The sequence below is a fragment of the Triticum urartu genome, chromosome 2A, assembly GCF_056163025.1.
Source record: "Triticum urartu cultivar PI428250 chromosome 2A, HENAU_Tu73, whole genome shotgun sequence".
NCBI lineage: Eukaryota > Viridiplantae > Streptophyta > Magnoliopsida > Poales > Poaceae > Triticum > Triticum urartu.
Genome location: NC_141874.1, coordinates 219,618,502 through 219,690,590, shown reverse-complemented (window position 1 = coordinate 219,690,590; position 72,089 = coordinate 219,618,502). Strand labels below are relative to the sequence as shown.

Below are 72,089 nucleotides of genomic sequence, written 5' to 3'. Positions count from 1 at the left end.
AAGCAATAGCAATAAACTAAACGATCAAAGTGCTAAGCTAATAGATGGGTCAAGTCAATCACACCATTCTCTAATGATGTGATTCCATTCATCAAATGACAACTCTTGTCCATGGCTAGGAAACTTAACCATCTTTGATTAACGAGCTAGTCAAGTAGAGGCATACTAATGACACTCATTTTGTCTATGTATTCACACATGTACTAAGTTTCCGGTTAATACAATTCTAGCATGAATAATAAGCATTTATCATGATATAAGGAAATATAAATAACAACTTTATTATTGCCTCTAGGGCATATTTCCTTCATCTCTTATATTGTTCGGACAGGGTTAAAACACTCCGATCACTCCATGCACGCGACAATGGATTTTACCCAGGTTCAGTCCACCATAGTGGTGTAACACCCTACACTACTCTTGCTTTAGTGTGTTCTTTTGTATATTTCTCCCCCCTTACAAAATCTCACATCGTCTCCTTTTATACCCTCTCGAACTTCAAAGAGGGGACCAACACTCATAGGTAAAGTAGGTTGTTTGGGTCCATTTACTTCAAACAGGCCCTTTCACTTCGGTCCTTAATATTGTTGTGGATGTTCTTTCCCACAAATGCATGTTTTTAGGGCACATTTCACCCTTCGTGGTTTTGGTGATTGATGACAATGCATTTTGCGGACTAACCATATGCATTGAGTATTTCAGAGATTATATGAGATGGCATGAGACGGTTTTATTTCCGCTCGGTGATTAATAGTAAAGATGGTTGTTGTCCGACGGTTTCTTTTTAGTGGATTTGAGTCATAGGAAATCCGTAATATCAAGAGGGGGCCGCAATGGAAAGGTTAGGGTGGAATCTACACATACACGCATTTGCACCCTCCATTCCTTCGCGGCAACGTGGAGTTCATGCCTTTCTCTGCTTGGGTTTCCTGGTGGCACCTAAGTGGTAGTACATCCCCTGGCAGCGGTAGTACCGCCTAAAGCGGTACCACTGTGGTCTAGTACCGTGGCTACCCCCGCTTACTTTTGGGCTTCTGTTATCCTCCCCGTTTTCATGGTGGTAGGGCGGTGGAATAGGGCGGTTGTACCTCCTTAAGCGGTAGTACCGTGGGTGAAGGACGATACTACCACGGGTGAAGGACGGTACTATCTCTAGTGCGGTACTATAGCTCCTTCCGCCACTGGCCCACCGCAGCTCATTGATTTCCCCTCGAAACTCGTGTTCACATCCAAGGTAGTAGAACATATGTAGACCATGGTAGTAAGTACCGCCCCAAGCGGTACTACTGCCTTACCCGTCTCTACTACCGCGGGTACCACCATGTTGTGTAGTACACAGCGGTAGTACCGCTCTGGCGGAACTACCGTGCATATGACTCACCCACTTGCACACACAAGCCGGTACCACCGCTCCCTAGAGCAGTCGTATAACAGTTGGTTTTGTTCATCCACTATAAAAGGAGGTCTTCTTCCATAGGTTAACCTATCTCTGCCCCCCCAAGCTCCATTGTTGCCCCTAAGCTCATTTTTACCCGATCTCTCTCCCTAGCCAACAAAACTTGTTAATTCTTTAGGGTTTGCTTGAGAGGGCCCCAATCTACACTTCCATCGAGAGAAATTTGATTCCCCCACTAACCCCTTGCGGATCTTGTTACTCTTGGGTGTTTGGGCACCCTAGACAGAAGAGGTCACCTCAGAGCCATGATCCATTCCGGTGAATCTTCGAGGTGGTGTTGGGAGACTCCAATTAAGTTGTGGAGAGAGTTTGTAAAGACACAATTGCCACCTTCAAGGGCACCACTAGTGGAATCATGACACCTTGCATTGTGCGAGGGCGTGAGGGGAATACGATGGCCCTAGTGGCTTCTCGGGGATCATTGTGCCTCCACACCGCTCCAACGGAGACATACTACCCCTAAAGGGAAAGAACTTCGGTAACACATCCTCATCTCCATCGACTCCACCTGTGGTTATCTCTTACCTTTACTTTGTGCAAGCTATTATTGTGTTGTATTATTTGCTTGCTTGTTGTAGAAGCGCATGCTCTAGCCAATGCAACCAAAATACCGATCTTAGAGAGAGGGCCGGATATTATACTCTAACTATCCCCCTCACGTCTATGCTCCTTTGGAGCTATATGACGTGGGCAGTGGAAGCGGGGGTAGGCCGCAATTAATTATTGTGTTTACTGGGTTTTGAACCCTAAACCTGTTGGTTGTAAGTTTATGCACCTAACCAGTTCATCCATCAGACCGATCTAAGGGAGAGACTAGGCAGCACATTATACGTCAACACTCCCCCTCACGTGTGGCTCCCTCAAGCCTAAACGTGGACCAAAAGAGGGCTGCAATTTAATTGCGCCAGCCAGGTCTTGAACTCAAGACCTCTTGGCTCCGATACCATGAAGAAGTGCATGCTCTAACCAATGCAACCAAAATACCGATCTTAGAGAGAGGGCCAGACATTATACTCCAACACTCCCCTCACGTCTATGCTCCTTTGGAGCTATATGACGTGGCCAGCGGAAGCGGGGGCAGGCAGCAATTAATTATTGCATTTACTGGGTTTTGAACCCTGAACCTATTGGTTGTAAGTTTATGCACCTAACCAGTTCATCCATCAGACCGATCTGAGGGAGGGACTAGGCAGCACATTATACGTCAACACTTGTGTTATGATTGTTGTTTGTAACACCCTCGATGCGACTATAGCTCCCACGTGTCGAGGCACGACTTAGAGACATAATCACATTGAAGGCATATGTCGCAAGTTAGGCAATCTTCACAACATCCCATGTAATATGAATAATAAAGGGGAGAACATAGTTGGCTTACACTCGCCACGTCAATCAAGAACATAAATAACATTACATCATCCAAAACACTCATGTCCCGACTACGGCGCCAAAATAGAAGAGAACCCAACATGCGACACGGTCCCAATCACCCTCAACCGGGCACCACTACTGATCGTCGGGAAAAGAAACATAGTAACGCTGAGAGTCCTCGTCGAACTGTGTGTTTGCATTGGTTGCGGCCATCATAGCTTGCCATGCCTCTGGAGGAGGTGGAGGTGGTGGCGGATCAGGATTCGGAGTCGTGCGCGTTGGAGGAGCCATCCTGAAGAGGTTGACCACCATTAGCACATTGATAGATAAATATTGAAGCTGAATCCAACGGAATGAAAATTGCAACATATAGTCTTCACATCCGAACAAAATGAACGAATGCATTCCTCTTCAAATGGTCACATATCCATAAATTGAGAAGCCACGTAGAATTAAGGTAGAGAACTAAATCAACAAGGTACGGATCAAGAACGAATAATCGGTAAGAAATCCCAATCTCAAACCAATATCCGTGGAAGAAGAACTAGAGCTACTAGAATTCCCACCTATGAAACTCCCGAACCTTTCCGGTTATGCAATCAGGTGTTGGGGATACAGGGGAAGCATAATATCTCACCCAAACTAGCAAATCCTACATCCAGCTGTATCCATCCTTCAACACATAACCAAGAAAACTTCGGAAACCATCTACCTCAACCTTCTAAAAGCATCCGTTATACAAGTTATGGCGATACTCCCGAACTCCCGCCCCAGTACTGGGTGGCGTCGAGGTTATCTCACCAACGAACTGCATAAAAGAGATTTTCGATGTCGGCGAAAATATCTCAAGTATTCCAGAATTGCAACGATAAAATTATGATGACAACATCTCAGAGCTCAACTCCCCGGGACACTTCCACTAAACCCCTGACAGGAGGCACCAAGACAATGTTCTCATCATAAGCCATCAGAACGATTCCAAGATACTCGCGTGATCCTAAAAAAAAATTTAGTGAAATTTGAGAAGAGAAGAGTCAAAACTCTACGTCAGGATGCCTTACCAGAGCGATGAGGAGACTGGGAAGTAAAAAGAATTCCTAAACTCTCCGATATATAATTCCTAATTGACTCAAAACATTTTTTCTAGACACAACTCGGCCGCTAAAAACGATCAAGCAATGGGGCTCCTAAGGTCGGGGAAGGCTCTAATTACCAACTTGTAACACCCTCGATGCGACTATAGCTCCCACGTGTCGAGGCACGACTTAGAGACATAATCGCATTGAAGGCATATGTCGCAAGTTAGGCAATCTTCACAACATCCCATGTAATATGAATAATAAAGGTGAGAACATAGTTGGCTTACACTCGCCACGTCAATCAAGAACATAAATAACATTACATCATCCAAAACACTCATGGCCCAACTACGGCGCCAAAATAGAAGAGAACCCAACATGCGACACGGTCCCAATCACCCCCAACCGGGCACCACTACTGATCGTCGGGAAAAGAAACATAGTAACGCTGAGAGTCCTCGTCGAACTCCCACTTGAGCTCGTACTCGTCACCTGGAGCGGAATCACCTGGACCTGCATCTGGAGTTATAGTAATCTGTGAGCCACAGGGACTCAGCAATCTCGCACCCTCGCGATCAAGACTATTTAAGCTTATAGGTATGGCAAGGTGAAATATGAGTGGAGCTGCAGCAAGCGACTAGCAAGTATGGTGGCTAACTTATTCGCAAAAGAGAGTGAGAAGAGGAGGCAAAGCACGAGCGAGAAACTAGAGGAACAACCTGCGCAAGCATTACTTCAACACCGTGTCCACTTCCCGGACTCCGCCGAGAAGAGGCCATCACGGTAACACACAGTTGATTCATTTTAATTAATTAAGGTTCAAGTTATCTACAACCGGACATTAACAAATTCCCATCTGCCCATAACCGCGGGCACGGCTTTCGTAAGTTCAATCCCTGCAGGGGAGTCCCAACTTAGCCCATGACAAGCTCTCACGGTCAACGAAGGAATAGATCTCCACCCGAGACACACCGATCAGACTCGGTATCCCGGTACAACAAGACATTTCGACAGGTTAAAACAAGACCAGCAACACCGCCCGAATGTGCCGACAAATCCCGATAGGAGCTGCACATATCTCTTTCTCAGGGCACACTCAGATGAGACTAGCTACAAGTAAAACCAACCCTCAAGTTTCCCCGAGGTGGCCCCGCAGGCAGCTTAGTTCGGACCAACACTCAGAGGGAGCACTGGCCCGGGGGGGTTAAAATAAGATGACCCTTGAGTCTGCAGAACCCAAGGGAAAAAAGGCTAGGTGGAAAATGGTAAAACCAAGGTTGGGCATTGCTGGAAAAGCTTTAATCAAGGCGAACTATCAAGGGGTTCCCATTATAACCCAACCACGTAAGGAACGCAAAATCCGGGAACATAACACCGATATGACGGAAACTAGGGCGGCAAGAGTGGAACAAAACACTAGGCGAGAGGCTGAGCCTTCCACCCTTTACAAAGTATATAGATGCATTAAGATAGCAAGATAATATAATGATATCCCAACAAGTAAATAAAAGATGTTCCAACAAGGAACGGCCTCCAAGCTTCACCTGCAACTAGCAACGCTATAAGAGGGGCTGAGCAAAGCGGTAACATAGCCAATCAACGGTTTGCTAGGACAAGGTGGGTTAGAGGTTTGACATGTCAATTGGGAGGCTGACAAGAAAATGGTAGGTATCGTGGCATTGGCATAGCAAAAGAGCGAGCAAACTAGCATAGCAAAGATAGTAGTGATTTCGAGGGTATGATCATCTTGCCTGCACAGTTGTCAGAGTCGACTGGATCCTCAAGAGCAAACCCAAAGGGCTCCTCGTTAGCGAACTCGTCTCCCGGCTCTACCCAAACAAGACAAACAAGCAACAAGGATACAATCAACCACGTGCAAGGATCAAGCGATACGATGCAATGATGATGCTATGCGGGATGCGATGCGGGATGCAAAATGTAAGATATGACAGGAAATGCATGAACCTGGCCTCAACTTGGAATTCCAAGGGTGCCACTGGAAAGATGAGATGAAATCGCTTGAAAACGATATAAAGAACGCCGGAATCGGAGTTACGGTTTGGAAATGGCAAGCGTTTTAAGAATGACACCGGTCTGCGATTTACAGCAAGTAGGCATCTAAATGCAACAAAATGGACATGCTACAGCACCCAAACATGACAAAAAAATACATGGGAGGGATGCACACAAGATGCTTAAAAAAAGACTAGCACTGAGCCACAGACAATTCATCCATTAACAGGTTCAAACAAGCATGGCAAAAACGCAAATGCAAAACTGATTTCAGACTTAGTGAAATTAACACTTGTCTGAAATTTCAGATCATGAAGCCCTCTTCGGAGCAGCAAAACAACATGATACATGACCTGATTATGACAAAGAAGAACATGGCATGGAGCTACTCAACAAGCTTAACAAAAGACCCTAAGTGACCTGGGGCCAAAAGGGATCACAAAATATACTAACGGGCACACAAACATAGCTAAAACACAATCAGTTTTCAGACTTAGTGAAAACTGGGACATGCTGAAACATAACTCACGAAGGCATGTAAACGAGCTCGATGCACTCACTACGGTGCAAGTCATGGCAAGGCAAGCATACATCCATTAAGAAGGCACAAAATTCTACCTAGACATGGCAAGAACAATGGCATAGCATGCACGGATCAACTACAATAGCATCGGCAAAATCGCAAACGAGTTGACGATCTGCCCAGATTCACCACGAAGCAAAAGTAGAGCTCGATTGACTCAAGCTAGGGTGATCCATAATTGCAAACAAAGACATGTATGGATAGAGCATAACAAGATTAACAGAACTCCTTTACTGATCATCCTCAAAAGAGGCACGGATCACTAGGAAACAAGCCGAACATATGGCATCATGAACTAAATAATCCCAGACTTGGTGAAAACTACTAAGTCCCTGAAAACAGATTTACCGGGTGCCTCACTTTGCAAGCTTGCACAAGTCACCACACACATCACAAAAATGCATGGGTTGCACCTCTGGAAATAAGACAAAATCCTTAACAAAACATATGTAGGACTCACAGGCATATCATGCACACAACAATCATGGCAAAAATGACAAAAGTCTATGATAAACTAGCAAATCTGACAATTAACTCACGAAGCCTCCTTCTAACAGCATTTCGGGCATCAAGATGAGCTCAAATGAAAATGATGCAATGGAATGAAATGATGTACTCTCTGAGATGAACATTTTGATATTCTATATGCCCAAATCGGAGCTACGGATGCAATGTTACGAAGCCGCGAACATGGCAACTTGGATCAGGAATTCTGGGACTTAGAAAAATTATACCCCGCGGGAACCGGGACGAGGAGGACCCGGGACGAGGAGATCCGGGCAAGGCGGGGTCGTTTGGATGGCTGAGCTGGTGGATCTGGTCCACCCGACCAGATCGGATCCGGCCGGAGCTCCGGCGAGCGGCGGACGGCGGGCGGGGCGGCAGCGGCCGGCGGAGAGCGGCGAGGCGGCGCGGCGGCCGGGCGGGCGAGGCGGCGTCGGCTCGGGCGGCGGGGAGCAGCGGTGCGGCGGCGCGCGCCGATGGGCCGCGGGGGCCCGGCCTGGGCTCGGCGGGCCGGTGCGTGGAGGGAGGCGGCGGCGTATAGGGAGGCGCCACGTGGCGGCGGGGCGCGGGTCGGACACGTCCAGCCCGGCAGACTTTGTCCGGCGGCGGCGGATCTAGGGTTAGGGGGGAGAGAATCCGGGAATTGGAATGGGGGGTGTATATATAAGCATGGGAGGAGTTAGGAGAGTCCAAATGAGGTGCGGTTTTCGGCCACTTGTTCGTGATCGAACGCTCTAGGACATGGAGTAGAGTTTGGTGGGTTTTGGGCCAAATTGGAGGGGTGTTGGGCTGCAACACACACGAGGCCTTTTCGGTACCTCGGTTAACCGTTGGGGTATCAAACGAAGTCCAAATGACACGAAACTTGACAGGCGGTCTACCGGTAGTAAACCAAGGCCGCTTGGCAAGTATCGGTCCAATCCGGAAATGTTTAATCCCCACACACGAAAGAAAGCTAGAAATGGCCACCGGAGGAGAACGGAGCGCCGGAATGCAAAACGGACAATGGGAAAAATGCTCGAATGCATGAGACGAACACGTATGCAAATGCAATGCACCTGATGACATGATATGAGATGCATGACACGATAACAACACACATAGACAAAGACCCGAACCCGACAAATAAATATAACTTAACGCCAGAAACGGCAAGAGTTGGAGTACAAATAGGGAAAGTTACATCCGGGGTGTTACAACACTCCACCACTACGAAAGGATCTCATCCCGAGATCTAGGACTGAAAGAACGCCGGGTACTCTGAACGGAGGTGATCCTCGCGTTCCCAGGTAGCTTCACGGTCGGAATGGTGTGACCACTTGACTTTGAGAAATTTGATTGACTTGTTGCGAGTGTTGCGTTCAGTCTCTTCAAGAATAGCAACTGGGTGCTCACGATAAGAGAGATCTTCTTGGAGCTCAATGTCCTCGAAGTTGACGGTGCGGTCAGGAGTCTTGAAGCACTTTCGAAGCTGAGACACATGGAACACGTCATGAACATTTGCAAAGTTTGAAGGAAGCTCGAGTTGATAGGCGAGGTCACCTCTCTTGCTGACAATCTTGAAAGGTCCCACGTATCTAGGGGCAAGCTTCCCTTTGATACCGAAGCGACGAGTACCTTTCATAGGAGAGACACGGAGGTAAACATGATCTCCGATCTCAAAAGCCAAATCACGGTGCTTACTATCATAGTAGCTCTTCTGGCGGGATTGGGCTGCTTTGAGGTTATCACGAATGACTTTGCACATTTCTTCTGCTTCTATGATTAAGTCATTACCCAGCAGCTGACGTTCACCGGTTTCAGACCAGTTGAGAGGGGTACGGCACTTCCTGCCATACAGAATTTCAAATGGGGCCTTGCCCGAACTTGCTTGAAAACTGTTATTGTAGGAGAATTCAGCATAAGGAAGACAATCCTCCCACTTCATGCCGAAGGAGATCACACAAGCCCTGAGCATATCTTCAAGAATCTGGTTGACACGCTCGACTTGACCGCTTGTTTGAGGATGGAAAGCAGTGCTGAAGCGGATGTTAGTGCCCATGGCCTTCTGAAAAGAATCCCAAAACTTCGAGGTAAAGATGCTGCCACGGTCTGAAGAGATCACTTGAGGAATACCATGCAGAGAGACAATGCGAGAGGTGTAGAGTTCCGCCAATTGAGCTGCAGTGATCGACTCTTTGATAGGCACAAAGTGAGCCACTTTGGTGAGCTTGTCGATGACAACGAATATAGCATCATTGCCACGCTTGGACTTTGGAAACCCAGTCACGAAGTCCATTTCAATGTGGTCAAACTTCCATTCTGGAATGGCAAGAGGTTGGAGGAGACCCGCTGGCCTTTGGTGTTCTGCCTTCACTCTTCTGCAGACATCACATTCATTCACGAATTGAGCGATCTCGCGCTTCATTCGAGTCCACCAATAAGCTTGCTTAAGGTCCTGATACATCTTCATGCTCCCAGGGTGGATGGAGACGAGAGAATTGTGAGCCTCGTTCATGATCACTTTACGAAGTTCACCTTTTGGTACAACAATTCGATCCTCGAAGAAGAGAGTATCCTTGTCATCAAGGCGGTAGCACTTGTACTTGGACTAACTCTTGGCAATCCCAATCTTCACCTTTTTCACCATAGAATCAAGAAGCTGGGCTTGGCGAATCTGGTCTTCTAAGATAGGAGAGACTAGAAGGTTGGTGAGGAAACCTTGAGGAACAACTTGCAGATTAAGTTTGCGGAAAGCTTCACAAAGCTCGGGTTGATAAGGCTTAAGAATCAGACTGTTGCAGTAAGCCTTCCTGCTCAAAGTGTCAGCAATCACATTGGCCTTGCCTGGAGTATACTCGATACTCGGATTATACTCTTGAATCATTTCGACCCAACGAGTTTGCCTGAGGTTGAGATTAGGCTGAGTGAAGATGTACTTGAGACTCTTGTGATCAGTGAAAATGTCCACTTTTCTTCCCAATAGAAGATGTATCCAAGTCAAAAGAGCATGCACAACTGCCGCCAACTCGAGATCATGAGTGGGGTAGTTCTTCTCATTAGGCTTCAACTGGCGAGATGTATAAGCAACAACTTTCTTCTCTTGCATCAAAATTGCGCCAAGACCTTGGAGAGAGGCATCACAAAAGACCTCGTACGGCTTGGATTCATCAGGCAGAGTCAGAACTGGAGCAGTGATCAACTTGTCTTTCAAAGTGTTGAAAGCAATATCACACTCCGGAGACCAAATGTACTTGACTTGCTTCTGAATAAGATTTGAGAGAGGCTTCGCGATCTTAGAAAAGTTTTCAACGAATCTTCGGCAATAGTTTGCGAGACCGAGAAAACTGCGGAGTTGCTTCACGTTCTGAGGAGGTTCCCAATTCAAAATTGCAGACACCTTCTCAGGATTCACGGCAATGCCCTTGGCAGAGATGATTTGGCCAAGATAAATAACCTCATCGAGCCAAAATTCACACTTGGAGAACTTGGCGTAGAACTGATGTTCTCTGAGCTTATCGAGAACCAAACGCAAATGCTTGGCATGATCTTCCTTGTTCTTCGAGAAAACCAGAATGTCGTCGAGATAGACCAAAACGAAGTCATTGGTGTAGGCGTTGAAGATGAAGTTCATCATGTGAGAGAACGTCGAAGGAGCGTTGGCGAGGCCAAAAGACATGACAGTGTATTCATATGAACCAAAGCTTGTTCTGAATGCTGTCTTGGGAATATCTTCTTCACGAATGCGAATCTGGTGATAACCCATACGGAGATCAAGCTTGGAGAATACTTGGGCACCTTTGAGTTGTTCGAACAGCTCGTTGATGTTGGGAAGTGGGTATTTGTTCTTGATGGTCTTCTTGTTCACTGGACGGTAATCAACACAAAGTCGGTCCGTTCCATCCTTCTTCTTCACAAAAAGAACATCACAACCCCACAGAGAAGAACTAGGCCGGATGAGACCCATTCTTTCTTGCTCATCGAGTTGCTTCTTCAGCTCCTTCAACTCTTCAAGTCCGAGCTTGTAAGGACGTTTGCACACAGGTTCTGTGCCAGGCTCAAGTTCAATAACGAATTCAACTGGCCGGTGCGGAGGCATTCCTGGGAGCTCTTCTGGAAAGACGTCTTGATATTCGCAAACGACTGGAATTTGAGAGATGGCATCCAATTCACCCTTCTCATTGAGAGAAAACAGACGAATAGTGTTATCTCGAGCGGCAAAGATAATTACATCCTCAGACGAATGAGTCAATTGAATCTGCCTGGCTGCACAATCAAGCTGAGCCTTGTGCTTAGAAAGCCAATCCATTCCAAAAATAAGATCAATATCTGAGTTACCAAGAACCATTGGAGAAGCCAGAAACTTGAAATCACCCATCAAGATAGAAATATACGGAACCATCAAACTAGAACTCAGATGCTTAGCCGGAGAGACGACTTGCATAGCTCTAGGTAAAGCCTTAGTACTAAAATTGTTCTCCGATGCAAATGGGAATGACATGAAGGAATGCGATGCACCAGAGTCAAAAAGTACTTTTGCGGGAATATCATTAACAGGAAGGTTACCCATGATCACATCTGACGAGTCCTCTGCCTGAGCTGCATTCATCAAGTTGACCTTGGCATGCTTGGGGTTATGCTTGACCACAGCTGTACTTGCCGATCTGACAGGAGGAGGAGGAAGACGCCTCTAGTTGAAACACTTGTTTGCATAGTGACCCTTCTGTTGGCACTTGTTGCACGTGACCTCTGAAAGCGGACGGTGATGCGGAGCACTCGATCTTGGAGCTTGAGACGAAGTCTTGTTCTGAAAGCCAGGGTTGGGTGGGTGGGAAGAACCACTGCCACCTTTGCTCTTCTGCTGATACGGCTGACGGAACGGAGGAGGAGGAAGCCAAAATTTCTGCTGCTTGGCCACTTGAGTAGAGGAAGAAGGAGTAACATCTCTGACTCGCTTCCTGGAAGCATCACACCTCAACTGAGCAGCCTCTTGCTTCAGTGCCATGTTGTAGAACTCATCGTACCTCAAGGGCTCAAAGAGAACAAGAGCGAGCTGAATTTCTTCTCTGAGACCACCCCTGAACTGATATATCATGCTCTTCTCATCAGGGACGTCCTGCTTGGCAAAGCGGGCGAGCTTCTGAAACAACTTGTTGTAGTCATAGACAGACAAAGAGCCTTGCTTCAGATTGCGGAATTCCTCACGCTTGCTTTCAACCACGCTCTGCGGAATATGATGAGCTCGGAAATCTCGACGGAAATCATCCCAAGTGATAACACGTCCACCTCTGGAGTCCTTGTACTGCTGGAACCATTCTGCAGCTTGATCTTTGAGTTGGAAGGAAGCGAACTTGACAAAGTCCTCAGGCCTGACGTTACTGCACTCGAAATGCTTACACAGATCCACAAGCCAATCGTCAACATCGGTTGCCTCAACACAATTGCTGAAAGTCTTTGGCCCGTTAGCAAGGAACTGGTTGAGTGTAGCAAAGTGACTCTGATTGCTGCCTTGATTCCCTTTACTGCCTTGATTGCGCTCTTGAAGAATTTGCATGATCAGCTGTGTGTTTGCATTGGTTGCGGCCATCACAGCTTGCCATGCCTCTGGAGGAGGTGGAGGTGGTGGCGGATCAGGATTCGGAGTCGTGCGCGTTGGAGGAGCCATCCTGAAGAGGTTGACCACCATTAGCACATTGATAGATAAATATTGAAGCTGAATCCAACGGAATGAAAATTGCAACATATAGTCTTCACATCCGAACAAAATGAACGAATGCATTCCTCTTCAAATGGTCACATATCCATAAATTGAGAAGCCATGTAGAATTAAGGTAGAGAACTAAATCAACAAGGTACGGATCAAGAACGAATAATCGGTAAGAAATCCCAATCTCAAACCAATATCCGTGGAAGAAGAACTAGAGCTACTAGAATTCCCACCTATGAAACTCCCGAACCTTTTCGGTTATGCAATCAGATGTTGGGGATACAGGGGAAGCATAATATCTCACCCAAACTGGCAAATCCTACATCCAGCTGTATCCATCCTTCAACACATAACCAAGAAAACTTCGGAAACCATCTACCTCAACCTTCGAAAAGCATCCATTATACAAGTTATGGCGATACTCCCGAACTCCCGCCCCAGTACTGGGTGGCGTCGAGGTTATCTCACCAACGAACTGCATAAAAGAGATTTTCGATGTCGGCGAAAATATCTCAAGTATTCCAGAATTGCAACGATAAAATTATGATGACAACATCTCAGAGCTCAACTCCCCGGGACACTTCCACTAAACCCCTGACAGGAGGCACCAAGACAATGTTCTCATCATAAGCCATCAGAACGATTCCAAGATACTTGCGTGATCCTAAAAAAAAATTTAGTGAAATTTGAGAAGAGAAGAGTCAAAACTCTACGTCAGGATGCCTTACCAGAGCGATGAGGAGACTGGGAAGTAAAAAGAATTCCTAAACTCTCCGATATATAATTCCTAATTGACTCAAAACATTTTTTCTAGACACAACTCGGCCGCTAAAAATGATCAAGCAATGGGGCTCCTAAGGTCGGGGAAGGCTCTGATTACCAACTTGTAACACCCTCGATGCGACTATAGCTCCCACGTGTCGAGGCACGACTTAGAGACATAATCGCATTGAAGGCATATGTCGCAAGTTAGGCAATCTTCAAAACATCCCATGTAATATGAATAATAAAGGGGAGAACATAGTTGGCTTACACTCGCCACGTCAATCAAGAACATAAATAACATTACATCATCCAAAACACTCATGGCCCGACTACGGCGCCAAAATAGAAGAGAACCCAACATGTGACACGGTCCCAATCACCCCCAACTGGGCACCACTACTGATCGTTGGGAAAAGAAACATAGTAACGCTGAGAGTCCTCGTCGAACTCCCACTTGAGCTCGTACTCGTCACCTGGAGCGGAATCACCTGGACCTGCATCTGGAGTTATAGTAATCTGTGAGCCACAGGGACTCAGCAATCTCGCACCCTCGCGATCAAGACTATTTAAGCTTATAGGTATGGCAAGGTGAAATATGAGTGGAGCTGCAGCAAGCGACTAGCAAGTATGGTGGCTAACTTATTCGCAAAAGAGAGCGAGAAGAGGAGGCAAAGCACGAGCGAGAAACTAGAGGAACAACCTGCGCAAGCATTACTTCAACACCGTGTCCACTTCCCGGACTCCGCCGAGAAGAGGCCATCACGGTAACACACTCAGTTGATTCATTTTAATTAATTAAGGTTCAAGTTATCTACAACCGGACATTAACAAATTCCCATCTGCCCATAACCGCGGGCACGGCTTTCGAAAGTTCAATCCCTGCAGGGGAGTCCCAACTTAGCCCATGACAAGCTCTCACGGTCAACGAAGGAATAGACCTCCTCCCGAGACACACCGATCAGACTCGGTATCCCGGTACAACAAGACATTTCGACAGGTTAAAACAAGACCAGAAACACCGCCCGAATGTGCCGACAAATCCCGATAGGAGCTGCACATATCTCTTTCTCAGGGCACACTCAGATGAGACTAGCTACGAGTAAAACCAACCCTCAAGTTTCCCCGAGGTGGCCCCGCAGGCAGCTTAGTTCGGACCAACACTCAGAGGGAGCACTGGCCCGGGGGGTTAAAATAAGATGACCCTTGAGTCTGCAGAACCCAAGGGAAAGAAAAGGCTAGGTGGCAAATGGTAAAACCAAGGTTGGGCATTTCTGGAAAAGCTTTAATCAAGGTGAACTATCAAGGGGTTCCCATTATAACCCAACCGCGTAAGGAACGCAAAATCCGGGAACATAACACCGATATGACGGAAACTAGGGCGGCAAGAGTGGAACAAAACACTAGGCGAGAGGCCAAGCCTTCCACCCTTTACCAAGTATATAGATGCATTAAGATAACATGGCAATATAATGATATCCCAACAAGTAAATAAATGTTCCAAACAAGGAATGGCCTCCAATCTTCACCTGCAACTAACAATGCTATAAGAGGGGCTGAGCAAAGCGGTAACATAGCCAATCAACGGTTTGCTAGGACATGGTGGGTTAGAGGTTTGACATGGCAATTTGGGAGGCTGGCAAGCAAATGGTAGGCATCGTAGCATTGGCATAGAAAAAGAGCGAGCAAACTAGCATAGCAAAGATAGTAGTGATTTTGAGGGTATGATCATCTTGCCTGCAAAGCTGTCAGAGTTGACTGGATCCTCGAAAGCAAACTCAACGGGCTCCTCGTTAGCGAACTCGTCTCCCGGATCTACCCAAACAAGGCAAACAAGCAATAAGGCTAGGTGGCAAATGGTAAAACCAAGGTTGGGCATTGCTGGAGAAGCTTTAATCAAGGCGAACTATCAAGGGGTTCCCATTATAACCCAACCGCGTAAGGAACGCAAAATCCGGGAACATAACACCGATATGACGGAAACTAGGGCGGCAAGAGTGGAACAAAACACTAGGCGAGAGGCCGAGCCTTCCACCCTTTATCAAGTATATAGATGCATTAAGATAGCAAGATAATATAATGATATCCCAACAAGTAAATAAAAGATGTTCCAACAAGGAACGGCCTCCAAGCTTCACCTTCAACTAGCAACGCTATAAGAGGGGCTGAGCAAAGCGGTAACATAGACAATCAATGGTTTGCTAGGACAAGGTGGGTTAGAGGTTTGACATGTCAATTGGGAGGCTGACAAGCAAATGGTAGGTATCGTGGCGTTGGCATAGCAAAAGAGCAAGCAAACTAGCATAGCAAAGATAGTAGTGATTTCGAGGGTATGATCATCTTGCCTGCACAGTTGTCAGAGTCGACTGGATCCTCAAGAGCAAACCCAACGGGCTCCTCGTTAGCGAACTCGTCTCCCGGCTCTACCCAAATAAGACAAACAAGTAACAAGGATACAATCAACCACGTGCAAGGATCAAGCGATACGATGCAATGATGATGCTATGCGGGATGCGATGCGGGATGCAAAATGTAAGATATGATAGGAAATGCATGAACCTGGCCTCAACTTGGAATTCCAAGGATGCCACTGGAAAGATGAGATGAAATCGCTTGAAAACGATATAAAGAACGCCGAAATCGGAGTTACGGTTTGGAAATGGCAAGCGTTTTAAGAATGACACCGGTCTGCGATTTACAGCAAGTAGGCATCTAAATGCAACGCAATGGACATGCTACAGCACCCAAACATGACAACAAAATACATGGGAGGGATGCACACAAGATGCTTAAAAAAAGACTAGCACTGAGCCACGGCCAATTCATCCATTAACAGGTTCAAACAAGCATGGCAAAAACGCAAATGCAAAACTGATTTCAGACTTAGTGAAATTAACACTTGTCTGAAATTTCAGATCATGAAGCCCTCTTCGGAGCAGCAAAACAACATGATACATGACCTGATTATGACAAATAAGAACATGGCATTGAGCTACTCAACAAGCTTAACAAAAGACCCTAAGTGACCTGGGGCCAAAAGGGATCACAAAATATACTAACGGGCACACGAACATAGCTAAAACACAATCAGTTTTCAGACTTAGTGAAAACTGGGACATGCTGAAACATAACTCACGAAGGCATGTAAACGAGCTCGATGCACTCACTACGGTGCAAGTCATGGCAAGGCAAGCATACATCCATTAATAAGGCACAAAATTCTAGCTAGACATGGCAAGAACAATGGCATAGCATGCACGGATCAACTACAATAGCGTCGGCAAAATCGCAAACGAGTTGACGATCTGCCCAGATTCACCATGAAGCAAAAGTAGAGCTCGATTGACTCAAGCTAGGGTGCTCCATAATTGCAAATAAAGACATGAATGGATATAGCATAACAAGATTAACAAAACTCCTTTACTGATCATCCTCAAAAGAGGCACGGATCACTAGGAAACAAGCCGAACATATGGCATCATGAACTAAATAATCCCAGACTTAGTGAAAACTACTAAGTCCCTGAAAACAGATTTACCGGGTGCCTCACTTTGCAAGCTTGCACAAGTCACCACACACATCACAAAAATGCTTGGGTTGCACCTCTGGAAAGAAGACAAAATCCTTAACAAAACATATGTAGGACTCACAGGCATATCATGCACACAACAATCATGGCAAAAATGACAAAAGTCTAAGATGAACTAGCAGATCTGACAATTAACTCACGAAGCCTCCTTCTAACAGCATTTCGGGCATCAAATGAGCTCAAATGAAAATGATGCAATGGAATGAAATGATCTACTCTTTGAGATGAACATTTTGATATTCTATATGCCCAAATCAGAGCTACGGATGGAAAGTTACGGAGCCACGAACATGGCAACTTGGATCAGGAATTCTGGGACTTAGAAAAATTATACCCCGCGGGAACCGGGATGAGGAGGACCCGGGACGAGGAGATCCGGGCAAGGCGGGGTCGTTTGGATGGCTGAGCTGGTGGATCTGGTCCACCCGACCAGATCGGATCCGGCCGGAGCTCCGGCGAGCGGCGGACGGCGGGCGGGGCGGCAGCGGCCGGCGGACGGCGGCGAGGCGGCGCGGCGGCCGGGCGGGCAAGGCGGCGTCGGCTCGGGCGGCGGGGAGCAGCGGTGCGGCGGCGCGCGCCGATGGGCCGCGGGGGGCCGGCCTGGGCTCGGCGGGCCGGCGCGTGGAGGGAGGCGGCGGCGTATGGGGAGGCGCCACGTGGCGGTGGGGCGCGGGTCGGACACGTCCGGCCCGGCAGACTTTGTCCGGCGGCGGCGGATCTAGGGTTAGGGGGGAGAGAATCCGGGAATTGGAATGGGGGTGTATATATAGGCATGGGAGGAGCTAGGAGAGTCCAAATGAGGTGCGGTTTTCGGCCACTTGATCATGATTGAACGCTCTAGGACATGGAGTAGAGTTTGGTGGGTTTTGGGCCAAATTGGAGGGGTGTTGGGCTGCAACACACACGAGGCCTTTTCGGTCCCTCGGTTAACCGTTGGAGTATCAAATGAAGTCCAAATGACAAGAAACTTGACAGGCGGTCTATCGGTAGTAAACCAAGGCCGCTTGGCAAGTCTCGGTCCAATCCGGAAATGTTTAATCCCACACACGAAAGAAAGCTAGAAATGGCCACCGGAGGAGAACGGAGCGCCGGAATGCAAAACGGACAACGGGGAAAATGCTCAAATGCATGAGACGAACACGTATGCAAATGTAATGCACCTGATGACATGATATGAGATGCATGACACGATAACAACACACGTAGACAAAGACCCGAACCCTAGAAATAAATATAACTTAATGCCGGAAACGGCAAGAGTTGGAGTACAAATAGGGAAAGTTACATCCGGGGTGTTACATTGTTAGCATCATATAGGTTGTTTACCTAGATGCATATCTAAACAACCTATTTGTTGCTAAACCTAATTTTATTAAAAGAGCAAGAAATTGGTAGTTGCCTATTCACCCCCCTAGTCAACCATGTTGTTTCTTTCACATGCTACTTACTCAACTTGAGCTTAATGTTGTTGGTTTTCAGCATATCAAAGATTTATATGAGCATGATCCTTTCTTTGCGACTCCCCTTGCCAATTGTCAAACTAACACTTGTTTGGGAGAGATTCTATTTCAAAGATAGTTATCTTTTGCGTGCTGACAAACTTTGTGTCCCCGAGAGCTCTTTGTGTTTGCTCCTCTTGCAAGAATCACATGGTAGAGGACTCATGGGACACTTTGGACGTGAAAAGACGTATGCTACCCTCGCCCACAAGTACTTTTGGCCAAGGATGTTTCATGATGTGGGACGCTTCGTCAACCGTTGCTCCAGATGCCGCAAAGCGAAGTCCAAAGCACAATCTCATGGTCTTTACATGCCTTTACCAATTCCATATGCACCTTAGGAGGACATAATCATAGATTTCATACTTGGTTTGCTGAAAACTAGAGATGGAAAAGACTTGATATTCATGGTTGTTGATATATTTTCTAAGATGACACATTTTATTCCATGTCACAAGGGCGGCGATGCTTCAAATATTGCAATTCTTTTTGTATAGAAATTTGTGTCTTCATGCAGTGCCAAAGACGATCGTCTCCAACCGCAACATCAAGTTCTTGAGTTACTTCTGGAAGACACTATGCACCAAGCTCAAAATCAAGCTCATGTTATCTTTGGCATATCATCGTCAAAACGATGGCCAAACGGAGGTGATGAACCAAACGTTCTTCACTCTACTTCGAGTGCTCATTAAGAAGAACATCAAAGAATGGGAGGAGTGCTTGCCCATCACCGAGATCATCTAAAACCGTGCAAGACACTTGACTAATACCAAGTCTCCCTTTGAAGTGGTCTACTACTTCAACCCTTTGCTCCCATTGGACATCCTACCACTTCCACTACAAGAGCACACCAATTTGGATGCAAAGGGCACGAGCCAACTGCATGAACAAAATGCAGTAAGACACAAGGCTCACCATGGAGCGTCAAGTGCACCAGCATGCTCCCAAGATCCACACCAGCAAGAAGCCCATGGTATTTAACCTTCTGAATGACCGCTTCCCAGAACAACGTAGGTCCAAGATACTACCCCGAGCAGATGGCCCATTCAAGGTGATCCAACGCATCAATGACAATGCCTACAAGATTTACATTCTACTCGACAAGTACTTCGTGAGTGACATCTTCAATGTTCCGGACTTGGCACCTTACCATGGCGATGAAGATCAGGATCCTAGGGCAGATCTTTCCCCGAGAGGGGGGGTGTAGAGCACCGAATGGTCATCCCTATGGCTACCACAACCCAAGCGCCAACTGGACCAATGACTAGAGCTTGTGCATGAGCTATTGAAGCCAAGGTTACATCTCTCCTCTTTGAGCTCTCTATGTATACAAGTGAGATATGTGTTAGGAAATATTTTGAAGGAAATATGCCCTAGAGGCAATAATAAAGTTGTTATTTATATTTTCCTTATCATGATAAATGTTTATTATTCATGCTAGCACTGGTACACGTCGGTGCTATACAAACGGTTTTAAACCCCTTTCCGCGATGACATTTGGAATTGTCGCCTAGTGAGTGACGGCGATAGGGGGGTCCTTCCCACAAGACCCAGAAACCGTCAGGGATATGACCCTCCTGGCACACATGCTCGGCAAAATGAGTTTATGCGCAATCGACGAGCGCTCAAATACGAAAATACGTACAGTAGAGCTAAAAAAATACAATTATACATGCGTAATTGTTTCTGGTCACAAGTACAACCCACACAGTCAGTCCCCGCTAAATGTTTCAATTCATATGTACATCCCACATAGTCGCTCCAAGAAAAAATGTTTCCGTTCACAGGTACATGACACACAATATTTCCCGTTAAATCGTTTGTGATAGCATTGCCATTGCACACAATATTAACAATTTTATCGTTTGCGTTATTAAATGCATCACACACGGTTTGTAGAAGAAACTGTTTGGCAAAGACTGTCCATCACACATAGTTTTTATGTCGTAAACTTTTGCGCAAGGTGGCCTAATGCAGATACTTTCCAAGAGGATGTCGTGTGTGCAGTGGAGATTGATCGCACATGTAGTGGATCCTAAAAACGTTTCTGATCTCCACGTCTATCGTAGATGTTTCGCTTTCGCAAACCGTGTGCAGTGTAATCCCTAATTAATCCATAATTTAAAAATCACATGTTTTGAATCTGAAAGTAGGCAATCACTTATTTCATATCCAATCATGTTTATTACAAATATAGGTTCAACCACGAATGCATAATTCGATGCACAGGTACATATACTGAAGAACTACAGAAGCACCAAGTAAAGAATGACGAACCACGGTTGTACGAAAGACTGTAAAGAGAGAGGCGAAAGACATTCTGGTTGCTGAAGAAGGTGAAGCGGAATGCCCATATTGTGCCCTCCTCCATGCGTAATGCGCACACGACTCTAGGCCAACCCCTTGTGATGGTTGCTCGTCCATCCTTCACTGTCTTCATTACGACTTCTCGATGCTCATTGTAGTCTGGATGAAATACTTTAACCTTCATCGCGTGTCCACCAATCATGTACTTTGCGAGGTCATCTTGAGTGAACTGCTTCGGGAACCACTGGGAACGAAAAAGATTCAGACATTGTTGTCTAAAAACTCATTATGGGCAGTAAAAAGAGAAGGCTACAGAGTTTGTAGTTACCATCCTACAACTCACTGTTGTGTTGGATAGACCATAAACAAATAATTTGCTTGCCACCATTCGTATCTTTTTGCTAATAATTCTTATCAGTCTCCTCACTTGATACTTGGTCATGAATATCTCATTGCCCCATATGCAAAAAGGGTCAATGCGTGAATATCTCATTGCCCCTACAAGCAACAAGTCAATATATATACTAGTAAAAGGGCCCGTGCGTTGCAACGGATATAAAAATAAATTTAAGAATTCAGTGGCCATGCATGATCAATAGAATGCAGTAGCCAGTAATTTCATGTGACGGTAGTTAGTCATGGTCTCATTGAGTTTCTGCATTAAATTTCCATCGTTCGTGTCAAATGCCTAAGCATGAGACCTGTCTGCCTGTACCTAGCTACAAAACAGCTGGACAAACACGCAACATCGGTCAGAGTAAATTGAAATTTTAGCAGTGTAAATATAGCTGCCATATTGATCCTTGATTTTTTATTTTTTACTTGCATATTGATCCTTGCTTTGAAACTTTAGACATAGATTAGTTGAGGAGCTACAACTATTTGTCAGGCTCTTCCGACAAAAGAACTGTCAGTCATGCTGATGCTTTGTGCGTACTACATGCATGCTCGCTGTATATCTACGCCGCCCAGGAGCTCATGCGACCGCACCTGGCTACGAGAGCATATGCGTGCATGATCGCCACGCGGATGTGCAACGTGCATCTTGTAGCGTGGCAGCTTCCATCGCCGAGCTTTACCCCCGGGGTGAACACAATGCACGATGGCCTGCACCTTGGTACTCCACGGCTTCACGCACGCAGCATGCCGGTTCGATTGCGGCGCCCTTATTCATGCACTATCGTGGCTGGCCAGGTTCAACGATGGCAGCCTGCTTCCGTGGGTCGGCGTGGCATGCTCTGACAGGGTTCGATGGCAGCAGCCTCTTCTGTGCTCTCGTCTCCGTCAAGCGTCGGCACCCTCGTACATGTCAGCTGCACCGTCAAGCGGTATGGATGTACTCGCGAATGATGAGTGACTTGGCCAGGGTGCAGCCGTCGACGATGAGCACGGAGACCTTGCATCCATGGATGGGGTTCAGTAGTAGTCGGCACCGACTGGTACGTGCAGGAGATCGATCCAGCCTACTTCATCGGGCCCGACTTCGCCTGTGAAGCGCCCGTCTCCTTGCCACAGCAGGGAGGATGGTGCTGGATCGGGTCTGGTATGCTTTGCCGCGCTTGACCTAATCTCGGCAGCGTCCATCTCCTTGCCGTCTCAGGGAGAAAGGGGCTGGATAACGACGAACGAAACGGACGTCAAGATCGAAGAGAGGAAGGCTACTGCCGATGGATTCGTTGGGATGCCGGTGAGGGAGACGACGACCAGCCGGCGGCAGCGAGCGGCGGACATGCTTAAGACGCCGCTATGTGTTTGTGGGAGGAGCCGAGGAGGGGCTCCCAGACGCTCACAGGAGAGGCGACGGCGGTAGATGTAGTTCCTGATGGGATCGGCCTTGGCGTACACCTCCTTGTGACCTCGTCCGCCTCCGCAGGATTCACCCGTCCCCTTGTCTCTATCTAAATATCAGAGGCGTTAGTTAAGGCAGACTCCAAGTCAAATCAGGGTCCACATAATCAGGGTCACCTCATGAGGAAACATTGGTTCAGCAAGAAGGAAAGAGCACAAAGAGCTATGAAAATTCACGTCAAAGTAATTTGATCTCACAAGAGAAGTTGAACAAGCTAGTTAAGCATAGTGGCAAGCTCATGAATGTATCGCCCCATCTGCCTGCATGAGATGGGCTGCGGAAAATGAATTGATTGTATCATGGGATTGGAGCTACATCAACATATTGAAGATGTAAAGATAACTGGAAATATATATCAACCTATCATGAGTGTGAGAGAAGTGAAAAATAAGGAATTGATGGTAAAAATCGCCACCGTTATAATTGTCATTTATGATCTTACTGCAAAAAGTACAAGGGTGAGCAATCAAAAAGAAAAATCATGCATACTAATAGGAAAATTGCAGAGCCATCATTAAACATATATTTCTACGAATGTGAATAAAAATAGGAAGAATAGTACCAATATTTTTCGCTGAAATTAATGAATGGATTGTCCCAATTTAACTTGAAGGATGAAACTTTCCAAGTTTGGATGCCCCAAAATTGTACAGAAACTAAATCAATAAAAATGGTCGTGCTAAAAGACATCATCTTTGAGAACTCCTTTATTCAAGGCAGCCTATTGGTTGTGCTTCAATTGGACCAGGTGATGGGCAGCAACAACGTTTGCAACCCATAATTGCTCACCTCCATGCAAGAACCAAGAACCAACACTTCTGTACATACTCATTACTCGGTACATATCCTATAACAAGTTAATGTTATGTCATTATAAAACTTGGTAGAGTCTAGTAATACTTGGATAGAAAAATAAATGCTCTGCAAGCATACAGCTGAATCAGAATACCTTATCAAACATGACTCTCTTTCTATTTCGCAGGTAAGTTGTGACAGCAATACAGTAGCCAAAAGTCAAACCCAATTAAGGTAATAATAAGTATGCTCCCCTCAGAAATACAACCTAAGCTCCTAAAGAAAAAGAAGAAACAATGGTCAGTCTCATGCAAGAAATTTTGAAGAAAAAGATGAGACGTACTTTCTCGACCTTTGGAAACAAAGATGCAGAAAAAGGAGGGACATACAAAGCTTATACATGTGGAAGTGCCATCAGACATCTAGCTGGATCCCCTCCTCGTCAGGTCCAGTGTAGTGCAACGATGTCATTTGGGGGAGTATATCCAATGTTTAATCAACAGCTGACGTTGAGCTTAAATTGGTTGAGCAAGAGTGTTTGCACTGCAGCCTTGTTTTCAATCTCTGCTCATACTACCATTCCCCTTCCAAAACTAACCATCCTATCAACAGTTCTATGTTGCAATCCTTTTTATCCGAGCCACCTGCAGTTGAATCTTGGGCAGAGTCATGTGTGTGGCCGCCCTAATTGAGCATCAAATCCGAGTCCAGCATTTGTCGGGTGCCACAGCCGCCTCCTTCTCAGCACCATAGCGGCTGTGCCTCAGGTTCCATCCCTTGTTGCGTAGTCAATGGCAGGGGACAGAAACAACATCTAAAACAGGGAATTGCATCCAATGAATATCAAGGGGATATATACCTCTGGTGTAGCCACCAGCAGCGACATTGGACGGTTGGACGGACGTTCTTGTTCCTCCGGCGAACTCGGCGTTTCTTCCTCCAGCGAACTCGGCGGCGAAATTGGATGTTTCAAGGAAAATTGCAATTTCGATGGGATTTGATGGAGCTTCTGGTCCAAGGACGCAACCTGATGGAGATTCCGGCCGAGGACCCTTCCTTCTTATACCAGGCGACTCAAATCCGGGTAGGGAAATCCATTGATTGCAGTTGGAAAAGGACACGGTCTCCAATCACGACACGGGAGCAGCAACTCGGACATTGGGAGGTGGCTGTGGCGGCGGATGGAGGATGCGAGCCTCGTCGCGGCCGCTCGCAGGGCCATGCCCTTCCTTCCCTTAGCAGCGCGGGATGGGGGGGGAGCACGGGAGCCGGAGAGTCCAGATCGGCGGCGGCCAACGCTGGTCAGGAGGAGTTCGTGCGTGTTGAGAGAAAGAAGAAGGAGATGTCCGCGTGTGCGTGCGCTTTCAGGAGTTTTTCTTTTCAATACTGGACGATCCATAAGAGAAGGCCCATAATAAAAGGATCAATGTAAGAGAAGGCCCCCGTAATAAAAGGATCAATAGCATGAGCGAGCCTAGCATGCGACGTACTCAATTTTATTAGTATCACCTCGCGTATATGTTTTAAATTCAAAGCGAAAGCGTAAATTCACGTGAAGAAGCGTATTGTGACGATGAATCCGACAAAGTCAATCCGTGCTTTATTATTAACTAACACACATATGTCCGTGCGTTGCAACGGAAGAAACAGATCCTCGCACGCCAATCAATTACAATATGGATCACCATCTACAAAGACTGACAATTAGAACAGACTTCAAGAAAAAAAATCATTGGAACAAATACCAATGGAAACCCTGGGACAGAAAAATACACGTTTGAGAGAGTCTAGAAAATATTAATTAATTGGATAATAAAAAACAAACATGATATCCTTGAGGGATACTTATGGATGGGAGGAGCAAGGTAACATGTTTTTGGAAAACATACTAAAACAATGAAACTGAATTAGTGTAAAAAAACTTGTGAAACCAAATGATAACTTAATGTGAAGAAGGGTCTATCAATACTCTAAAAAGAAAGAGAATATTATATCTCGTGTTTTAACTATGCATTTAGGCACACCCCCACGCATGTCCTGAAAGAGCAATTTCATGTTAGCATATCATGAGTAAGAATGATCATGTAGAACACAAATACTCAAAGAAGTAGTAGGAAAACATTAATTGTTTACACTAATAAATGGCACAGTTTTCTTGGACACTGGTAGCTGCTGCCGGCAACCTTGAGGTGGCCTGACAATGATCCTAATATGTATGCGCACTCTCTACTATTTCGAGATCAGTTGAAAAAATTACCAACAATATCAAACAAAATATGGTGAGACTAATAAGCACGTGCCAGGAAAGCAACGACACCATATGGGCAGCAATTTTTGGCACCACTGCTGCAAGCAGTGCCCTTCAGGCCATGCTAGGAAATAACCTATCTGATCTCTAGTTGTTGTATATAGGAGGCCATCAATCAGAAGTACATACTTAAGAAACACCGCCTGCATGTCCTAGAAGATGCATTATTATGAGTTTATTGGGGCTCATGCATCTGTCTAGCGCTATGGTCGTCCTAGCTGTGCAAAACGGAATCTTCCGAGGAACTTGGACACCATGTTAGTAATGGAAGTCACAGCCATAATCGTCCATGTAAAGTTAATCATAGCTTGACATTGCAACGGACCTGATCGCCTTTCCTCTCTGTATTCCTCAAGTATGGTATTGACGACGGCCGCTATTAGACGCCGGCTCGCGCGGTCGCGCCACATAGTTACAATCTCTTACTGCACCAGAAATGGTGCCTTTCTGACGTGCCTCACAATCTCTGCAACTGATCATGGCCTCTTGTTGTCTACCCCTCCGCCCTCTCCTCCCCAACCTACTTATTGTCGACTCGTCGTTGCCTTCCATGGAAGCTCCAATTATTCAACTCCACGACCGCGGCATGCAACACATGCACCAACGACTCTCGTCGCGACACAGTTAGAATACAACCAACGACACGCTCGCACCCCACATAAAGCTAGCCTGCTCCTGTCAGATTGTTCATGTCGCTGATGTCACCGCTGCCGCCGCTGCCGTGCAGCTTGTTCCTGTCGCCGCCGTTAGTTCAACTACGATCAACACAGCACAGATTTAGCTCCCGTCTTCGGCAAAGCTGCCGGTAGCTTTAGGGTTCCATGCCCATAACGGTTAGACCGCCACCGACGACAACGACGACGACGCGGTGCGCACCCCACATAGAGGAAGCCCCTGCTCCCGTGAGATTGTTCCTGTCGCTGAATTGAATTGGGGCTTCGGCCGAGGACTCGAGGGAGTCGAGAAGCCTTTATATGTGCCTTCATCGGCCTGTGGGCCAAAAGAGTCCCCGCCGATCCCCGCATGGGCGTGTGCGTGCTCGAAGAGAGTTTCTGTTGGAGGAGGCGACCGGCGCAGAAAGGATTCAAAAAGAGGAAGGACTTGTTCAAATAGGAAGGAGATCGGGACACCTGGCAACATACCTCTTCGGTGGGCTAAGGCCCAAGTAATAGCCATGGAGATCGAGTCAGACAACTCAGGCGCAGGTGGTTTGCCTAATCGGACGATCGGGTGAACAATTAATGAATTGTGTATGAAAACAACAAAAACGTAAAAACGTATGGAGCGCTCACCTTATCTTGTGCGTCGTAGCTGGAAAATAAGACGGCGTGCTACATGGGTTGGCAATTATTTTTGTATTTTCTTGGGCTAGCTTCGTGTGCGCGCTGCGGCCCAATCTTGAAATTTTATACGAAGTGTTATATATAGATAGATTAGTACCACCTTGGATTTTGGAAAAAATATAGACGTATTGAAAAAAAAACTGAAAGCGTAAATTCACGGGAAGAAGCGTATTGTGACGGTGAACCCATGGAGTCAACCCGTGCTTTATTATTAAGGAGAGACTAGCACAAATGCCCGTGCGTTGCAGCGGGAGAAGAACAAAACCATACTTCATGAACCCGATAGCTCAAGACCCTTCCCCCTCCTCCTCCCACGACCGACTAGGGCTGCAAACTAGTCGAGCTCGAGCGAGTTGGACTAGGCTCAGCTCAGATTATACTAAAATTCGAGCAAGCTCAACATGAGGGAAGCTCAAGATCGAGCCGCAGAAAATGACTCATGCTCAACTTGCATCGATCTCGAGCCGATCTCGAGCTAGTTTCGAGCTAAATAATAAGATGATTTTATGAATAATCTAAGGCATTTTTTCAAACATTATAGCCCACAACACAACATAGAAAACCACTATAAAATTTGACTTATTCTCTCTCAACTTAAGACTAGCACTTGATAAGTAGGGATCAATGAACTAGAAAGATAGAAAAATCAAGGTGCGTCTGCTCTTAAACTTTGGCAGAGAATAATAGGATATTTGACACACGAATGACCATGCACCATATTGAGGCTAAGTTTGTCCTGTTTAATTAGGCCTTCATGTTTCCTACTAGGTAAAATTGAGAAAAATTGTACACAACATATATGGCAATAGATTGTCCTATTTTCTTTTAATATACAATCAAGATTATTTAATATAATTATTTGACATCGAGCTATCGAGCTAAAATCGAGCGAGCCAGTGTTGGCTCAAGATTAACTCGTTTCTCTATCGAGCTACATAAAGTGTTCATACTCAGCTCATTTCTCTTCGAGTCGATCTCGAGTCAAGTCAAAATACGAGCCAATCTCGAGCGGCTCACGAGTCTTGAGCTTTTCTCGCAGCCCTACGACCGACTACCACAAATGATGACATCAGTAAACTCTTTGAAATCTTGCACACTGCCACATGATAAACACACATGAAAAGATGTGTTGTGCAAAAACATAACCGTGAAAGAAATTCGTAAGTATACTGTAGGTGCGTGCAATTTAAATCACAGAAATATCTACCTGGTCGCGAGTATCTCTTCACGGATTTTTTGACATTGCTTAGTGATGCCCCAAAAATATCGCACTATAATAAAAATAGTAAAGTCTTAGTACAACATTCTTGCTTCACTACGGAGACAACAAAGATTTCCATGAACCAGTGTTGGCTAGGTTTAGGGACTGGGTAGCATAGCGCTATTTGTGTCCAATGATATTAGAAGCATTTTTTGCGGGGCAATAATATTAGGAGCATTGTATAAAGATCATCCATCAGTGCGGAGTTTGTGTTACACACAACAGGTAGTCCAACGGATTGTGCTTTGGTGACCAAAATTATTTTTATTAGGAGCACTCTAAGAGTTTGTGATGGGCGCTAGCGTGTCGAGCAGAAAAATAAGAGCAAATGTTTTGTTCTCAGAAAAATATTGTACATGACCAACATAGAATGAGTCCTGTTTATTATGATTTAGACATAGTATTTTTTTTGCGCATGTTAAACAACTCCAACATAATTTGCTATTAAGTTATAATTTGATGTCAATTCAGATATAAAAAGTACTACCTCCGTCACGGTTTAGAAGGCGCGCTTAAAAATTCTCTGAGACCTAGGTGGTTATCTATTGGTTGTGAGATGGGCTAAAAAATAGCATTCACACTACGCATGCATATAAAAATAGTATATCGGAGTACTAATTAGCTACTAAAAATAAATGCAATGCGCCCTAAACCTTGTCTATTATAGAAATGCACGCAAATTTAACTATGCCTTCTAAACTGTGATGGAGGGAGTAGTTCAACTTGCCTGATGCATGCACGGAGACGTTTAGTGCCATTATATCCCATTTGGAGACCCTCTCTTTCCTTTTTTTAGTTTTATATATTTTCCTTATCTTATTATTTATGGGACACTTTCCATTTTGTCTCTGTCTAGAGATGAAATACCGGCCCTCTTTCTTTCCTTATTCCGCCATCAACCCGCCCTCTTTTCTTCTTTATTTTTCTCCCTCTTTCTTTCCTTAGTCTGCCACCAACCCGCCCTCTTTCCTTATTTATTTTTCTCTTTTTTCGTTCTTATTCTGTTATGAAATCCCTCTTCTTTCCTTCTTTTTTTCTCTCTTTCCTTCCTTATTATGAAAGGACTTATTTCCTTCTTTATTGATTTCCGAGATGGCTCCTTGATACCGAGAAAACTCGAAGATGTATATAAATTACAAAGACTGAGTTTAAGGGAGCGGTATGGGACTATTTATTGCACCAGGTTATGGGCCAGCCTCGCCCGTTCGGTAGTGTGGCTTCCTTCGGGTGGGACGGAATAATGTGGCCCCTCCTGGCTTGGTAGAGTAAGAGGATAATCTAAACTCGAAGATGTATATAAATTACAAAGACTGAGTTTAAGGGAGCAGTATGGGACTATTTATTGCACCAGGTTGTGGGCCAGCCTCACCCGTTCGGTAGTGTGGCTTCCTTCGGGTGGGACGGAATAATGTGGCCCCTCCTGGCTTGGTAGAGTAAGAGGGTAATCCTTGTTTTTATAAATATACAATGTGCCAGCTGAGTTGGTGATTTGCTCTATGCGCTTTTCTGGCAGTCAGCGTTCGAATCCTCAGCATATAATTTTTAATTTTTGCGCCCATTCACATATCAAGTGGGCCGGCTATCAAAAATCTGGATGGCCTGTCACGTGCGAAAATAATTATATATGGAAACAACAAACGGACAAAAATCGTGCCAGAAAGATGAATAGTATCATCTTGGATGTGGAAAATAATATAGGTGAAAAAAAATTGAAAGCGTAAATTCACAGGAACAAGCGTATTGTGACGGTGAACCCATGGAGTCAATTCGTGCTTTATTATATACTAGTAAAAATGTCCGTACGTTGCAACGGGAGAAAAAAGATAGTGTTTATCACCGAAATTAATTGGATTTTTTTCTTTGACGGAACGCATGTGCTTTACCATAGAACAAACACCAAAGCTGGATTCCATCTCGTTTGTTGCGGACTAATGCAAGTGGGTCCAACGAGCCAGGCTTGTTCGTAGAGGCATGGGCTTTGGTAGACACCCTGGCATGCCATCACCCATGCATATGTGTTTCATGAGTGTGGCGATGAGCTAGTCGGGCATGTCGATTGTGGAAGCTGCGAGCCGCTTCCTCGTCTCCTACAATGCCTCATCGCCTCATCGGTTTACAGTATACACACCATATGTCTTCGGATAATGGTCGACAACTCCTTATTTGGAGTAAGAATTTAACCATGGCGAGATCGCCACAATCTTATGATAGCAACCTGGAAGGTGTAGCCCAAACATTCATGTCCTCGATGGTCCGGGTACCACTAATGATCAAAAATTGCTAAAATAAGTCTAGAAACTGCAGTGTTATGAATTTAGAAGCATCACCTTCTCTACGTTGTTATGAATTTTGCTTTTGCTAGCCCACCACCGCTGCATGACGGATTTAATCCAACTTCAACCCAATTCAAGTCCCTCTTTATTTGTACACCATTAGCCACCAGGGATCAAGGCCAATTTTGCGGTCTCTTTTAAATATAGATTTTCGTTTATTCATGATAGCACATATGTCCGTGCGTTGCAACGAGAAAGAAAATTGAGGTGTCCACCAAATACCCATCGCATGTCGAGGTATAAAACAAATGCATATCATGCTTTAAGGAAAAAAAATCATCGCACTTTCCTAGTGAGTCATTTATTCATGTTGGCACTTTTAATATTCGCAACGTCCTCCTCTCGTCGATGATGGTAAGGTTTTTGGTATCCACAATTAATGTTTTATTATGAAGCCGTGTTCATGTACTTTGACGACACGTCCTTCAGCTTCGTACTACCATCAGATGGAAGAGTAGTGGTGCATTGAATGGGAATTTTTTATAGAGATTTTTTTAAAAAATATTCAAATGCAAGCCGTTTTTTGCTATGTTATTTTTTAGAGAAGATTGGTTGTTTGGTTTGCAAGGTTATACTCCATTTTCCTTTTTTGCATAATTTGGACTTGATCCAAACATAAGCATTTCACGTAGACATCGGATAGGCTCTTTTTTAAAAAAAGACGCGCACGTTGAGAGACTAGAACCGCACGCACACATCTCGTTTGTTCATCAATTTCAAGCTCCCTGCAATAGATTTATTTTTCTATATTTTCTCTCTCCCGCCACTTTGAACAGAAAAGAACTATTTTCTCTATTGTCTCGAGTAAACCGTCGCCGCTGGCCAGAGACCCCATACGCCTCGTTGTAGTCATGGCCGGCCGGCCACGTGTACACCTCGTCATTGTAGTGATGCCACGTTTCAAAGCCCTATTCTCTAAAAACAAAATGAACATTGTAACAACCTGCGAGCTTCTTCCTTGCTCTAGCTTTCTCTAGAGCCGAGCAGCAGCGCAGGCAGCGCTCGAGCACCTCGGGTCCGACCCTCACGCCCTCACGCCCTGCCGTTTTTCTTCTTTCACCCCTGTCACCGCTGTCCCAGCCTTTTTTCGCTCGTTCCGTTCCCTTTCCTTCACTCCTTTCATGTCCCCCATCTGCATATCTGCAAGCTAGCCTGCCAGAGAATGAATTTACACTTCCTTGTTTCTGTTAATCTCCTTCAGGCCCATCGTGCATGCATGTATGAGTTGCTTCCTTTTCTCAGCCTTTGCTTATTGATTCCCAGACAGCTCCTTGATAACCAGGACATTGAAAGGCCTATATAAATTAGTAGGATTGGATTTAAGGACGCGAGGTGGGATTAATAATACATGAAACAAACTTTTCTTCTTAGCAAACCAGCTCAGTTGGTGCCGACAATAGCTAGGCGAAGATGAGGTCGTGAGTTCAATTCCAAGTAGCATCTAATATTTTTGCCAGGCCCTTTATGTTGGCTAGATTAGTTAGGCCATAGCCCAAGCTGCGTGTTTTCCATCACGTAGGCTTCGTTCGAGTCTCATCCCTCCGTACGGAAGTTGTGCGTGGCGGGTCACATGAATAGTATCAAAATTTAGTACCACCTTGAATATGCTTTAAATTCAAATTGAAAGCGTAAAATCACGGGAAGAAGCGTATTGTGACGGTAAACCCACAAAGTCAATCCGTACTTTATTATTAGGGAAAGATATATATATATATATATATATATATATATATATATAAGGTCTATTTAATACGCAGGGTGAAGAATAAATAATTCCTCACCCTGGTCGATCGACCGAGGGATGGTCTAGTTTAACTAACGTCAGCAATGTAATTTTACGTCGATGGAAAACGGGTCGTCCACTACCCCTGATTGCAAAGAAAAAAACTAGGCCATGCCCCCGGTCCGTTTCTCTCTCCTTCCGGCTGCTCGCATCTCGCCGTTGCGGTTCCCCTCAAAAAAGAAAAAATCTCGTCAATGTGGAGGCAGCGGCAGCGAGCCAGCGACGGCGCCGGAGGGATGACCCAACGGCGGGGACTACCTCTTCCGCGTGTGGAGTACTACCCTTTCCTCTTTCGTGCGGCAACGACTCGGAGGCACCGTGGGCGATGCAAGATCCGGGCGAGCTCGGCAGTGACAGCGACCTTCTCCGGCGTCCCTCTCCACTGTCGGCGGTATAAGACCACCCTCCTCCTCGTCTTCCCCTATCCTCCTCCATGAACTTCTGAATTTATAGGGTTAGGCTTATTGGTTTTTGGGAGCAGTGCAGGGGAAGAGGAAGCAGACCAAGCAAGGAAAGGAAATATAAATGAGGAGCTCGGGTGATGGAGGTAATGCTTGAGACGGACTCCTGGCGGTGGAATCAATTCAAGGAGGAGATGAAGGTCATGTGGATGACATAGAAGAAGAGGAGAAGCTCAAGGCCGCGGAGAAAGGAACAACAGTAGAGTATCAGACTTCAATCTAGCTGAGATCAGTTTTTTTTTTGTCATGGGACATATGAATACTCTACTGATTTTGCTTTTGTTTAAGTTTCACGAATTTTCATCCTTTAGCAATAAATGATGGTTCTGACTTAATTGAAGGTTAGCTGACAATGCTATCTGTATATTTATGTTATAATCGAAATTTGCACATACATACGAGCAATATTTCTTCAATTAAAGAATATTCACTTTACGTGGATTTTTATTTTATGCTATTCTTAAGATAAGATTTTAATCGATGATGCTAGTTTTATGTTTTGTGAATTTATTAGGCAATCAAGGAATTGGAATTCTGCCAAGAAATCTAGGAGCAGAAGATGTATGCAAGGGACTTGGAGACGAGGCAATGGTGCGCAGGCGAGAAAATTATGTTCTGATTGGTTAGGATTGGGGTTCGACTGCTCTTGTGTTTATTATAGCAAAGTTGGTTGCATGAGTCACTTCACGATGGTCATGTGCACCAGGAAATTGGCTTGATTTGAATATAGTACAATCAGGCATAGCTGTTGGCGTAGGTAGCTGCACTATGCAGTTACCTAATTGGAATTCACAACTAGTTTCTTCGGCAGTTCCAACAAATCAGGGATTCAGTATAAAGCAAGCAATTTTTCCTGTTAGCAAACATTAATCAGTTTAGTTGCATATAAGAATAGGACAAGGAGAGTGTTGTATTTTGGAGTTTATTAAGCCATCTATAGAAAATGAATAACACAATTTAGATTAAGGAGTGTTTAATAGTTGTGTGCTCATGCAAGTACATGGTTTAGGTGTACGTGAATCTTTAAGCTGTTCCTTTCTAGGAGAATTTCTAAGACTGTTTGCCATTTACTCAAAGGTTTTGAAGCTTTGGGAGCCTGCGACTGGCTCGAGGGGTGGCATCAGCAAGCGCTGGCCGGCCTCGGCACTGCTGTGGGTGGTTATATGGTGGGCGGAGCACACCATTGGGTTTCGACATCAGGGTACGGTGGCGAGCTAAATCTTCAGTCCAGCTAGGCTTTTTTTTGGTTCACGTTTTGTTACTGTTTTCCATTCGGGATTTCATGGTGAGCAAACCTACCATTTGCAGTTGTTTCTTTCAGAAATTCATGTCCTGACTTCAAATTTTGGTCGTAAGGTAAATCCTGCCAACAAGTCGATGCTATGGGTTTACTAGTTCTCTTAATATTTCTATGCAAATTATTGCCCCCTTCATTTCATTTGCAATTAGCAAGGAACTCAAAGACAGATGTGTATTTTCTCACGCGCATTCTACTCCCTAGATTGTTTGGGGCTTTGAGCAATACAGAATGGAAGAATTTGTTACGTTCGTATAGGTTTGTATAGAATGGCATGGTATCAACAACTAATTAATCTTCTCTAAAAAAACAACTAATTAATCTTTTGTAGTTGAGACTTGAGATCCTGCTCACATCTCTCTTGACCGCTTATTATCTTGTCCGCTATCATGCACCATTATTTGATGAATGAAAATATCACAGTAAAATTTCGGCAGCACTAACTTTCCACAAATCGACAGTTTCTGTATATCAAGGTTCCCTTCCCATGACAGGAACAGAGTAGTCATGAGGAGCTGCAATGATACGTGTACATGTAACAGTTGCCAAAACTCTGAAACTATTTCAGAAATCATTGCTCAAACTGTATGGTCATCCAGATGAGGATGTTGCAAAGGCTAACTGGAAACATCTTTGCAGAAACTTTACGGTCATCCAGATGTTGATTTTGCAACTCCTAATTGGAACTACAAATGTCTGCAGATAGGCGAGAACAGTGTCCATCTCAAGATCGATGGGAGAGTGTTGCACTACAGAAAGATAGTCTTGTCACTACAGATAGATAGTCTTGTCTGTAGATATTGAATATTTAGATGCTACTTTCTCAAATAGCTTACTGAATTTATTGTCTGTATGATTGTGTATGACGAACTCTGATCGTGTTTGTTCATTGTAAACCGACCTAGTTGTGTAATGAAATTCAAGTGCTTTTTGGGTAGTTCTCATGTAGCCCAGTGTATCAATGTAATACTTATGTCTTCACAACAACTCACAAGAATATTTTTGTGTGTGGTCTAGAGCTAATGAGTTGAACACAAAGAATCTTTTTGTGTGTGGTCAGCTAATGGGTTGAGCACAAGACGTGATGATCCGGTAGACAGTGCTACAAAACGCTGGAGGAGAATCAAAAGGAGGACTCCCAAACCAATAACTCAACATTATTTTTCTTAGATACACTCAACAAGACACTTATTGATAAGCCTATCATCATTTTCTGAAAGCATACACAGATTAGAAGAATGAACTTCGAGTGGTACTTCTACAAGGAAATTTGACAACCGCTCGCATGGAGCAATTTTATCGACATAATAATTCAAATGGTAAATGCATTGCACCCCCGATAAAAATATTCACTACATCATGAAAAATATGGCAGTGAAATCTTGGCCTTATTAAAAAATTTATTTGCATCCAGATATTTTGTCAGATGAATAACCAAAAATCGGCTGAATGACATGTTCCATATATGGCATACAAATTCAGAGTTATTCTATCTTCTTCTAGCATTGGCAGATTCAGTCAAGCTTCTGAATTTGCGCAAGCATCGACAGGTCGAGTGACTGCATATGATTCTTTTTGTTGCCTTGTTCTAGTCGGTGACACGAGCATCTCGGTGTTGCAGCACCACCACTCCACACGTGCTTCCTCGCAACACATTCCTTGGTGGCCCTGCATCTGTAGAACCCCTGCACTATTAGTTCATACTGAATTAGTTGGTTCAACTACCATCTACAATGCAAGGATGCAGATCTTGCTGTGAGCAAGATAACTTGTACGAAAGCCTATAGCAAAAGCTAATGGGTAAAACATCTGAAGCTGCATGAGAATGAGAAGAAAAATTTGATCTCTTTTCTCCAATAAATTTGGAAATTTACAAAACTGTAATTGTGTCAAAGAAGATTGATGAGATATTAACAAACAATAGTTCTTAATATGCAAAACCGGAGAAAGGTCATTACTTCTCTGTGTCAATAGTTTCTCAAAGAGAACATCTGAAGTCAACATTTTGAGAACACGTTGAACAAGAATTTTCTCCTCATGGCTAGTCGAATAATATGTCCAATAAAATCTGAGTCAACATAACAGAGGAGATAAAGCGGCATCCAAGATCTAAAGCATTTAATTCCAAAACAAAATCGGGTATACTGGCAATTATGTCTATTTTTTTCTTGATGATATATGATGCACCAGCATAACACAATTGCAGAAATCAAAATAAGGTTTCCCGTGTTTGTTATTGCCAGAAAAAAGAATGCTAAGAATTGGATAGTACACTGCCAAAAATACTGCTGTACAGTGGTAGGGAGTAGCGCGTAGACCGTTAAGCTTCCCAATCAAATCAACTGAGTAGATGTGAGAGAGTTTATGTCAAAACTGTCAAATATATAAAATAACAATGATTAAGCTTCTTCTTAAATCCAAAGTATACCTAAAAAGATTAAATATATTGGCCTCTTTATTCTACAAATAAGTTAGTAGCCTCCATATGTGATTGTGTAGTGGTGGTGGAGTCCTGCAACCAAATTAATTGGATGTTAGGAAAACATCATGTTTGCAACACATTACCTCAACTTCTTCATGTCATATATACAACAACTTTTTCACACTTGTCCACTGCATAACACACACAGGAAATACAGAGAAATCAAAGTTTTAGGGGAGAACTTTCCTACATGGCAGGTATCAAAATTAAGAGTGTTAGTGGAGAACTTTCCTATGTCAATAAATTTCTCTCTTCACTTGAAATTTTTTGATCTGGTTTTTGAACAAACCAAGCAAGCTCAAAATCTGATTAGGATGCAGAACTGAAATAGAACAAGGTGACTGTACGAACTGAGAATCAAATTAGCCTTCACACATGTTATGGAAATTTCTAAGCAGCACTAAAAACAAAAGTAATTGACTGTTAAACTCTGCTCCCCACAACAAAATGAGCTACTGATACTTTTGCTGCTGATTTCAGAAAGATAATGCATCGACTTGTTCTAACATTGTAAGACCTTAGCATAAGAATTTTTATTTATCATAACATGGTCATTTCGTTCTGCTCGCATTACAACACTGTCCCGTCACAACTTACCACCCCCATTTAGATGCCAAACTCATAACACACAAATTCTGACTGACTCTTGTCAAAACAAAATAACTTCAGTGTTGAAAAATAGGTAGGGATGTCACCAGGGGGGATGTGCCCAGGTGACCATATTCAAGAGAGGAAGGGGCGGCGCTGGAGCTCATGGGCGCATGAAGTAGGAGCCATTGACCAAACTTGAAGAGGAGGTCGATCATACCTAGACCATGACGACTCAACGGCAGCCGGTGAAATCTTTGAATCCAGATCCAATCATGGAGGTAAGGATGGGAAGGAGAGACATGAAAATGGCTCGAGCTCGTGGAGTGCGTCGATGCGCCGAGCGCCGCCCTGGGCTGAGATCGCGGCCCAACTTGGCGCCGCCGCTTCAGTTTCAGCTGGACCCCGCCGGCTAGACGACATCTTCCCTTCTGCAAAGCCACCGGAGCCGGCTCCGGGCCACAGGATATAGCGAACCGCTCCACTGGTCTGTAGGGAACCGTCATGGCTGCACGATGGACAAATTAGGGGTAGAGCTGGTGGACTGGAGGAGAGGTGTGGAAAATGGCGGAGCCCTCCCACGATCCATGGAGTTGGTTTCCTCCTGATTCGAGAGTAGATAGTAGAGAGAAGAGGTAAATTTACCTCGCGGTGTTTTTTTTACGTGGGGTCTCATGATGTAACTTTACGACTCATGCCTGAAGTAAATTTACGTTCGCGCTTTATTCTCACGTAGCTGTGGCGTCTGGTTCGAGGCGCGGCTGGGGTGAGGAATAACTATCCCTCGTCCAGGACGACGAATAGTGCGACCCTGTAATATAATATATAATATATATATATTATATTATAGAAAAAGATTATTATTAGGAAGAGATTAAATAATGGAGCAGTTGGTAGTTTCGCTTTCAGATTTTTTTTCGTCCCACCGACTACTTTGTCTGTTTTTTTTTCGTCAGTTATTTTTCGTCGGTTTTTTTAGTCATATATCTATCCACCGTCTGGTTTTTTACCCCTCGATCTCGATGTAGGTTGGGATCCTGAAGCACGCCGCCGCCGCCACTGCCATCCAGTAGCCCTCCGCTGAGAGGAACACCGCCTGTGCCCCGAGCCCCCCCTCCCCGCCCCCGCCTTGGAGAAGGCTAGGTGTCGCTGGATCCCTGGAGCCATCCATGTCAGGACGAATCCAGTGTGCAGCGCAGGAACGAGGAGCGCCCCACCTCCCCTCTGTTTCTCTGCGTGTAGCTCGGACGCAAGCTCTGCCGCCACCATCGTTGCCCCACCAACGCGACTGTGCCGGCGAGGAGAGTCGGATGCAGGCGGACCTCCGCCTGGTGGCGGAAGATGGACGGCGCCTTGAGCGGCTGCCTCCAGTGGTAGCGGCTCCCCTCCACGGCGTCCATTAGTGACGACGGCAGGCAGAGGCACCATGGTGCTGATCTGGCCACCCCAACCTTGCATCCACCAGTCCACCACACAGGCGAACACCTCCCGCGCAGGGCAGGAAAGCAACACTGGAGTTGGAGGGAGCCGGCGAGACGTCCTACTCGACTCCGACGGCCGACGCGGACGCGCGCCATGTGTTCGTCCAAATGCTTCTGCAGACTGCGGGCACAAGCACGCTTGCCAGTAGAGCTGATTTGTTCTCAGAAGTCAGAAGCAAACTGAATTGCTCTCGTGATGGCCATTCTCTGCAAATGATGAATATAGAGAACGATACGTCATTGATATCTTGAAATCAGCTGTCCGGTTTGATTTGTGAGGCCTTGGTGATAAATGTTCTCGATTGTGATGCCCAGGCCTGTCTGCCGCAATTGTGGGTTTGTTGTTGCTGAGGTTAGAAAAAGCATACATCAATTTTTTCTCCTGCAATTGTACGGTCGTTTCTTCTTTAGTTTAGAAAAGCATAAAACTGAGTTCTTTTTGCTTTTGACAGACAATCATCCTACTTTGTAGTAATCCTGTGCCTTTCGTATTTGCATACTAATCACGAGCCTTTCCTTCATAATGCTAAATTTTGAATTGCTTTGGCTCTATAATTTGTTTGAACTGATCATTTAAGAATTTCAGATAAGCGCATCCAGATCTTTTCACTCTTCCACGAAAAGGTGTAACGTGGTAAATTTGTCGCAACAAGCATCATGGCATTCTTGATAGCTTTTCTCCCTGTTATGACTTGCATCTTTCTACCTTGCCCCAAATTAAATTTGATTGGGACTGTTTGATTGAATGTCAAATAAAGATCAACTTTGTCTCTGATCGATTCATTGAAATGGAAGCTGAATAATATTCTGATTATTACTTGCAAGCTATATTCACTGTTTTCGGTTTAACAACTTGCAAGTGTTTCTTGTAAGCCCCAGAAAAAGGACTCACAGGTGGACATCTGCTATAAATTACCTAGGCCTGGTCATGTGCGTGAGTTGCATCTGTCATTTTTCTTCCCAGGTGGAACATTAGTTTTGGTTAAAAACAAAGTAGAACATTAGTGTTTCCGCAGTCTGATGGGAACACTTTGACTTTCTGAAACCCCTAGATTTGGTATTTCCTGATGATTGCATGCGGTTCTTCTGGCGTCGACCCGTTGGCTGGACAGCTGAGGTTGCTGCCAGCCCACCCGAGTTCGAGTCCCGGCACGGACGCGCGGTGCTCACGGAGTTTCTCCTATAAAAAAAAGCCAACGAGGGTTAGCCCTTTGGTTGGTCTTATTTATTTTACTTTCTGATATAAATAGAGAAAAATGAGGATCTTGTAATTATTTTAGAATGTTCAAGATTTAGGTGTCCATACTGTGCTAACTATGGTCTGAATTTTTTTTGGGGAATCATGATGTCATGTCGTGATTACACAATTCCAAGCTAAAATGTGGTTCACAAGCACACTTCGCTAAAATACACATAATCATTTCTTCGGGTTTTCTTCTCACAACATATATACGTAAATCATGTAAGTTGCAACCTTGGTAAGTGCACCTCGAGCTGGCTGAAACATGCATGTTCCAATCATGAAAGGATAATATATCACCATTTCCAATGACATGCAAGTCGTCAGGGGCCTTATATGCACATTGGTTAATATAGCCCCAATCAGCAAGTTTGCGATAGCGTTGTTGCCTGATCGACCATCTATTGTTATTGTTATGGCTGAAGTACCCCAGTCATAAATGTCTGAACTAAAGAATCGGCACCATCCTGCCTTCAAATAAAGTTGTTCTTATGTAGAATCAAGAACCACATACAAGGTGAGCACAACAATTCAGCTATTCTGTTTAATATATGTGACGCTGAATTACCTCCAGTTAAAGGTCTTTCAGTAAAGGCAGATGATGCTTCAACAATTCTCTTAATTCTCGTTAGTTTGTTATATTTTTTCACGTAAATGAGGTGTTGCAACTAGGTCAACTCTGCAAGAGCTTGGGATATTTGAGGGCACTTCCAATCCATTAACTAAATTAGAACCTTCAGATTCCGCCTTTGTCGGAGTAATGGGCCACGGGTAGGCTAACCCCAGCCCAGAACCTTTCAAGACATCGGGGCAGGCTGCGCCCCTCGAGACCCCAGGACGAAGAGCCGCCTTCTGAGAGTCGGCGGCGAGGCGGTCGACAGCCCACTCGCGGCCGAGTCTCAGGGACGACTTCAGGATAAGCCGACTCCTGACTGGCGACTTCCAGAGAAGCCGGCCTTGGGGAGTCGGCCCGCGACGCCAACAACCCCCATGCCCTCATAAAGAGGGACGGGACGGGGAGTGGCCACAGTAAGGTTCACTCCCACCCCTTTTCCAAGGGCAGGCGTGGCTACAGTACGCCGTACCCGCAGAGATCTCCGCGCGGTGCGACACTGTTGCCCTGCCGGCCCTGACGTCAGCCCAGAAGGCGGAGTCCTGTGCCCACGTCGGCCTGCCGGTACGACCCAGGGACGACGGGTCCCACCAGTCGGCGGGCGTACGGAAGACGGCGAGAGCGCCACCAGTCGGCCCGGTTGGGAGTCGGCCCCCAGGAGTCGGCCGGCCCCTCCCACGGGCCCCACGCGCCATTAACTAGACGCGACAGGGAGTGGCCACAGTGATCGCCCGCCAGACGGCGGAGTTGTCGCCACGACCCCATGACCGAGCCCGCGTCATTAGAGGCACGACTACAGTAATCTACAGCCGGCAAGACCCGCCCGCGGCGGACGCAGCCTGTCGGCTCCGTACCGAGCCAGTCGGCGGGCCCCATGAGTCGGCGGATAAGACGGCGACCAGAGAGACTGACGGTTGGGCCCGCGTCCAGCCGGATTACCATTGTACCACTGGGGGGTAGGCCTATATAAACCCCCAAGGCACCCATGCAAAAGGTTTGGAATCCATTAGCACTAGACCAGATCATATAGGAAGGAGAGAGCTAGCCTTGCCTTCTCCTATCTCCAGGAAACAGCTCAAGGAGCAACCGTGTAAACGCTTTACCATAGTGATCATGCGGAGACCCCGCAGAGCAGCATTAGGGGTATTATCTCCACGGAGAGCCCCGAAGCTGGGTAAGATTCGCCGGCGTGCATGCCTTCGCCTTATCCCGTTTCCAGGCACCGGCGACGTTCTACTCGCCCCCACCATGATAAGCCATCCTTTGGCATATGTCGCACCCAACCCCCGACATTTGGCGCCCACCGTGGGGCCTGGTGCACCGTCGTTCGGAGACCTGCTCTGGACGGGAACCCTTTTCCTCCCTGGCGAGCGCAGCCAGCCCGACACACCAGACGGAGTCTGCGCCGACGCGCTGCACGGCGCTGAGATCGCCTGCGCAGCCAGCTGCCTCACCAATCTTGTCAGCGAGGTTCGCCTCTCCGACGAGCCTGCATCCGACGCACACACGGGCGGCCCCGAGAGCCTCCTCGCGGGCCTCCTTGACCAACTCCACGTCGCCGGCGAGCCTGCCATGGACTTGGAGTCTGTAGGCTCCACCGACCCGATGCTGGTCGACTCCAACACCGCGTCGCTCGACGCGTTCCCCACCAATGTGGTGGTCTATGACGAGCCGCTCCCACGCGCGGAGAGCGACGGAAGCACCGTCACAGAGGTGCTCGTCATCGGTCATGACGAGCATCCTGGCGGAGGAGCGCATGACCCACTTGGCGCGGCACTGCAAGACCTGACTGCGCCCATTTCGGAAGACGCTGACACGGAGGCGTTGGAGGCGCGCCGCCTTCAGCTCGTCGAAGGCGCGAAGAAGCTGGCTAGCATGAGACGCTTGTCAGAAGCCTACCAGCGTGAGATGGATCGCGCTGTAGGTGGCTCGCCAGCCCCAGCTGGGCCCAGCCGCCTAGGCGCGGTCCAGCAGCGCGGCGTGGCCATCGCCAACCTATTCGGGGCAAATCGCCCTGTGTACGCCACGCCTGCGGAGAACATTCGAGCCGCCCAGGCGGCGGCGGACGAGCTGGACAACTTCGAGGGCGAAGAGCGCCGCCTGATGACGGAGCGAGTCCAGCGGCTCCTCGACGCGGCTGCCGCGCAAAACGAGGCCGGCTGCCGCACGGAGGCGCCGCAGCGACAAAACGACGACCCACCTCCACGCCGAGACCAAGGCGCGACGTCTCGGACGCCGACTGGCGGCGCCCGAGAAAGGAAAGACAAGGATCCGGCTGTCAGCTGTAGTCGGACTCGCGTTACCATAGAGCGCGACCAAGACGGCCGCCCGAGAGCAGTGGAACGACGGGCCGACTGTCCGTCTCCTCCTCCTCGCAAGGAAAGGCGAGTCTCCCCGCCGCCTGTTGACCATCGGACTCTCGGCGACCGCCTTGGCCGCCGAGAGGGAGTCGGAGAAAATGACGCCCGCCACCGGATCAACCGACTTCACCGATCCCTAGCGCTTGAAGAAGAAGATGAGTTGGGTCCGCCTTGTTTCGGGCCCCGCATTCGAGACGAGCCCTTTCCCAAAGGGTTCACGCTCCCAAGAGACACGCCCAAGTACATCGGCTCCGTGAAGCCGGAGGACTGGCTGGTTGACTACTCCATGACCGTCAGCATAGCGAACGACAACAAGCGTGTTGCCATGAAATACGTTCCGCTCATGCTCCAGGGCACGACCCGGACATGGCTGAACAGCCTGAAGCCCCGCAACATCAACAGCTGGGTCGACTTCACCGATGCATTCGTCCGCAACTTCACAAGCACGTACAAGCATCCTCCCAAGCCTCGTCAGCTTTCCTTGTGCGTGCAAGGCCCCAACGAGTCGACTCGCGACTACCTCACGCGTTGGGCCGAGCTCTGGAACTCTTGTGAGGGCGTGCACGAGGTGCAGGCTATCGAGTACTTCACCGCCGGGTGCAGAGAAGGCACCGTCCTCAAGCACAAGCTCCTCTGCGACGAGCCAGAAACCCTCGACGAGCTGCTGATCATAGCAGACAAGTATGCCACTGCCGACTCCTCCATGAAGGCGGAGATTCAAGTTAGTGCGACTGGTAAAGTGGCCCCTCAGGCTCCTAGAACTCCGGCTGGAGATGCCAGTCGGCGACAAGAGCAAAGCGACCACAAGTGCAAGGCCCCGCAGCCGGCTTCCAGCAGCCGGCAGGTGGAGACAGTCGAAGACCAGCAGCCGGACGGGCAGCCTCCACCCAAGCGACAGAAAGGCGGCAAGCCCAACTGGTTGCCGGCTTTCTCATATGAGCAGACTCTGGATGGTCCTTGCAAGTTCCATAGCGGCGCGAAGTCGTCGAATCACACCACCCGGAAGTGCCACTGGCTCACCAGGATCGTCAAAGGAGACGGCCTCCTGCCTCCCCCGCCTGCTGGGCAGCAGCCTCCGCCTCTGCCCCAGCAGCCGGCTGTCAGGCCAGTCGGCGCAGTACAAGACGAGTACCCCGAAGAGCACGGAGCCTACGTGATATTTACCAGCGTGGCTGATGATCGACGCAGCAGGCGGCTGCAGCAGCAAGAGGTGAATGCAGTAGCATCAAGACACCAGAATTCATGCACTGGTCCGAGAAGCCTATCAGCTGGAGCAGAGCTGATCACCCAGAGTTGATGCCGAATCCGGGCTCTTATGCCTTGGTCTTGGATGCCACCTTTGCCACGGATAGACGAGCTGCTCATTTCTCACGAGTTCTGATAGACAGAGGCAGCAGCATCAACATCCTGTACAAGGACACCATGGAGAAGTTAGGAATCAAGCAAAGACAGCTTGAGAACAGCCGGACTGTGTTCCACGGCATTGTTCCTGACCTTTCCTGCTCACCAATCGGCAAGATCCTGATGGACGTCCTCTTTGGAGACAAAGATCACTTCCGCCGAGAGTCAGCTTGGTTTGAGGTGGTGGATGTCGAGAGCCCATACCATGCATTACTTGGCCGACCCGCCCTGGCCAAGTTCATGGTGGTCCCCCACTACGCCTACCTCAAGATGAAGATGCCTAGTTCCAAGGGGATTCTGACCGTAGCCGGCGACTACCGGAAGTCGTCTGCCTGTGCGGCTGAGAGTAGTCGGTTGGCCGAGTCCCTGGTGACCGCGGCCGAGAAGCGGCTCCTTAACCGGGTTGTGGCAATGGCCGGCAAGCAGCTAGAGGTGTCGCCTAACCCCAAGGAGTCGGAGGCTGAGGGTTCGTTCAAGCCGGCCAAAGAGACAAAGAAGATACCCTTGGATCCGGAGCACCCAGAGAGGTACACTGTCGTAGGCGCAAACCTCGACAGCAAATAGGAAGGCGAGCTCGTCGATTTCCTCCATGAGAATCGGGACATCTTTGCATGGTCCCCCAAAGACATGCCAGGTGTACCGACGGAATTCACCGAGCACAAGTTACATGTCCGATCTGATGCAAAGCCAGTCAGGCAGCCCTTGTGCCGCCTATCAGAAGAAAAGAGAAGAGTTGTCGGAGAAGAGATAGCCTGACTCCTAGCAGCCGGCTTCATTATGGAAGTATTCTTTCCGGAGTGGCTAGCCAACCCAGTCCTGGTACTGAAGAAGAACAAGCAGTGGCGAACGTGTATTGACTACACAAGCCTCAACAAGGCTTTCCCCAAGGACCCGTTTGCTTTACCAAGAATCGATCAGGTGATAGACTCCACAGCCGGATGCGAGCTGTTGAGCTTCTTGGACGCATATTCAGGATATCACCAAATCAAGCTAAACCCGGCTGACAGACTGAAGACCGCCTTCATCACACCGTTTGGAGCCTTCTGCTACCTAACCATGACGTTCGCCTTGAGGAATGCCGGCGCCACCTTTCAGCGTTGCATGCAGAAGTGCCTCCTCAAGCAACTTGGCAGAAACGCCCAGGTCTACATGGACGATGTGGTGGTGAAGACGGAGAAGCGTGGAACACTGCTGGAAGACCTCAAGAAGACCTTTGAGAACCTGCGCCGATTCCAGATCAAGCTCAACCCTGAGAAGTGCGTCTTCGGAGTACCGGCCGACCAACTCCTTGGTTTCCTGGTCTCTGAACGCGGCATAGAGTGCAACCCTGTAAAGATCAAGGCCATTGAGAGGATGGAGGTACCTAGCCGACTGCTGGACGTGCAAAAGTTCACTGGCTGCTTGGCGTCCATCAGCCGATTCATCAGTCGACTGGGCGAGAAAGCTCTCCCCTTATACCAGCTCATGAAGAAGACCACTTTTTTCGAGTGGAACCACAAGGCGGACGAAGACTTTCTTGAGTTAAAGAAGATGTTGACTACTCCACCCGTTCTAGCGGCTCCGGCTCCTAAGGAGCCCATGCTCCTGTACATCGCCGCCACCAGCCGGGTAGTCAGCACAGTCATTGTAGTGGAACGCAAGGAGGAAGGCAAGGCACTACCTATCCAGAGACCGGTATATTACCTGAGCGAAGTGTTGTCGACCTCCAAGCAGAACTACCCCCACTACCAGAAGATGTGCTATGGCGTGCACTTTGCCGCCAAGAAATTGAAGCCTTACTTTCAAGAGCATCCAATCACTGTGGTCTGCACGGCCCCACTTGCCGAGATCATCGGAAGCCGAGATGCTTCTGGCCGAGTGGCCAAATGGGTCATAGAGCTGGCTCCCTACACCATCTACTACCAGCCCCACACCGCCATCAAGTCACAAGCACTGGTCGACTTCCTCGTCGACTGGGCCTAGACCCAGTACCTACTACCAGCGCCCGACTCCACCCATTGGCGGATGCATTTCGACGGCTCCAAGATGCGCACCGGCTCGGGAGCCGGCGTTGTCCTCACTTCTCCTAAAGGCGACAAGCTCAAATACGCACTGCAAATCCACTTTGCCGCCTCCAACAACGTCGCCGAATACGAGGCGCTCATTCACGGGCTCCGGCTTGCCAAAGAACTTGGCATTCGCCGGATCCTGTGTTATGGCGACTCGGACTTAGTGGTCCAGCAGTCGTCTGGCGACTGGGACGCCAAAGATGCAAACATGGCGAGTTACCGTTTCCTCGTGCAGCAACTCAGTGGATATTTCGAGGGGTGCGAGTTCCTCCATGTGCTAAGAAACGACAACGACCAAGCAGACGCCCTGGCACGAATCGGCTCTACCCGCCAAGCAATACCATTCAGCATCGCCCTTCAACGCCTCCTCAGGCCGTCTGTCAAGCCTTCACCAGAATCAGACTCCATCTTCGTGTCGGCTCCTCTCGAAGAAGTCGGATCCGACTCCAGAGCCCCGACAGACGGTACGAGGATCTTGGCAGATGGCTCCAAAGCCGCCACAGTCGAAGCCGGCCCAGGGACTGTAGAACCCGACCTGGGGACTGCGGCGGCCAGCCCGAAGACTCCAGAACTCGACCCGAGGGCTGCACCAGTCGGCCCGGGGACTTCATTAATCCAGCAAGAGGTTGCTGACTCCAGCCTGCCGCCTCCCGGCCCAGCCGCCCTCGTCCAAGTCGCAGTTCTGGCAGTCGAAGAAATAGCAGCACCCTCATGGGCCCAGCCCATCCTCAAATACCTGGTGGGCAAAGTGCTGCCGACTGATGAGACCTTAGCTCGGCAAGTACAACGCCGAGCGGCAGCCTACACCATAGTCAACAGAGAGCTGGTCAGGCGCAACGTCACTGGTGTCTATCAGCGCTGCGTAGAGCCAGAACAAGGCCAAGCAATTCTCAAAGACATCCACCAAGGCGAGTGCGGCCACCATGCGGCTTCAAGAGCACTCGTCGCCAAAGCCTTCCGACACGGTTTCTTTTGGCCAACGGCCTTAGAAGAGGCCAAGGAATTGGTCCAAAAGTGCAAAGGGTGCCAGAAGTTCCGCTCCAAGCCGCATCAGCCGGCTTCTGCACTCAAGACCATCCCCATTGCCTGGCCCTTCGCAGTTTGGGGCCTAGACATGGTGGGACCATTCAAGACGGCACGAGGTGGCTTAACTCACTTACTTTTCGCGGTGGACAAGTTCACCAAGTGGATAGAAGCGAAGCCAATCAAGAAACTGAATGGTCCGACTGCCGTGACTTTCATCTCTGACATCACAATTCGGTACGGCGTATGAGGGAGTCCTGGATTAGGGGGTGTTCGGATAGCCTAACTATACCTTCAGCCGGACTCCTGGACTATGAAGATACAAGATTGAAGACTCCGTCCTGTGTCCGGAAGGGACTTTCCTTGGTGTGGAAGGCAAGCTTGGCGATACGGATGTTCAGCTCTCCTACCATTGTAATCGACTCTATGTAACCCTAACCCTCTCCGGTGTCTATATAAACCAGAGGGTTTTAGTCCGTAGGACAACATACACATCAACAATCATACCATAGGCTAGCTTCTAGGGTTTAGCCTCTCTGATCTCATGGTAGATCTACTCTTGTACTACCCATATCATCAATATTAATCAAGCAGGACGTAGGGTTTTACCTCCATCGAGAGGGCCCGAACCTGGGTAAAACTTCGTGTCCCTTGCCTCCTGTTACCATCCGGCCTAGACGCACAGTTCGGGACCCCCTACCCGAGATCCGCCGGTTTTGACACTGACATTGGTGCTTTCATTGAGAGTTCCTCTGTGCCGTCACCGTGAGGCTCGATGGCTCCTACGATCATCAATGGCGATGCAGTCCAGGGTGAGACCTTCCTCCCCGAACAGATCTTCGTCTTTGGCAGCTTCGCACTGCGGGCCAATTCGCTTGGCCATCTAGAGCAGATCGAAAGCTACGCCCCTGGCCGTCAGGTCAGATTTGGAAGTTTAAACTACACAGCTGACATCCGCGGGGACTTGATCTTCGACGGGTTCGAGCCACTGCCGAGCGTGCCGCACTGTCACGACGAGCATGATCTAGCTCTGCCGCCGAACAGTGCCATGGAGGCCGCACCCGCATCGGCTCTGACCCTTAGTTCGGAGCCAACCGCGCCGATCGAGGATGGGCGGTTGGACGCCACCTCGGGGGCTGTGATCCCAACGGCAGTTGAGCTGAACACCAGCCCCGTACTCTGCAAGACTCGTGACTCCATGGAATCGGATTCTTCTCCGAAATCCGAACCCTCCGCGCCCCTGCCGATCGAATCCGATTGGGCGCCGATCATGGAGTTCACGGCCGCGGACGTCTTTCAGCACTCGCCCTTCGGCGATATCCTGAAGTCACTGAAGTCTCTCTCTTTATCAGGAGAGCCCTGGCCGGACTACGGTTAGCAAGGTTGCGGTACGGACGATGAAGAAATTCAAAACCCACCCACCACCCACTTTGTAGCCACTGTCGACGACTTAACCGACATGCTTGACTTCGACTCCGAAGACATCGACTTGCGGCCGAAGAGCATAAACTTGAACGCCCCTCCAAGAGTTACCCAAAGCGCAAGTTGCTACCCCGATTAGAGGAGGAAGCACTTGATGCGGCCGAACGGCCACCTCGTGGCCGCGACAGAGAGGCCTCCCGGCCCTCCACTCAAGCCGCACCCCGTACCAAGGCACGGGAATATGCGCCGGACTTACGAGACATGTTGGAGGACAAGGCAAGGCAAACACGATCGATCTACGGATCGCGTGGGCACCCCACGGCTCGAGACGGTAACCGTCACGCCGGCCACAAATTCGGCAGGGCCGAACACAGTAGACAAAGCTCATTGGAGCTACGTCATGATATCGCCCAGTACAGAGGCGCCGCACACCCACTGTGCTTTACAGACGAAATAATGGATCATCAAATCCCCGAGGGTTTCAAACCCGTAAACATCGAATCATATGATGGCACAACAGACCCTGCGGTATGGATCGAGGATTATATCCTTCGTATCCACATGGCCCGCGACGACGATTTTCACGCCATCAAATACCTCCCACTCAAGCTTAAAGGACCAGCTCGGCATTGGCTCTACAGCTTGCCAACAGGATCAATTAGTTGTTGGGAGGACCTGGAAGCCGCATTCCTTGACAATTTCCAGGGCACTTATGTGCGACCCCTAGACGTCGATGACCTAAGTCACGTAATTCAGCAGCCAGAGGAATCGGCCAGGCAATTCTGGACACGGTTCCTAACAAAGAAGAATCAAATAGTCGACTGTCCAGACGCCGAGGCCCTAGCATCCTTCAAGCACAATATCCGTGACGAGTGGCTGGCCCGGCACCTCGGGCAAGAAAAGCCGAAATCTATGGCAGCACTCACGACACTCATGACCCGCTTTTGCGCGGGAGAAGACAGCTGGCTTGCTCGTAGCAACAATATGACCAAGAACCCTGGTAGTTCGGACACCAGGGACATTAGTGGAAGGTCGCGTCGCAACAAGCAGAAGCGCCGCATTAACGGCGACAACGCTGAGGATACGGCAGTTAATGCCGGATTCAGAGGCTCTAAATCCGGTCAGTGGAAAAAGCCATTCAAAAGGAATCCTAGGGGCCCGTCCAGCTTGGACCGAATACTCGACCGCTTGTGCCAAATACATGGCACCCCCGAAAAGCCGGCCAATCACACCAACAGGGATTGTTGGGTGTTCAAGCAGGCAGGCAAGTTAAGCGCCGACAATGAAGACAAGGGGCTGCATAGCGATGACGACAAGGAGCCCCGGCCGCCGAACAACAATGGACAGAAGGGTTTTCCCCCACAAGTGCGGACGGTGAACATGATATACGCCACCCACGTCCCCAAAAGGGAGCGGAAGCGCGCGTTAAGGGACGTATACGCGGTAGAGCCAGTCGCCCCAAAGTTCAACCCATGGTCCTCCTGCCCGATCACCTTTGATCGAAGAGACCATCCCACTAGCATCCGTCATGGCGGATTTGCCGCATTGGTTCTAGACCCAATTATTGACGGATTTCATCTCACCAGAGTCCTCATGGACGGCAGCAGCAGCCTGAACCTGCTTTACCAGGATACAGTGCGAAAAATGGGCATCGATCCCTCGAGGATTAAGCCCACCAAAACTACCTTTAAAGGCGTAATACCAGGTGTAGAGGCCAACTGTACAGGCTCAGTCACACTAGAAGTGGTCTTCGGATCCCCGGATAATTTCCGAAGCGAGGAATTGATCTTCGACATAGTCCCATTCCGCAGTGGCTATCATGCACTGCTCGGACGAACCGCATTCTCCAAATTCAATGCGGTACCGCACTACGCATACCTTAAGCTCAAGATGCCAGTCCCTCGTGGAGTAATTACGGTCAATGGAAACACCAAACGCTCCCTCCGAGGAGCACACGGCGGCCCTTGCAGCGGAAGTACAAAGCAGCCTCTCTAGGCAGTTCTCCAGTCCGGCCATTAAACGTTCGGACACCGTCAAGCGCGCCCGGAGTAACCTACAACAAGACCGCCTGGCACGTTCCGAGCAGGCGTAGCAATGCGGCCCCAACCCCAACCCTCGCAAAAAGGCGACGCCAGTACTTCGCGTACATAACTACGCTCTCGAAATACCATGGGCATAGGGGGAGGGGCACCATCACGGCACGCCCAAAACACGGCTTAAACCGCACCAGGGGCTGCCGATTTTTTACTTTTCTCTTACTTCTAGGACTCTACTCTTCGGAAGGCCTGTTCGGCAGTTCAATTGCCGCACAAACGATGCAAGAACCAGGGAAGCAGACAAGCCATGCCGCATTACGGAAATCCCAGGTGGTCTCTATCACGAGCAGTATACCTGTTTCGCATACTATTCTGCAGCTTGCCCCTGGAGCTGACATGTTAAATAGTCCAACTTTTCGTTTATCGCATTACTTGTATCGTTCTGCTTTGATCGCAGCTATTTTTAAACAATGCATAGCTTTTGTCTATTTTTGCATTATCTTTTTATAAATAAATGTTCCTTAACGACATGTTGCACCCGTACAACTTGGTACGGCCAAAATACGCCAGGGGCTTTTAGCACCCCTCAATATGGTGTGAGAAGTCCGAACACTTTCACAAGTGCGGCACCCTGAACTTATAGCACTATATGCATAGGCTCCGAATCATGTCTTGGGTCAATAGTTGGGTTTGCCCGGCTCCTATGTTTTGGTGCCTTACGTTCCGCTATATCGGCTAAGGTAGCACTAGGAGAACCACTGCGATTGTGCCCCAGTTGAGTTGGGCCGAGCACCTTAGTGGAGAAAGCTAAAACTGATTGTCATGATGAAGCGAGAGCTGGTCGCTGTTCGAGAGGTCCTTTCGAGTCCCTAAAGACTTATGCCGCTTAGGGCGAGGAGTCGGCTCTGTCCGGCCAAGGCGTGGATAGCGCCCCAAACTCGGTCTTCCGAATACTAGGGGCTTCGCCGAAATTTAAAATTATAGAATTCTATGGCTAAGTGAGAGTGTTCACGCATTATAGTCTGATTGCCTCGTTCGTTGGGCTGAGCGCCTCCCTCGAAGGACCCAAATATGGGAAAAAGAGCGCCCAGGTTTACCCCCGAACACCCCAGCACTAGCGACAAGGGGGCAGAAGCCGACGACTCGCCATCTCTCAGTATTGATAAACAGCCGCACATAAGGTAATATTTTAAATTCAAGCAGCATTGCTTAGCGCATATGAACAAGTTTTCAGCGCACAGGACAAACACGAGCGAGTTTTACTCAAAAATTACATCCCTAGTACATTCATCCGCCACAAGGCGGGCACCCTTCAGAACATCCTTATAGTAATTTTCGGGCTTGCGATGCTCTTTTCCCGCTGGTGGCCCGTCCTTGACAAGCTTCTCTGCATCCAGCCTGCCCCAGTGCACCTTAGCACGGGCAAAGGCCCTACGGGCACCTTCAATACAGACGGAGCGCTTGATGACTTCGAGCCTTGGACAGGCCTCCACCAGCCGCCGCACCAGCCCGAAATAGCTCCCAGGCAGAGCCTCTCCAGGCCACAGCCGAACTAGGAGGCCCTTCATGGCCTGTTCGGCCACCTTGTGGAGCTCGACCAGTTGCTTTAGTTGGTCGCTCAGGGGCACAGAGTGTCCGGCCTCAGCATACTGAGACCAGAACACCTTCTCCGTCGAGCTGCCCTCCTCGGCTCGATAGAATGCGGCGGCATCGGATACACTCCGGGGAAGATCTGCAAATGCCCTTGGAGAGCTCCGGATTCGGGTAAGTATCAAGTAACTCACATTTTTGTGTTTACTTTGCATAAAGAATGCCTTACTCGCCGCTATCTTCTTCACCTCATCCAACTCCTGGAGGGTCTTATGGGATTCGGTCTTGGCAGACTTGGCATTTTCAATAGCCGCCGCGAGCTCGGACGCTCGCGTCTTCGAGTCAAGCTCCAAACTCTCATGTTTCTTCATGAGAACCTGGAGCTCTTGCCGCACCTTTCCAACCTCGGCCTCATACCTCTCCCGCTCGGTGCGCTCCGCGGACGCACTCTTCTTGGCCTCAAGCAGTGCTTGCTTAAGGGTCGCCACCTCAGATGTGGCCCCTACAATAGCCATGTTAATCCTGTCATTTCTTGCAATTGCACCTTTTTTATATACATATTCAACCAAGGTATTTCTTACCTTCCTTCTCCTCGAGCTGCTTCTTGGCACGGCCGAGCTCTTGCTCGGACTTCTCGAGGCTCTGCTTCAGCGTGTCCACTTCCGCAGTCAGTATGGCGGACGCCAGCAGGGAAGCCTGCACATGCATATTGACTCCTTCTGTTAGACTCCTGCGAATTCTTTGATCCTCTATTCGGCTTTTCTTCCCGAACGCCCAACAGAGCATCAGGGGCTATTGTCTATGCGGTAATATTATTTACACATTATTTTACTTACCTCAAAGCTTGTCAAAAGGCTAGTACAAGCTTTAGTCAGTCCGCTCTTGGCGGACTGAACCTTCTGGACCATCGTACTCATAATAGCGCGGTGCTCCTCGTCGATGGAGGCGCCTTGGAGCGCCTCCAACATATTATCCGGCGCCTCCGGTTGGACGGGGGCCGCTGGCACAGTGGACTTGCTCCTCTTGGGAGGAGGTCCCCCGCCGGACTCCGGAACCTTTGAAGGTTCCGGAGCTGTGTCCGGCCTAGAGCCGGACTTGGAGCCCTGGGGGGGGGGGGTTTCATCCCCTTTACTCCTGGAGTCCGGGAGGTCGCCTTGCGGCGCCTCCGGGACCACCTCCTCCCTGCTTGGAACCTGTTGGGACAACACCTCGGTGTCGTCCGTAGGGCGGGGGGGAGGAAGCCGTCGGAAGCGAGTTCACATCCGACGAGTCCAGTGAGCCGCTCGACGACGCGTCGAGCCGGTCTTTGGGTGGGCTGCATAAGCATATTCGACATAAGGGAAAGCTGTGCGATAAACGAATACTATGAATTACTCCGGTATCCGGATACTTACGATTTTGCCAGGGGCTTCGCCCTGGGCTGCCACTCCTCTCCGCCGACGTCGGTGTCGGCGGAGTAGTCCGGAGGAAGGGTTTTCCCCTTCTTGGACCCTCCGGCCTCCTCAGAGAGGGCGGCCTTCCTTTTCTTCTCTCCTCCCGCTGGAGGGGGAGAGGTTTCTTCTTCTTCCTCCTCTTCTTCACGAGAGGAAGGCGCTTCGGGACCGTCGGATGATGAATCCGACACCTCCTGGCGCCGGGCACTCTTTCGACTCCCCGTGGCCCTTTTCGTGGCCTTCTTCTCCGGCACCACATAGGGCGCCGGGACCAGCAGCTTCGCCAAGCGAGCGTCCGCTGGGCCTTCGGGCAAAGGAGCCGGACAGTTGATCTGTCCGGACGTCACCTGCCAATCCTGCCAACGATAAGGGAGCTTAGATCCCGCATAGAGTCAAACTATGAAAAACTCATACCCTATAAAAGGACAAAAATAGCTTACCGCATGAGCGTGATGCTGAGTACTGAATCCGCGATCCTCGGCAGCGGATGCGGGAGCCTCGACGCCCTTGAAAAGCATCCTCCAGGCATCTTCGTATGTCATGTCGAAGAGCCTGTTTAGAGTTTGATGCTGCGCCGGGTCGAACTCCCACAGATTGAAGGCCCGTCGTTGACACGGGAGGATCAGGCGGATGAGCATAACCTGGAGTACGTTGACAAGCTTGAGCTTCTTGTCCACCAGGGTTTGGATGCATGTTTGGAGTCCGGTCAGCTCTCCTTTTTTACCCCAAGACAGGCCTGTCTCCTTCCAGGAGGTGAGCCGCATAGGGGGGCCGGATCGAAACTTAGGGGGTGCGACCCATTCGGCGTCGCGCGGCTCGGTGACGTAAAACCACCATGATTGCCACCCCTTCAGGGTCTCAACAAAGGAGCCCTCGAGCCAGAAGACATTGGCCATCTTGCCAACCATGGCACCGCCGCACTCCGCCTAGCTGCTGCGCACCACCTTTGGCTTGACGTTGAAAGTCTTAAGCCATAGGCCAAAATGGGGGCAGATGCGGAGGAACGCCTCGCACACGACGATGAACGCCGAGATGTTGAAGACGAAGTTCGGGGCCAGATCGTGGAAATCCAGGCCATAGTAGAACATTAGCCCCCGGACAAATGGATGCAGAGGGAAGCCCAGTCCGCAGAGGAAATGGGGGAGGAATACCACCCTCTCATGGGGCCTAGGAGTGGGGATGAGCTGCCCCTTTTCGGGAAGCTGGTGCGCGATGTCGCTAGCCAGATATCCGGCCTTCCTCAGCTTTTTGATGTGTCCCTCCGTGATGGAGGAGACCATCCACTTGCCTCCCGCTCCAGACATGACTGGAGAAGGTTGAGGTGGTAGTGCGGACTTGGGCGCTGGGGCTCGAGTGCACAAGAATGGATAGGCAAAGGAGGAAGAAGGCGTGGGTGAAAAGGTGGATCCTTATCCCCTTATATGGGTGGACGCGACTACATGTCCCCACTAGCCTGGTAAAACTTGCTTATCTCCAAGCGCCGTAATCAAAGGCGCGGTTGGGTTACCCACGCCCGTATTGATGAGAATCCCGGAATAAGGGGGCACGATCTCTGCTTTGAAAAGACGTGCCAAGGAATCCGCCTCGCATAGCGCACTGAGGTGGGATAATTAAACGACTCGGATAAAGGCTTGGTCGTGGTGTGTCGCACCACGGAATACATCAGCAGATTAGATTTGTGTAAATATTATTCTCTCTATGGCAATATGTGGAAAACTTATTTTGCAGAACCAGACACTATCTTTGTGTTTAAAATCTTCTATGAAGTACTTGGAGGAGGAACCCGCCTTGCAATGCCGAAGACAATTTGCGCGCCGGACTCGTCGTCATTGAAGCCTGGTTCAGGGGCTACTGAGGGAGTCCTAGATTAGGGGGTGTTCGGATAGCCAAACTATACCTTCAGTTGGACTCCTGGACTATGAAGATACAAGATTGAAGACTCCGTCCCGTGTCCGGAAGGGACTTTCCTTGGCGTGGAAGGCAAGCTTGGCGATACAGATGTTCAGTTCTCCTACCATTGTAACCGACTCTATGTAACCCTAACCCTCTCCGGTGTCTATATAAACTGGAGGGTTTTAGTCCGTAGGACAACATACACATCAACAATCATACCATAGGCTAGCTTCTAGGGTTTAGCCTCTTTGATCTCGTGGTATATCTACTCTTGTACTACCCATATCATCAATATTAATCAAGCAGGACGTAGGGTTTTACCTCCATCTAGAGGGCCCGAACCTGGGTAAAACTTCGTGTCCCTTGCCTCCTATTACCATCCGGCCTAGACGCACAGTTCGGGGCCCCCTACCCGAGATCCGCCGGTTTTGTCACCGACAACGTACCACACAACATCATCACCGACAACAGCACGAATTTTGCCAAAGGCGCCTTGGCCCGTTTCTGCGCGACACAGGGCATCTGACTGGACCTAGCGTCCGTCGCCCATCCACAGTCAAACGGCCAGGTGGAGCGAGCAAACGGCCTCATCCTGTCTGGCATCAAGCCCTGACTGGTCGAGCCTCTGGAGCGCTCGGCTGGCTGCTGGCTCGATGAATTGCCAGCCGTCCTCTGGAGTCTGCGCACGACTCCAAACAAGTCAACCGGCTTCACGCCTTTCTTCCTCGTCTACGGTGCTGAAGCCGTCATCCCAACGGACATAGAGTTCGATTCCCCGCGAGTCACCATGTACACCAAAGAAGAAGCAGAAGAAGCACATCAATATGGCGTCGATCTGCTGGAAGAGGGCCGGCTGTTGGCACTCAGCCGGTCCAGCATCTACCAGCAGAGCCTGCGTAGATACTACAACAGGAAGGTCAGGCCGAGATCTTTCCAAGAGGGCGACCTTGTGCTCCGACTAATCCAGCGAACAGCTGGCCAGCACAAGCTGTCGGCGCCTTGGGAAGGCCCCTTCATCATCAGCAAAGTGCTGGGCAATGACTCCTACTACCTGATCGACGCTCAGAAGCCCCGAGCACACAAGAGGGACGACTCCGGCAAAGAGACAGAGCGGCCATGGAATGCAAATCTCCTCCGAAAATTTTACAGTTAAACGCAGTATGTATCATGCTACCTTTTGTATTAAAAGTACCAAGACTTCGGGCCCCCCGAGAAGAGGTCGGGGACTGCCCTCTTTTATCTATATGATAAGAATTATGCCTTCGAGTATATTACTCTTTGTTATGCCGCTTGGCACCGGGTTCGACTAGTCAGCCCGGGGACTTGCCGCCCTGCACTATGAAATGCTTCCTGTAGCCGAACAAGTAGTGTGTGGCGTCTAAGCCGTCTCCTGCCAGAAGCCGCAGCTCGCAGAGCAACTGTCTGGTGGGCAGGAGTAAGGAAGAATGGGCGTCCACATGAAAAATGGCTAAGGACTCAAAGCATAAACATAGCTTAAGGCCGGCTTCCAGCCTTTTTTCGCAAACCGACTCTTGAAACAATCGTCTTGCCGCCTTCTATTCGACTTGTTAAACAACTCCAAAAACGGCTAAGTACTTGCCTTCCCAAAGTGACCAAGAATTTGATCCAGCAGCAGTCCGCAGAACGGCTGTCCGACTGACAAAGACGGCAACTGAGGGAAGGCGGCAAAGGAAAAAGCCAAAAGAGCAATGAGCAAGAAAAGATAGAAGTCGGATAAATATTTACATAACAAAGGCCCTTGGCCGAATCTTTGAGCAGAATTTCAAAATACACCCCGCGGGTGGAATTGTGCGAATTAACAAGTTCTTCAAAGACTATTAAAACAGATAAAACAAAGATAAGGTGGCAGCCTAGGAGGCGGCAGACGGGTTCGGAGGATCGGAGGAGACGACGGTGTTGGATGTTGGGGCGGCCGGCTGGGCGGTCTCGGCTTGATCACCTCCGACGGCAGTCGGCTCAGGCGAGCACGGCTCGTTGCTGGAGACGCGGTCGAGCTGAGGCTGGCCATCCGCTCCGTCTTCCGGTGCCTTCGTCTCGCTTCCGTCCCCTGCCTCGTCTTCCTCCTCGACGCTGGAGCCGATCACCTCTGCCGAGTCCTCGCCGTAGTCTGGGTTCAGCCCAAACCACTTCGGCGGTACCTCCCCGCCGTCTTCAGCCCGCTCGGGGACAAAGATGCTGGTGTCGGTGTACTCGGCGATCGCCGCCGCACGCTTGACAAGGGCGTCTTCCGCGGCTGCCAGCTCCGGCTGGGCCTCTGACCGGAGTGTGGCCAGCCGGTCTAGGTCCAGCCCCGGATACCACGCCTTGACGAATTCCAAGGCTCGGCGCGCTCCGGCCCGGGCTGAGGAACCCTTCTAGGCCTCAAGACGGCCAGCCGCGACCTCCAGCCAGTCGGCAGTCCGACTGGGGGTGCGCGGAGCCTGCACGTCTGGCCACAGGGCGGCGATCGCTTGGGCGCCGACACGTTGAAGCCGGCGCAGCATCCGGTGGGCCGGCCGCAGACGAGCCCCAATGCTCAGAATATGCTCGTCAAGGGTCCGGGGGGCATCGGCGGCGATCTCCGCGCCATCCGCCCTCCGCTCCTCGCGGTCAGCCTCGATAGCTTGAATGTCGGCCTGCGAGTGGCCGGGGAAGAAGTCTGCCAAGACGGAAAGAATGAAGAACAAGTCAAAAACCAGGAGTCGGCTCGACCTATAGTCGGCGGCTCGAAGAAGGAAGGCAAAGAGGCTTACCGTCGACGAGGTCCTCGATCTTGTGGAAGCCAGAGGCCAGCATTGCCTCCTTGTCAGTCCAGGAGGAGCGCTCACTCGCGAACTCGGCCAGGAGGGCGGCCTCCGCCTCTTCCGCCTCCTTTTGCGTCTTCTTAAGCAGCTCCTTCTGCTCTGCCAATTGTGCGGCTAGCAGATCGCGCTCTACGGCGAGCTTGGTGCACTCCTCCCCCTTGGCGTGCAACGCAGAGTTGGCTTCGCTCAGCTGCTGTTGAAGAGTGGCGTTGGCCTCTGAAGAGAAAGAAGAAAGAAGGCGTTAAGTCATCAACAAAGAAGGTCGCCGGGGGGATCCGGCCCAACTGCTCAGCAGTCGGCCCGAATCTCGGGGACTACAGCTCGCGGGTGGGCCAGCGCGCCCCCGCAAAGAAGAAAAATGACTCACTCCGGCTCTCTGACAAGTCGGCGGTCCGCTTGCCCAGCTCTTCAACGTTGCGGTTGAAGGCAGTGACACGGAGGTTGTGATAGTCCTGCGACAAGTATTTCAAACAAAAGTTAGTACCCGGAACTCACCAATTGGAGTTCCGGGCCGCCTGCTCAGCAGCCGGCCTGAAACTCGGGGACTACACCCAGTGGGTGCGCTGGCGCGCCCCCACAGAGAGGAACAAGAAACAAAGACAAAGAAGAAAGCATACCCGGATGGCTGCCCGCGACGCCAGGTGCGCCTTGGTGCAGTTCTGGATAGCGTCGCTCTCAGCTCGCAGCTCTGTCTGGACATCTAGAAGTGCCTGGTTCAGCGGGCCCGTGCCGCCTCCTCGCACCCACCCAAGGGGCACAACGCTCGTCGCTTCGGCGTCTGGGATCGTCGAGCTGGCGGTGCCGGTCTCCAAGGGGCGTGGCGCCGAAGTCGCCTTCTCAAGACAACGGCGCGTTGGCGAGCCGACTTGAAGGAGTAGCCTTGCCACGGCCTCGTCTTCAGTCGGCGGCAAGGGCGGGTCCGCCGGCTGTTTGCCTTGCGCGCTCCTAGACGGCGGCGGGGGCGGCGGTGGCGGCACGACCGCGTCCAGCATGGAGGCGTCGCCGCCGCCTCTCTCCACGATTGGGAACTCGCCGCCGGCTTCCCCTGACTGCCCCGTGAACTCCGGGGGCGGCGGCGCAGAGTTTAGAGGGGTGACAAACACCGCCGACCACCGGGGTGCGACTTCCTTAGCCTGCCGCTTTGCCGCAGCGGTGGCCTCGGCCGCCTCCAGCTTCTACAGGGCGGAGGCCTCAGCCTTCTCGGCCTCCGCTTTCTCCCGGCGGGCGGCCTCTTCCTCCTCGCGCTTCTCCTGTGCGTTCCGCTCCGTCGCCTCCCGAAGGTCGGCGGCGGGGTCAATTTGGCGAGTAGTGGCAGACGTCTCCGCTGACCCCATAACGGAGGTGGTGGCAACCCTCTCAAGAGTGAGGGGAGCCCTGAAGCAAGGGAAGCATATGAAAGACTCAGACTAGATCAACAAAGAGAAAATAAAGATAAGGGACGGAGGCGCTTACGCAAAGACCAGCGGCGGCTTCTTCACTTCCTTGCGGAAGCGGTTGGCTTTCACAGCCGCCTCTTCCCGCTTGGTCGCGGTGGCCGCTCCCTTAAACTTCTTCGACCGGCCACCAAGTGTACTCGGCCCGGCCCGGCGCTTCTTCGCGCCGCCTTGAGCATCCAAGCCGGCGGAGGAACTCGCACTTGGCTGGCCAGCCTTTGGCTGGTGGCGCGGGGCGACTTCTCCCTCGGCATCGTCGTCAGGCCAGTCGGCGAAAGTGGCCGAGGGCCTAGAGCTGCCTGCTTCTCCTCCTCCTCCCTCGGCGCCGGCCTCCATGGCCGCCACCCCCAAGTCAGGATCGTCGACGTCGCTCTCCGCCCGATCAGGGACAAACTGACGAGCCGGCACCGCAGTGCCGGCCGAAGGAGGGACGAGAGGGTTCTGATTCAAAACAAAGACGGTCAGACTAGACAAGTCGGACTCGGCAACAAAAGAAACAGAAGAAGAAGGAAGACGACTTACAATAGGCGGGGGGGTTGGCGCGCGAGTACGGCTCCTTGCTGAACCGCCAATCCACCGAGAGACCGCAGTTCACGATGTAGTTCACCGTGTTCGCCACCTCCGCGTGAGGCATGTCCTTGGAGCACATCCGACTCGGGTCCCGATGACCGCTCATCTGGCAGATCAGGTGAGGTCGGCCTTGGAGTGGGAGGACTCGGCGCGCCACGAAGGCGGCTAGCAAGTCGGCCCCGGTGAAGGCCTCCGACTGCGTCAGCACTCGGAGTCGCGCTACGGCGGCGGCACCAGCAGGAGACAACGTCTTGGCTCGGTGTGACCAGCTGGGGAGCCTTCCACCCGGCGCGCCGGCTTCATAAGCCGGCAGGTTGACCCAGTCGCCTTCTGGGGCGACGTTCTTCACATAAAAATAGGACCGCTGCCACATCTTCACCGACTTAATCAGTGCGATGGTGGGAAACAGATTGTTGGCCACTGATCTCCGCATCGCGATAAATGCACCGCACTGGGCCGGCACGCTGGCGATGTGTGTGCCGAGCTTGGACTGGATTAACTCGCCCCAGAGCTCGATGGTGGGGAGAACGCCGAGGAAGCCTTCGCACAGGGTGGCGAAGGCAGCCAGCAGCACCACCGTGTTCGGAGTAAGGTGGTGCGGCTGGAGCCCGTGGAACTCCAAGAAGGAGCGGAAGAAGCCGCTCGCCGGCAGCCCCAGGCCACGCATAAGGTGCGAGCGGAATATGACCCGCTCGCCCTCCTCCGGCGCCGGCGATATTTCCCCCTCTGGCGCGAGGCGGACCCGCACTAAGCCCCTGCTGGGCAGCCGCCGCCTCTTGCGGAGGATCTCGACGTCGTCGTCATCAACCTCAGAGCCGTCCCACACTCCGGAGCATACAACAGGAGGCGCGGCGGCGGAGGAAGAGCTCATCGCTGCGGGCGCGGCGTGGTTCGGAGCAGCAGCGGCGAGAGGAAGAAGAAGCGAGAAGGAGCGAAAGGGAGTAGGGAGGATGGGCGCGCGTGCTTCGCCGCCCCCCTCCCCTCGCCTACTTGTAGGCTCGTGGGCTGAGAAGCCGAGGGGGCGGTCGTGGGATTAACTGCGCCCAGGACCCCACGACCCCCATGATTTACCACACGAAGTTACCACGTGAAATAACCGCGCGGGAACCCCAACCGTCCGTACGGCCACAACGGATCCGTTCGCATGCCGAGGCGCGGTAGTGGCAGGCCCCGCCTATAGGCCTGTCCCGTCGCGCGCGTGGGTGAGCAGACTAGCTCGGCCACGTGGCGCCTCGCGACGGGTCCGCCACGGGCGGCAACCCGAAAGCTTATCAGGCACGCCGCCTGGACTCCGCCGCGACGTTCAAACTTTTTTGGGGGCAAGTCGGCCTTAAGAAAGTCCGACTCCAACTAGTCGGCTTGACAAAAGACGGCTAGCGAGGCCCAGACCCCACCGCTGGAAAGAACAAACTATTGAGGCTCCTCGACATGTCGCCCTCGGTGCCTCACCAGCTTCGGGGACTACTGTCGGAGTAATGGGCCACGGGTAGGCTAACCCCGGCCCAAAACCTTTCAAGACATCGGGGCAGGCTGCGCCCCTCGAGACCCTAGGACGAAGAGCTGCCTTCTGAGAGTCGGCGGCGAGGCGGCCGACAGCCCACTCGCGGCCGAGTCCCAGGGACGACTTTAGGATAAGCTGACTCCTGACTGGCGACTTCCAGAGAAGCCGGCCTTGGGGAGTCGGCCCGCGACGCCAACAACCCCCATGCCCTCATAAAGAGGGACGAGACGGGGAGTGGCCACAGTAAGGTCCACTCCCACCCATTTTCCAAGGGCAGGTGTGGCTATAGTACGCTGTACCCGCAGAGATCTCCGCGCGGCGCGACACTGTTGCCCTGCCGGCCCTGACGTCACCCCAGAGGGCGGAGTCCTGTGCCCACGTCGGCCTGCCGGTACGACCCAGGGACGACGGGTCCCACCAGTCGGCGGGCGTACGGAAGACGGCGAGAGCGCCACCAGTCGGCCCGGTTGGGAGTCGGACCCCAGGAGTCGGCCGGCCCCTCCCATGGGCCCCACGCGCCATTAACCAGACACGATAGGGAGTGGCCACAGTGATCGCCCGCCAGACGGCGGAGCTGTCGCCACGACCCCATGACCGAGCCCGCGTCATTAGAGGCACGGCTACAGTAATCTACAGCCGGCAAGACCCGCCCGCGGTAGACGCGGCCTGTCAGCTCTGTACTGAGCCAGTCGGCGGGGCCCACCAGTCGGCGGGCCCCAGGAGTCGGCAGATAAGACGGCGACCAGAGAGACTGATGGCTGGGCCCGCATCCAGTCGGATTACCATTGTACCCCTGGGGGGTAGGCCTATATAAACCCCCCAGGGCACCCATGCAAAAGGGTTGGAATCCATTAGCACTAGACCAGATCATATAGGAAGGAGAGAGCTAGCCTTGCCTTCTCCTACCTCCAGGAAACAGCTCAAGGAGCAACCGTGTAAACGCTTTATTTTGCTATATTTTGCTTCGTGCTTACAACTCTCGTTTTTGCTTCATTTGGTTCTTTGAGTTGTAACACTAAGACTCGATGGTCGTCTGCTACTTGTTTGCCACCCTGTTTTGCGAAGATAAATTCCGCATGTGCGACGATAAATTCCGCACTTATCTCATTCCGCAGACGTCCATTTTCCATTATGCATGTCATTATCTTCATATACTTTCACATGCATAGTGGATTGTCATCATAAGCTGAAGTGGATCTCCAAGTACAACCTGCCATGTGCATTTGCATTCCAAAAGCAAATTAACTTATATGCACATCTTCAGGGGGAGCCCTTGCAACTTATGAAGACAATTCCTTATCCTTTACAATTTCACAGACTATATTCCCCGTTGAAAACTTCAACTAGTTTGTCATCAATCACTAAAAAGGGGGAGATTGTAAGTGCATCTAGTGCCACCCCTAGTTGGTTTTGGAGTATTCACGACAAACCTAGTTGAGGGACTTATGTGTTTGTGAGAATTGCAGGATAACACAGGTAGAAGTCCCTCATTGATTCGGTTTTACTACCAGAGATGACCCCTAAAAATGTATGAAGACATTGAAGCCAAAGGTGGTATATGAAGATATTCACATTGAAGACTATGACAAAAGAAGACACGTTATGAAGCCTATGGAGCTCGAAGACTTAGATCTTTCATAGTTCTTTTTCTTTTGTGTTGAGTCATAGGAACCACCGTACTATTAAGTGGGGTCCAAGAGAACCAGTCAGAATGACTGAAGTGATGCCTAAATCAAAAACCTATGTCTTCGAGTGAAGACAATGAGAGCGAATCTTGTCCAGAGCCGGACAAGTCAGCTTTGCTTGTAGCCCAAGTAAAGTTGCCATGAGAGTTTGAAATCCGATCGTTGCGACACGTGTCAGTTCCTTAGTGACCCAGGGTCATTTCGGACAAATCAGGTCGGGTTGCCAAGTGGCTATAAATAGCCCACCCCCTACAACCATAAACGGTTGGCTGCTCAGATTTCAGTGCACGGCTTTTGTCGTTTGAGAGCAACCCACCTCGAAGCCTTTGAGAGAAAATTCCTAGCGAGGAGAAAAGCCCTAACCACCCAGAGCCAGAGAACATTGGGCATCACTTAAGTCTTCTTGTCTGTGTGATCTGAAGACTTATTACACTTGGGGACTGTGAATCCTCCAGACGGTTAGGCGTCGCGTTCAGAGCATCCAAGAGACATTGTGGATTGCCAGTGAACGAAGTCTGTGAAGGTTTGGGAGTCTACCTTGAAGACTTACCAGAGTGATTGGGTGAGGACTATGTGACCTTAGCTCAAGGAGAATACGGTGAGGACTTGGTGTCCTGAGCTGCGTGTTCAGGACTGGGTGTCCGGGACTGTGTGTCCTAAGGTTTAAATACCTAGCCGCTCCAACCAGACGTACAGTTGTCACAGCAACTGGAACTGGTCCAACACATCATTGTCTTCAACGAGTCACCGGTTTCATCTTCACTTCCTTTTTCTTACTGTTACTCATTGTGAAGCCATTGCATGCTTGCTCTATCTTTTGTCTTCACAACGTGAATGTATGATCTGTTTGGCTTCATAACTTCTTCCTACCTGATCCTTATTACACTGCAGCTGTTTGTCATTGTGCTTTCACTCTATTGAATACTTGACCATGGCTGGCCTAGTGTAATCTAACTTCCGCTGCATAGTAATAGGCATAATCTTCGCTGTTTGTCTTCATAACTCCCACGTTTTGAAGACTTTCATAAAAATCGCCTATTCACCCCCCCTCTAGTCGATATAACGCACTTTCAATTGGTATCAGAGCAAGGTGCTCCCTTGTTCTGTGTGATTCGATTTAACCACCTGGAGTTTTAGCTATGTCGACTGCAGGGACAATCAAAGTCTCCGCTACGTGCCCCGTCTTCGATGGAACTGAATATCCCTACTGGAAGAATAAGATGCGCATGCATCTTGAAGCCATTGACGTCGACCTATGGTATGTCGTCGAGAACGGCGTTCCCAAGGCTGGAGAAGGTGTCACTGCTGCTGATGTCAAGAAGTTCACTCAACTGGACTCTACTGCCAAAAATATCATCTGTGGTCATCTGACAAAAGGACAGTATGGCCGTGTGAGTGCCTTGAAGACATCCAAGCTAGTCTGGGACTGGCTCTCCAAGGTCAATGAAGGCATATCAACTCAGAGAGATCAAAGAATCAGTGTTCTTCGCAACCTCTTCAACCGCTTCAAGCGAAATGACAATGAGAACGTCCAACACACATTTGACCGGCTCACTGACATCACAAATGAGCTTCAAGCCCTCGGCGCCACTGAGATCACCAAACATGAAATCGTCAAGACGCTGCTGAGATCACTTGATAGTTCATTTGACATTCTAGCCCTGATGATTCAAGAACGTCCTGATTTCAAGACACTCGATCCGTCTGACATACTTGAGAGGCTCAACACACATGAGTTTCAGCTTTCTGAGAAAAGAGATATCTACGGTCCAAACTATGGGCGAACTCGTGCCTTGAAGGCAAAAGCTGTTTCCTCATCTGAAGAAGAATCTGACAGCAGTTCTGATGATCCTGAAGACATTGGAAGGGAACTTGCAATGCTAGTGAAGAAGTTCCAAAAATTCACCAAGAAGAAAGGCTTCAGAAAATCTTCACGATCAAGCTCAAGGAATGATGAAGCTTCTGCTCATGGCTACAAGAAGAAAACATGTCACAAGTGCAAGAAAACTGGACACTTCATCTCTGAGTGTCCACATTGGGACAATGAGAACAGAAGGAAGAAGAAGAGCAAGGAATATGATTCTGACGACAAGAAGAAGAAGAAATACTCAAAGTCTTCTTCCAAGTCTTCCTCAAAGTCTTCATCACACAAGAAGAGCTCATCTGGCAAGGCACGTGCGCTTGTTGGCAAGGAAATGGATTCAGAGGAGGAGTCTGCTTCTGAGGAGGCAGAGGTGGAGTCTGAGGAGGAGTCTGATTCTGGCATTGCGAGCCTGGCTACAGCATACGTCGCCAAGTCCATCTTCAACACTGAAGACAATGACTGCATCACCGACACCGACGCAAATGACAAGAACGACTCCACTCCTACCTACTGCTTCATGGCACGCGGTGCCAAGGTAAACACACGCACTACTCGCTATCAAACATCTAGTGACGATGACTCTGACTGTGATTCAAAACCCAGCTACAAAAGACTTGCTAAAATTGCAACTGAACAACAGAAAGCTATGGAACATATTCAAAAACTGTTAGACAGAAGCGATGATCTGTTGGGTGCTGAAATGACTCAATCTGAATCCTTAATTGAAGACATAAAAATTTTTCACGTTAAGTATCAGGAACTTGAAGATCGTCTTGATACTCTCTCAACAACTCATGAAAAGCTTTCCTATGATTATCTTCAAAGGAAGCAAGAACTTGAGAAATTGAGAGCGGCTCATGAAGATCTTCAAAAGGAAAACGAGTCACTTCGCGCCGAACAGATCAGTTCCGCTCAGGAAGGATTTGAACCACCATGTCTTAAATGCATTGAGCGTGATAATGCTACTTCTGTTGCTGAATGTTCCACTGCTACTGCTGTTGCAATATCTTCAACTGTTGATGTGGTAACTAACCCCTCTGCTGAGGATACCACTGCTATTGCTGATGAGAATGCTAGGTTGAAGACATTGCTTGAAACAGGGATGTACAAAAGTCTTAAAGGACATCAGACATTATGTGATGTCCTCAAGAAGCAGATTCTGAATCGAAACCCTAGGAAAGAGGGTGTTGGGTTCGCAAGGAAAATAAATGCAGATGGCTCTTACTGGAAACCTGAGCAGTACCCCAAAACCACATGGGTTGTTGCAAAGGAACTTTCAACAGATCCATCCAATTTATCTGGCTTCACTTGTGCTAACCCCATTATCATTGATGAATCCTTTGATGCAAACTATAAACTGTTTAAGAATCATAATGGTGAAGTGTTTTCCAGGTACATCGGTACTAACTGCAGGAATGGACCGCCTATGAAGAAGATCTGGGTTCCAAAAAGGTGTCTGGAAAATCTTCCTGTGAATGTCTTCATGACACCTCACTTGAAGAAGACGAACCTCAGACCAAAGGCTTCATACGGTCCACAGGCTTCATACAAACGGAGGACTCACCTGAGTCACACTAACGCAAATGTTTTGTAGGGAAACCAGACTCAGGCATATGAATATGAGAGCGGTTCATCGAACCGTCATGTTCATATGACCAAAAATTATTCTACTTATTCCTATGAGTATTATTGTCCACCTGCAAGACTGTTTGCTAAGGCTTCAAAGCCAAAATTCTCAGATGCTGCACTTAGACTTATTGCTTCTAAGCCACCCTTGAAGATGTGGGTGGTTAAGAAAGCTTAACTCTCTTTTGCAGGGAAAGGTCTCCAGCAGAAAAACAAAATCTTCTGACGCTATTGCTGGGGACCTTAAAAGTCTTGTAGGGCGCAAGATAAAATGCCCGAATGGCATCATTATGTACTTCGTTCCTGAATCGCATGCTACTCTCCCTATTAGTCCTAATCTGGATCTAAGTTTTCATAACCCACTGGTTCGTCAAATGTTTTTGCTTCACAATTCTCTTTGTGAAGCCTATCCCCCTAACTGCACTGTAGGGTACGACACCAGCGACTTCAAAGTCTTCAGAATGGATTATTAACAGTGGGTGTACAAATCACATGACTGGCAAAAGAAGCCTTCTTATGGACTCAACCTTACGTCCATCCGACAAAAGCCACATCACATTTGCTGACACTGGTAAAAGTAAGGTATTGGGTCTAGGTAGAGTTGCAATCTCAAAGGATCAACACATGGATAAAGTCATGCTTGTTGAATCCCTTGGCTTCAACTTAATGTCTGTCTCAATGCTTTGCGATTTGAACATGATCGTAATGTTTGGAAAATATCGTTGCCTAGTACTAATGGAATCTGACAAGTCTCTAGTGTTTGAAGGGTATCGGAAAGATGATTTGTATGTGGTAGATTTCTCAGCAGGGCCACAACTTGCTGTATGTCTTCTTGCAAAAGCTTCAGAATGCTGGCTTTGGCATCAAAGGCTTGGGCATGCTGGCATGAGGAACCTCCACACCCTTGCGAAGAAGAAGCATGTCATAGGCATCGAGGGCGTCAAGTCAAGAAAGATCATTTATGCGGTGCCTGTGAAGCAGGGAAGATGACGAGGGCAAAACATCCTTCAAAGACAATCATGACTACTACACAACCCTTCGAACTGCTCCACATGGATCTTTTCGGTCCCACTCACTACTCAACTTTTACTACTACTGCTTGCCTCTATGGCTTTGTCATTGTTGATGATTACTCTAGATATACTTGGGTGCACATAATCCTTTACAAGACTGATGTGCAGGATGTCTTCAGACGCTTCGCCAATCGAGCTATGAACAATTTTGGTGCCAAGATAAAGCACATCAGAAGTGACAATGGCACTGAATTCAAGAACACTGGCCTTGATACATACCTTGATACCTTGGGCATCACACATGAATTCTCAGCTCCGTACACGCCACAGCAGAATGGCGTCGTCGAACGCAAGAACAGAACACTCATTGAGATGGCCAGAACAATGCTAGATGAGTACAAGACTCCAAGAAAATTCTGGACTGAAGCCATTGACACTGCATGCCATACAATCAATCGTGTTTATCTTCACAAGCTTCTGAACAAGACATCTTATGAACTCCTAACTGGCAAGAAGCCAAATGTCAGTTACTTCAGAGTATTTGGCGCAAGATGCTGGATCAAGGACCCACACCACACCTCAAAGTTTGCACCAAAAGCACATGAGGGCTTTATGCTTGGATATGGAAAGGATTCGCACTCCTATAGAGTCTTCAACCTCTTTCATTACAAAGTTGTTGAAACAGTGGATGTGCGGTTCGATGAGACAAATGGTTCACACAGAGAGCAACTGCCAAATGTGCTAGATGAAGTTCCAGCTAGTGAATCAATCAAGCTTATGGGAACTGGAGAGATTATACCTTCTGAAGCTCATCCCGAAGAAGAACTTATCATCTCAGCACCTGATCAACATGAAGACAATGCTCAGCCTGAAGACATTCCTCCCAACAACAACACAGATCAGCAAGAGCAAAGTCTTCGCCCTGTACATCCTCGGGTTGCCAATGAAGTGCAGATTGACAGAATAATTGACAGCATCAATGCACCTGGTCCACTCACTCATTCAAGGGCAACTCAGCTAGCAAATTTTTGTGGGCACTTCGCATTCGTCTCAATATCAGAACCCAAGAAAGTTGAAGAAGCCTTCATGGAACCTGAATGGATTCAAGCTATGCAAGAAGAGCTTCAACAGTTTGAGCTGAATAATGTATGGGAACTGGTTAAGCGTCCTGATCCACGGAAGCACAACATAATAGGCACCAAATGGATATACCGCAACAAACAAGATGAGCATGGTCAAGTTGTCAGAAACAAAGCTCGTCTCGTTGCTCAAGGATATACTCAAGTGGAGGGCATTGACTTCGATGAAACATTTGCTCCTGTGGCTAGGCTTGAAGCCATACGCATACTGCTGGCCTATGCAAATCATCATAACATACTTCTATATCAAATGGATGTGAAAAGTGCCTTTCTCAATGGCAAGATTGAAGAAGAAGTGTATGTTGCACAACCACCTGGCTTTGAAAATCCAAAACATCCTGACATGGTATACAAGCTCAACAAGGCACTGTATGGCCTCAAACAAGCCCCTAGGGCCTGGTATGACACACTCAAATACTTCCTGAAGAGCAAAGGCTTCATACCTGGTTCCCTGGATCCCACTCTTTTCACGAAGACATATGATGGTGAACTGTTTGTGTGCCAAATATATGTGGATGACATTATCTTCGGCTGCACCAATCAGAAGTACAGTGAAGAGTTTGGATATATGATGCAAGAGCAATATCAGATGTCCATGATGGGGGAGCTGAAGTTCTTCCTTGGTCTTCAAATACGACAACAACGCAATGGCATCTTCATATCTCAAGAGAAGTATCTCAAAGATTGCCTGAAGAAGTTCGGTATGCAAGACTGCAAAGGCTTCACAACACCAATGCCAGCCAAACATCATCTAGGTCCTGACGACAATGGTAAAGAGTTCGATCAAAAGGTATACCACTCCATGATTGGTTCTTTGCTTTATTTATGTGCATCTAGGCCAGATATTATGCTTAGTGTTTGCATGTGTGCTCGATTTCAAGCGGCACCAAAGGAGTCGCATCACTTAGTTGTGAAGCGAATTCTTTGATATTTGGCTCACACCCCAACTCTAGGATTATGGTATCCCAAGGGCTCAGAGTTTGATTTGGTTGGATTTTCGGATGCTGATTATGCTGGTGACAAAGTTGATCGCAAGTCTACATCAGGCACATGTCACTTTCTGGGACGATCACTTGTATGTTGGTCTTCAAAGAAGCAGAACTGTGTATCTCTCTCCACTGCTGAATCTGAATACATTGCTGCTGGATCTTGCCGCGCTCAGCTTCTGTGGATGAAGCAAACACTCAAGGACTATGGCATTAATCTGAAGCAAGTGCCACTTTACTGCGACAATGAAAGCGCCATCAAGATTGCCAACAACCCAGTTCAGCACTCGAAGACAAAGCACATTGAAATTCGTCATCACTTTCTTAGAGATCATGTTGTGAAGGAAGACATTGATATCATACACGTCAACACTGAAGAGCAATTGGCAGATATCTTCACCAAGCCCTTGGATGAGAAGAGATTTTGCAAGTTACGGTGTGAGCTAAATATCTTGGAATCCTCAAATGTCCTGTGATCAGGCACACATCCTAACACTTATGCATATTGATGACTTAGATGTGCAACACACAAAGTAAAGTATATCTTCAATCAATGAAGACATACATTCTAAGTGTGAATACATTAATGTGGAATTTGACTTCGGAGCGCCACGATAATTGTGCGCCATGTCTGGGTCTAATACTTCCTATACGGTGGGTAACGCCACCACCAAACATTCCATTTGAAGTGTTTCACTCATGGCGTTACCTTGCAATATCTTCACATTTGGTTTGGCTTCGAACTCAACATGTCTTCATGATTATCTTCACTACGTTGATTATATAGATGTATACATACTAGTGTTCTGTCCTCTACAGCATTCACTTATAGCTATGTCTTCTTGGTTGAATCTTTTGAACTAAGTGAATGTGATCGGACCCTAATCTCTCTATGCTTTCTATCTCAAATTCTATCTCTCCAACTCATATGCATTCTATTGAAACTGTCGAATGTCTTCACTGCGTCCTTGTCAGCAGAAGATATAGAGACAACCATAAAGTCCGTTTTCAATGCTCATTCCTCCACATAAAATCCGGAGAAGCAGGAACGACCGCCCGAACATCCAGGCGTGCGTGGGACGTGGAACAAACCCAAAACTTCCGCAAACTGGCGACGCGTTCCTCAGATGCGAATCGCCAGGGGCACCTGTGTAATAGCACAGTGCCGCCCCTGAGCCTATAAATTCACACTTACCGCGGTCATTATCTCCTTCTTCCACCCTCGCACGAACCCTAGCGCCACCGCTAGCACTCGACGACGCCGGCGACGAAGCGCTTCGCTGCCGCAACTTCTCCGACGTCGTCCTCACGCCGACTGCGGACATCGTCCTCTCCGCCGTCGCCGTAGGTGTCTTCCGTCGCCAAGTTAGGGCAAGGAGGACTGAACTGCTCGGCATCATCTCTCACTTCCGTCTAGCAGTTCCAAGTGTGGTAAATAAAACTTCTTTTTACAGCCTCTTTTGATCTCATGGTTCTGTCACTTTCTACCATAAGAAGTTTCTCTTCACATAAGATAGATCTCTCAATCTGCATCTCATAACATGCCTAGTATATTCACTTGTGCTTCATAAAGTAGTTA

General features: G+C 48.9%; 1 protein-coding gene and 2 long non-coding RNA genes across 3 annotated transcripts; 1 reads left to right on the top strand and 2 right to left on the bottom strand.

The window, feature by feature from the left end:
- Positions 1–20,699: 20,699 nt before the first annotated feature.
- LOC125536870 (uncharacterized) lies at positions 20,700–24,887 on the bottom strand. The gene is made up of 4 exons (XR_007295265.2): positions 23,883–24,887; positions 23,648–23,769; positions 21,178–23,545; positions 20,700–21,093 (listed from the first exon to the last, which is right to left on the bottom strand). It is a non-coding gene; the product is annotated as an uncharacterized LOC125536870 (long non-coding RNA).
- Positions 24,888–32,594: 7,707 nt separating this feature from the next.
- On the top strand, positions 32,595–35,295 carry LOC125536873 (uncharacterized). Its single transcript, XM_087543674.1, has 5 exons — positions 32,595–32,912; positions 33,003–33,573; positions 34,060–34,183; positions 34,304–34,338; positions 34,982–35,295. The coding sequence occupies exons 2-5, from the start codon at positions 33,463–33,465 to the stop codon at positions 35,081–35,083; spliced, it is 372 nt and encodes a 123-aa protein (XP_087399800.1). The 5' UTR covers positions 32,595–32,912; positions 33,003–33,462; the 3' UTR covers positions 35,084–35,295.
- A 278-nt stretch (positions 35,296–35,573) lies between these two features.
- LOC125536871 (uncharacterized) lies at positions 35,574–38,530 on the bottom strand. The gene is made up of 2 exons (XR_007295266.2): positions 37,570–38,530; positions 35,574–36,791 (listed from the first exon to the last, which is right to left on the bottom strand). It is a non-coding gene; the product is annotated as an uncharacterized LOC125536871 (long non-coding RNA).
- Between the last annotated feature and the right edge of the window lie 33,559 nt (positions 38,531–72,089).

Bases quoted from the DNA above. Each gene is read 5' to 3' on its own strand.
- LOC125536873 (XM_087543674.1), top strand. From the start codon at position 33,463: ATGATGCTAGTTTTATGTTTTGTGAATTTATTAGGCAATCAAGGAATT. The intron at 34,184-34,303 runs GTACGGTGGCGA...TGTTTCTTTCAG, and splicing joins CATTGGGTTTCGACATCAGG to AAATTCATGTCCTGACTTCA. The intron at 34,339-34,981 runs GTAAATCCTGCC...AAATGTCTGCAG, and splicing joins CTTCAAATTTTGGTCGTAAG to ATAGGCGAGAACAGTGTCCA.